Source organism: Apostichopus japonicus, chromosome 17 (assembly GCF_037975245.1).
Source record: "Apostichopus japonicus isolate 1M-3 chromosome 17, ASM3797524v1, whole genome shotgun sequence".
Taxonomy (NCBI): Eukaryota; Metazoa; Echinodermata; class Holothuroidea; order Aspidochirotida; family Stichopodidae; genus Apostichopus; species Apostichopus japonicus.
This window is the reverse complement of record NC_092577.1, coordinates 22,316,541-22,388,629: the sequence shown is the minus strand read 5'-3', so window position 1 is coordinate 22,388,629 and position 72,089 is coordinate 22,316,541. Positions and strand designations below refer to the sequence as shown.

General features: G+C 39.2%; 2 protein-coding genes, 1 long non-coding RNA gene and 3 pseudogenes across 3 annotated transcripts; 4 read left to right on the top strand and 2 right to left on the bottom strand.

Moving 5' to 3' along the window:
- The first annotated feature begins 20,025 nt into the window (after nt 1–20,025).
- On the top strand, nt 20,026–23,919 carry LOC139984622 (uncharacterized). The gene is made up of 3 exons (XR_011799124.1): nt 20,026–21,131; nt 21,814–22,050; nt 22,733–23,919. It is a non-coding gene; the product is annotated as an uncharacterized lncRNA (long non-coding RNA).
- Nucleotides 23,920–36,555: 12,636 nt separating this feature from the next.
- Nucleotides 36,556–40,387, bottom strand: LOC139954722 (uncharacterized; annotated as a pseudogene).
- Nucleotides 40,388–49,863: 9,476 nt separating this feature from the next.
- Nucleotides 49,864–52,108, bottom strand: LOC139984862 (uncharacterized). The gene is given in 2 exon segments (XM_071998964.1): nt 49,864–51,084; nt 51,785–52,108. Coding segments are annotated over 2 exon segments (1,167 nt in total). The 5' UTR covers nt 51,833–52,108; the 3' UTR covers nt 49,864–49,965.
- Nucleotides 52,109–53,018: 910 nt separating this feature from the next.
- On the top strand, nt 53,019–54,088 carry LOC139984861 (uncharacterized; annotated as a pseudogene).
- A 414-nt stretch (nt 54,089–54,502) lies between these two features.
- LOC139954721 (52 kDa repressor of the inhibitor of the protein kinase-like) lies at nt 54,503–55,522 on the top strand. Its single transcript, XM_071954639.1, has 2 exons — nt 54,503–54,862; nt 55,062–55,522. Exons 1-2 carry the CDS (start codon nt 54,621–54,623, stop codon nt 55,414–55,416), a joined length of 597 nt encoding a protein of 198 aa, XP_071810740.1. The 5' UTR covers nt 54,503–54,620; the 3' UTR covers nt 55,417–55,522.
- Nucleotides 55,393–55,480, top strand: LOC139957830 (U2 spliceosomal RNA; annotated as a pseudogene).
- Nucleotides 55,523–72,089: the final 16,567 nt, after the last annotated feature.

The following is a 72,089-nucleotide window of genomic DNA, read 5'->3' as shown; positions in this document are numbered from 1 at the left end:
GTGTTATGTTTTCGTAGGCTTTAATGTTTGTATGTCATATCCTGTTTCATACGAGCATGCAATTACCCTCGTGGTGTAAAAAAGTTGATCTAAGATAATTATTTATTGTAGACCTATATTAATTTAAAGAGAGCAGTAAGTATGACAGACACAAGTCAGTCAATGTCACATGCAAAACCGTGAAACCCTTGCGCAAAGTGGTCTGATCATTAAATACTGTCCAGTACCGTTAATACACTTAAGATTTCGCAACTGTGATTGGCTGTCAGTGTACGTAGTATAACCCGACACAGGGCGGGAAACTCTTTCAATGACATGAACGTAGTTCGTGTATTGTTTGCCGCAAAGCACATTTTCGGCAGATAAATTATTACAAATTGAGAAGGAATGAATACAAAACAATCGTGTGAGTTTTCCTCAGATTGCAAAATATTTGTGTTTGTCTTAATGACAGAACACCTTCCACTGTAAAAACGATGGGTTTACCAGTAGGCCATATTAGACTTCGACGTGGGAACATAGCGACGTGGGAACATAGCGACGTGGGAACATAGCGACGTGGGAACATAGCGACGTGGGAACATAGCGACGTGGGAACATAGCGACGTGGGAACATAGCGACGTGGGAACATAGCGACGTGGGAACATAGCGACGTGGGAACATAGCGACGTGGGAACATAGCGACGTGGGAACATAGCGACGTGGGAACATAGCGACGTGGGAACATAGCGACGTGGGAACATAGCGACGTGGGAACATTGCGACGTGGGAACATTGCGACGTGGGAACATTGCGACGTGGGAACATTGCGACGTGGGAACATTGCGACGTGGGAACATTGCGACGTGGGAACATTGCGACGTGGGAACATTGCGACGTCACCACATTGCGACGTCACCACATTGCGACGTCACCACATTGCGACGTCACCACATTGCGACGTCACCACATTGCGACGTCACCACATTGCGACGTCACCACATTGCGACGCCCTTCACAACGAATACCGCAGGCCATATAAACTCTGTTATTTGCAGTCTTGTCTTAGAGACATTTCCAACGCCCGGCGTTTTTTGTGTTGTCGTTACACTAAGAACATAAGAACACTAAAACATTTAAGTAAAAAAGTAAAAATTTATTATGTAACGCAAATACAATACTGTTATGTAAAATTTGCCCAGAGAAGTTTACATAGCACCCGTTCAGTAAATATTTTACAGAGGTTTTAGGGTTAATTATTACCGAGTATTTAGGTAAACAATATATGGATGCATGTTTGAATCGCTCACAGCAGAAAAGTACATTTAAGAGAGAGCAAAAAGCAATGGCAACACAACCAGTTTAGAATGTGCGATTTTCAGCAATGAAACACCCTACTACCTTCCTATTCCAGAGGTCCATATATTATATCCCATTAAATTCCAGAGGTCCATATATTATATCCCATTAAATGTAAAATAAACAATTTAGGCTATAAAAGTATCGTCTTGTGGAAATAAGTAAACTTAATTTGGCCAACATTTTCAATTGCTACAGTGCAGTTACTTGGACCTTGTTGTTTGCGCATGCCTTTTGGTATTCCAGATTAAAGTCATTTTCAAATAAGCAACAACTTTAGAAAAATTCTGATCCATGGGATGAGAAAACATGGAGTGCTGTCTATGATGACTGCTACAGTACAGTGACTTTGTTGTTGGCTCATGCCTTTGGTATTCCAAATTAAACACAAAGAAACAACTCTTCCCAAAGTCAATTTCAAGTAAGCAACAACTCTAGACACATTATGAGCCGTGAGATGAGAAAACATGGAGTGCTGTCTATGATGACTGCTACAGTACAGTGACTTTGTTGTTGGCTCATGCCTTTGGTATTCCAAATTAAACACAAAGAAACAACTCTTCCCAAAGTCAATTTCAAGTAAGCAACAACTCTAGACACATTATGAGCCGTGAGATGAGAAAATGTGGAGTGCTGTCTAAGGAACTGCTAAACTGCAGTAACTTTTTTTTTGGCACGGTAAGCACGAAAATCTCGAATCTGGTTGCACTTCACACCCACCAGGCCAATGGTAGACAACTTTTTGGAAAAATTCCCAGGCACCAAGACATGCAATTTGGTATAATTCAGATTAAACACGTAGAATGATTTGAAGCACACATCAATGGCCTTCATAAATGTCCTCTGGGGTAGGGCATGTCTCTCGATGATCACAAATGACTGCTGAGGATGTATTTTGCTTCCTCAAAGAAGTAACACATATGGCTGAGGTCTTTCTGAAATCTTCTGCAAATACAATTCCAAGTTGATGCTTCTTAAGTAACAACAAAGAAAATAAAAAAAGTCCCATCCTAATGAAGTTGTGTTAAAACCTCCTTGGAGCACAAGCAGTTATTTACATGTACCCCTCACAAAACATTGACATTCCTAAAGAAAATGGCCAAAATTTAATCAGCTGTGATTCGAACTTGTTCAAGTATGTACGTTTGAAACTAGAAAGCCAGATGGCCTATAGTAGTTCCTTGTCAAAACAGGAAGTTGCATTAAACATTCATCAGACAATGTAGGCAACTTTTACAACCAATGCATCATGTTAACAATGCTTAAAACAATGCTCACTCCCACTGTATGCGATTGTCTACATTGCTATGAATGATAACAGCTAGATCACTTCCATAATATAGGTAAATTATAGTTGGGCCTAGGTCTAAAAGTATCGCCGATCCACATCAGCTTCGGCCTGCTTGCTTCAACTTACAAGCTAAACTGGCAATTAGTGGTAATTATATATTGCATTACATGAACATGTGTTTATCCCTTATTAAACATAGTACCAGCGTAACTATAGGCCTTGAAATAGTCTAAGTATACCCTACTACTTCTAGTACTAGGCCTAGTACTACTTCAAAAAGTGACTCGCAGGGTATACGAAGTTACGGTTAACGTATAATAGAAATAGAATCACTAGGATTCACTACGTTACAATAAAGGCCTAGACCGAAGTCCTCCGTCCGTAGGCTGTTCCGTTTAATGTTTACTTGTATGTAGGCTACACGGATTCGTTGACAATTATGAGTTGACAATGACAAACAACAGCTAGCCATTAAGTTATTCTATGACTTTATAACGTTAGGTCTACGTAGCGCAAGCGATTCAAATGCATTCGTCTACCCAACTTAGTCGTGGGACTGTAAGCATTTCTCGTTCTTGTCACGTTCACTTACATAATATCAAAACATACCTTCGAATTGTTCAATCAATTCTTCCAGGCCCCAGTCTCCTAACGTCATTTTCCATGCCAATGTAGCTCGTAATCGCACACTCAGTACGTAACGGTATGTGGCTTTCACGTATATATGGCCGTGGTTACTATAGTACATTTAGCAACGATAAATGTCGACAAACTGGTACAAGTAGTGTTGTATTATGTAAACTCTAAAAGTTTGGGTAATCCTCAATCGCATGCATATGAATATTTGTACAGAATATTGTGTAATATTTACATAATTCCATGTACTTTTTTACAACCCGTCATTTACATAACATTATTTTACATATTGTTTTCTGTGTTTTTATGTTCTTAAAATATCACTTCCGACATGTTGTATAATACCTTATAATATTTTGGATCATTGCCACAATCTACAATGTTAGTCTTCTCGTTCGAATTTGTAGCATTTCTCTAACTCTGCCTTGTAGGTTGCTTAATTTGTGTTTGCTGGGATGTACAAGGGATTTCTTGAACATGTACAGTTTCACTAGCCCGAAAATGTAGACAAGCTTTTGGTGGACCCGCATCCTCTTTCCTTCCCCTCACAGAGCTATTTTGCAAGGCTTGGCAATCCCCCAAGACCTCACGTGCATCATTATTGTCCTTCCGACACATTTTCCATCAACTTCGATCTTCTTGGTTACGTCTGCTTTCCTGTTTCCTGTCCTGTTGAAAGCGTGTTGGGTGATACGACCTTGTACAAACTTGATACTTGCAGAAACGAATGTAAGAAATACAGCAAAGATATCTGTCATTTTTGTGTGCAGTCTCCTCTAAATTATGGAGCAAGGCTATAGAATATATAATATTTGTCTATAGTTCTTTCTCTGACTGGACCTACCTACTAAATATGTTAACTTACCATGTTTACTAGCTATTTTGAGTAAAAGTCGACTCAAGCCCTGCCTCCTAATAAATGTGCATAATATCACATTCAACATACATTATCATGTAGCCGCTTTTACCAATACCTTCACACAAAGTATTATTAAAGTCTAAAAATGTGAACATTTCACCCTGTGACCTCGTTATTATTCATGATATCAGCACCAAAATCAACAGGGTTGTTCTTCTCATTATGATGCATCTACGTGTGACGCCCGAAGAAGCACATTGAACATACATTATCATGTAGCCGCTTTTACCAATACCTTCACACAAAGTATTATTAAAGTCTAAAAATGTGAACATTTCACCCTGTGACCTCGTTATTATTCATGATATCAGCACGAAAATCAACAGGGTTGTTCTTCTCATTATGGTGCATCTATGTGTGACGCCCGAAGAAGCGTGACGTAAACGCCTCCGTACATAGCTGGCATCACTGCTAGAGTAGTTGCCCTGTTTGTGTGTGTTGTTTTATTGTTCTCTGGGGGTGTTTTATCTAATGTCTTTTATATGCAAAGTGAATTGTTGTACTTTAACTTGCTAATTTATACCTTTTGTGTCCGTCTCCCTTTCAGCTGTCCAGCTCTCGTGACAATAGTGTGGTTCCTTCGTAGCTATGTGAAATGTTCGAGCCACGCGAAAATCCAAGGTTTCGAATCAGTATTTGTGTTAAGTTAGGGCACTTGCCATTTTAGTTTCCAAGCGTGTGTTCTGTTTTTGGTGTTTGCTGCTGCCAAGTGACATGCCCGTACAAGGGGGGGGGGGTTCTCGAGAACCCCCATTTTATTTTTGGTTATTTGCTTTGTTCTTTGTTGTTGTCGGTTTATACATATTTAAATATCAGTTGGAGCCTTGGAAGATATTATATAATTACAATTTTTAATCATTCCAATTTTGAAGAAAAAAGATTACAGTCATCCGCTACTCAGTGAAGGGTTACCAAATACTTGCAGACATTATCATTAGGGCAACAGTCTCCCTTACAGCGAAGTTGCATTTCCAACCCGACCTCAAGCGGGGCAGCTCGGGTTGGGCTCATCTCGAGCTTCAGCTCTGCTTACACCACTTATCTTAACCCTATCACACGGACCAACGAACATGCGGTGTGCTCGCGGCATTAGCTAGTGTGTCAGCTATATGCAAGTGATCAACAGATAAACGTTGTTCACAGGCATGCACAGCTATAGCTACAGGCGTACATACAGTACTCGTGACATATGATCGTATGAAGTGTATTCCGTGTCTAAGTTCCCTTTAGCTGCCGGTTCGAATTTTTATCCACTGGTTGCTGATTTTTCCGCGTCTGGCTTGCCTTTAATACATAACACCAGACGACCGCTAATTTTCATAACCGACGCTTCGAAATTTCCCAAACGTTACTACATCCAAACCTGAGATTTTCATGTGCCTCGAATCCATAGCTGTCGCATTAGGCCAAACGCTATGTTGTAACATTGAGAGGCTATGAATATGGTCTATATTTTTGTTCAAATTAATGCTGCACAAGTAAATGCAATTTTTTATTATTAGAAACATCATTGGAGTTGTTTTTAGTTCTTTAAATCAATCTGGAAACGTTAAACAGTAATCCTACACTAGTTACGTTGTCACCATTTACTTAGTTTCATTGGCCTAAGCTTAAATTTTCTAATTGAGCTTGAATGGAGTTAATAATAGTGACGAACATTTGACATAATAGTGACGAATATGTTAAACACTAGGTTCGGCATATTTTTTATTTGTTCATAAACGGAATTATATTCAACATAAGTACAAAATAACGTCGGAGTGTAAGAATTAGGTATTAAAATTAACATTTTGGTCAAGATTGAAGATGGATGATTTGTTTGAGATACTTTTTCAGATGGAAAGTTTGGGTAACTATTCTTGGCGCTTTTCGGCCCATTAACACATCTAGTAGGTTAGGCCATTCGCTATTCATAAACACATGGTTACTTGGTACGGACAATCGTCATCTTTTTTTATCTTTTGGAAAAAACAATTTGGAAATCCTTTTTCTTTTTCTGCGAAACTCCTGAGGTGGTTTAGCATACATACACAAGGATACATACAAGCCTTTGTTACATGCATGAGAAGAGTTGCATTAAGTACAATATGTACCAATTTTGAGGGAAGATAGGCTATTTCATTACTAGAGTTGTGCGGGATCCCGGTAGTCAAGTGAATACCGGCATCCCGATCCCGGCTTTGACTAACCCCGATCACAGTGCAATGTGTAACTACTACTGGTATTGGGAAAACAACCGGTTATTACATTCCTTTCGGTATCATTCCCGGGAATCCCGGACATAATAAAACTATCTACGTGTTACTATTTGAATTAGAGAAAAGAAAACACGTTTATTTCTGGTTCCTGTGTTCTTAGTTTGAATAATATCTTATAAATTTACGCACTGACCTAGATATATTAACGAATCAACTTTTCACGTAGTAATTTGGACCTATAGTCTACACCAAATATCGAACGTTAGTTATGCTCAGCATGTTACGAGACCTCAAAGTTATTCAGAAATTTTCGTTATTTACTCTTCCTTCAAACGATGATTGTGAAGGTTCCCATGTACAAATTCTCACCCTTATGCATTTTACCACGTTTTGTTATAATAATTATAACGATTTAATAATTTTGGATTCAAAACCGAAGGGAGTATATCAAATGAAATCCATCTTCGCACGGGACTGTATATTATTATAGCCTAGGGTACGGTACTGTTACACACTGCTGTGCAGTACTTGAGAGTTGATGCTGTAATGAAATGGATTCGTTTATTAATGCGGGGGGTTCCACGATGTCATTTCTAGTTATCTTTCGCTACTTTTTTATTTTTAAGAACTTGTGTAGGAAGAGTGATATTGTACGTATTGAAAGTATATTTTCTCGAGTAAACAACAGCCGATTAACGATATAAATATGTACTATTCTTATATATGTAGTTTATAATCCCGTATTTATGTAGCCCCTAAGTTACATTATTGTTGTCTGAAGTTCCAAACAGGTGGGGACTTGTTGATAGTTAAAAACTTTTCATTGTGAACTTTTAAACTTAAAGTATTAGTAGTAAGTCGAGTCCTGTCTTTCCGACATGCTTAGTGATTCCCGGTAAATTAAATTGAATGTAGGTAAAGATTCATGCAAACTAGGTAGGCATCGGCCGATCCTAATTCTAAGCCTACATCGAAAGTTACGCCGTATACACCTCGCAAGAAAACCACGATAACCTTGAACGAAAACACAATATTTTGCACTTGATGATGAGATAAGTGCTTCCTCACAATCAACGAGCCGCCCCGAAATTCGCTCCCCTTACGTAAAACTTCTATATATATATATTACACGTGGAAAAACACGAGTTTTTACACACATAATTCCCATTGACATTGGTCGCGGAACATAAGTAGGTCATCGACATTCGAACTTGGCAACTTGCCCAAGTTCATCGCACCATGGGAACGACCCAACAGATTGAACATTATGTTACATTTTCCCGCCATCTGGACGCCGATTGTAAATTTTGGTGTAATATGCAAATTATGAATGGTACTGCCCTTGGTTAAAACTTAAACTATTGCGACGGTTTTCCTCAGGTGATAAGGAAAAGGGATGTTTCGGTGAACTCGATCTCTTTGTATAGTACTTGGATACTTAAAATGACCATGCTGTACATGCAGTTTTTATTTCTCTTTAAGTAAGCTCTACTTAGCATTGTTATCCGTTGTGGATCTTTATTGGAATAAATACGAAATGTATTTATTGACGCCAGTATTTAACGGTAGGCCTAAGCATTTCTTAAATTGTTGACTGAGCTTCAAAATCCATTTTCAAAAAGTCTGTTTTCATGGAAGGTTTTGTAAAATCGACATATAGCTGGGGTAGGAAAGTATTAACGAAAGTTGTTCTATTATACAAATAAAATACATGTTTCTCGTACTGAGATCTGAAGGGAAAAAACGGGCGGCTATCGTTCTTCTTTTCATGCGCTTATACTAGTTTGGAATATGTGGCAACCTTTACGTGATTTCAGAAATGGCTCCTGTTCTTGGAAAAATGACTCCCAGTCATTATTCAATTTCTTATATTAATGTTCTTATTATTATTGTATATTATTATATTTTTCATTTCACTATTGGTTATGATACTTCAGGTCCTCGGGAGAAGTTAGCTTTACGCTAACCGAGTTAAATAAATATACGGAGATTTGATAACGGGTGCCAATTTGTATCTACGGATGCCCTTAAAATAACATTCAATGCTAACAGCATCCTATTCTTATGAGGCGAATAGCACATAATATCAATAGGATGGTCGGTGGGAGGTACCTTAGATTATGAAATTGTGTTGCGGGCGCTGAGCGAGTGTATGGAGGGCCGACATTTTTTATTTATTCGCATTTTTATCCAGGGTTCCTTATTCAGCAAAAGCTGGTTTCTAATAAGGCCCTGCTTTTTACATTCAACGTTTTACATAAAAAGTGAAACATAGCAATACAAAAACAATTAAATGTACAGATACAAAACAATTAAAGCTGTAAAGTGGAGACAAGTACCAAAAAAAAAATGGAAATAAAAGAATTGTCAAATTGGGCTTGCAAATAATAACTGGAAAGTTTTGGAAACCAACACTATGCTAGTTATTTCAACATGCGCGTTGAAACTTTCGATACCCAAGAGCTGATATAATGTAATAGCTGAGCAAAGCCCAGGAAGCAATATAAAACAAAATATTGTAAAAAACAGCAAATAAGATTCATAATGCAAAAGTTATCATTGTAATCACTCTTTGGTGAAAGGATTGGTGTGCCTACGAAATGAAATTGAAAGACAGTAGAAGACTTTCAGTTTATCTGAAATAGTTTTCCATCCAGATCACGTGCATCAGAGGAAAAAATGTTTGCTGGTCATACTTTCATCCTAAGTGGATCTATTCCTAAACTGAATGGCAAGTCGTATAAGCATGCACAAATGGCTAAGCTTCTCGAGGAAAATGGGGGTTGTGTTGAAGCAAGTCTTCCATGAGGTTTTAAAAGATCTACGAAACAGTACACAGTGTTGGCAAACAAACGTTTAACATCTAAGAGCAAGGTCCCAGCATGTATTCCAGAGGCAATCAGATCATCTTTCCCTATTCTTGACTTCCAGTATGTAAATGACTGCATACAATTTGGTAAACTGCTTACACCTTCAGCCTATAAACTTATATTTTATTACCTTGCAGTCAAAAGTTACAAAAAATATCTCATTAAAGGATGTACACTTTGGGAAGAAGAAAATGATGTTACCTCAAGGAGAAGGCCAAGAGAAAGTTAATAATGAAAAAAGATAAAAAGAGAGGAAAAGGAAATCCAGGCCTCTACTATGTATGGAAATTAATGAGGGAAAAGTGCCAGCATAAACAGTTAACATTTGAAGAAAGTAAAACTAAAACACACTTTCTGAGCTTTTCAAGCAGTTCAGAGCCTTGTCTCCTCGTAAGAAGCTTCATAACGAACTTGAATGGCGACAATCCAGTTTACAAAGGTCTCCTTCTCCTCCAAAGAGAAGAGCGTTTTATTGTAACTATGTAAGATTTTTTTTCTTAAAAATCCCCTGTTTACGTACTATAGTCATGTTTGCATACTGTAGCAACGGTGTTCAAAATTTGTGTCTCTGTACAGTGATTACCATAATATATATAAGCAAAAATTTCAGCTCATTTCAAATGTTTTATTAATAATGTTTTACCTCAGTTTTTAAAATCTTTCTTTACAAACTGGTTGAGTTTTACATGTCCAAAAAAGGCACACATGTGAATTTGCATCGTTTTATGATTTATTGTTATTACTATTAGTTTTTGGGGTGGGGAGCAGGGGGTGCATAGTGCTCTCTTCTGAACTTGTGGGCTACAATTTGCGATATAGTGTGTTTGAGTCTAAACGTATTTTTGTTGTAAGTTATAAGGTTTTGAGATCCAATAAAAACTAACCACAATTTATAACATGATGACTCTTGTTTTCTGTTTTGTACTTCCTTGTTTGTATTAACACAAAGGGGTTCAATCCTAGCTTTTCATTCCCTGCAAAAATGCATCAATGTAGCAACTTTTCTCTCATCCTAAATCTGTGTTATTATTTATATATTACATAGAAACATAGTTACAAGATAGTTGAGGTCTTGACATGTACAGAGATGAGTTTTAAATGCAAGTCTTCCACTCAACACAGTACATGTTAAGAAGTCAATATCATTTCAGCTCTACACTCTATACTGTCTTGATTGCTCATTGAAGTGCATATAATCCCTTATGTCCTGTGAAACTGGTTTAATTAAATTAGTTCGCATAGGCGATCTTGTGGTCATTCTTATCTTGCTCATCTTACAAACCTGCTCAACCATGTGTGGTATAGCCAGATAAGCAGCCACTTTGCAACAATTCAAGTGGAAAATTTTGCACCTTCGGTGTAAGGGGACTGTTTCCCTAATGTGCGTTAAACTAACTAAGGCAAATATTTCTTATTGCTATTGGCTATTGGCCCGGACAGTATAGACTATAGTGTTTCGTTCTCGACATACGCTAGAAGAAAACTATAGTGTGTAGAGCAAGTTAGGTAACGTACGTCAGTGTCCGGGCGAATAGCGCCCACCCTTTGTATTTTATTGTTTCGTGGTTTAGCCTAGACTGCACAGTTGTTACAAATTGCAGAATTACAGCATATGCATAAAGCCGTATTATTAAAGGGCGATTGTGGGTTATGACATTCAGTGTAGTGCAAGTTTGAAAGACATTCCAACTGAAAGGATTAAAGCTCCATGGTGGACTTAAATTTGCATTAAATATTAGAATTTATGTAGTCATGGTATTGTTCTGTTCAAGTCATCTGTTCATGTGATATGAAGCATAATTTGCATGCTGATAATGAATGTAACCTACTAAGTTTGACCCTATTTCTAACATATAGTGTTCTTCAGTTTGAATGACATATGATATCAGTCTGTCTGTAAAGAAAATAGAGAAACGTCATACAATTTAAGGCAGCATACAAAAATGCCTGGGTTTTCTTATCTTTGCTGGTGCACGTTTTCCTACAAACATAACAATCACCATTTTTTCGAACTGTGTACGAGTAAAATGATGGATGTGACAATGAATCTCCTGCACGATCCAATGACAACCCGACCATAATTATACTAATTGGAACTTCTTCGAAGTCAGTTTCCAAATGACTCGATATGAAGACTGCTCGGGATCTGAGGTAGGCTATACGGTCAGTTTTAACAGTAGGTACGTACATAGGTACGTACACCTAATTAGCGCATTGCAACTTCTTTTTACATTTGTTGACCCCTGGCCTCCCCAGAGTATGCTCAATGTTATTAAAACAGCAATAGGTACGCCAAAGGTACTTGCTAGCATGTTGCAACGGGTAGAGCATCCGCCTACAAGGAATCAGAAAGGACCACATCCTTATAAGGAGAGCAAACAAAAAACACAAACTCCTCAGGCAACCCGTCCCACTCTTCCACCACCCTCTCAGAGAAGGTTCTATAATATTTTCCTCAAATAAACACGGACCTATCTATATTCAATCAAAATCATCCTTCAGATATTTCGTGTTTGTATTTGTTTTATTTTTCATTGTAGTTTACAGATGGGTATTCTACAAGTGTCCCATCTCACTGCTGCGAGAGAGATTGAATACAAACAAAATCCTCTCAGTTCTTTCCTAGATGTCAGCAGGAACAATGGGTTTGCACTTATAAAGAATATGCCATATGATGGGAATTGCTTTTTTTCACAGCGTAAAGGTTCTTACAGAGTCCGGTGCAGATGCGAAAACATATAGTTAAATATCTCAAGTGAAGTCAAGTGATATCTCAAGTCTTATTGTGAATAAGAATGACACATTATTTTATTAGGAATGCATCTCCAGTATGTCAACTTGCACACATAAACCGTCACGGACTGAGTGTTTTTTCTATTGTGTTGGGAAGCATCTATTATCGAGGAAATCGTCGTAATTTTTTGTGCTACGGATACACTTTTACTGGTTCAATTGCATATTTTAAATTATGTTCCAATTAAGTTACTTTGCAGAATGTATCACAGATGCTGAAGAAAACAACCACACACAGAAAATTCATCGCGTAAGATAACGCACACGCTTGTTAATTTTACTCACGATTACAGTACAACTAGACTAAATGAGTCGGTAAAGCTCAAAAGCGGAGTACCGTAACACATTATTGCGTTATTTCAAGGTATTGGGTTATTTTTAAACTTAATGTCTTATGCCAGCCATAGCGCGTTCCTAGTCAAATTTATGTACATGTTGTGTTCAAATATTCAACTCTGTGTATAGCCACCCAAACGTGTTTGGCTTAACTCCATGCGCTTTGGTGTACGTGTACACTGCATACGTACGCACATGTGGCCGCCGGCATGTGTGCATGCTAAGTACATGTACAGTACGTACGCATATGAGACGTTGATTGATCTGCAAGCTGCAGCTGCATACATTACAGGCAACCTCTTGGGCAACAAGGTAAATCTCTGATTTGTTATTTTGTAATCATGTTATATGTGTCAGGTTATTTTGATGTAATCATTTGTAATGTTGTTGACAAATTGTTGCTTCACAAATTCGATGAAAATCGAGTGGGGTAGGCTAGCCTAGGTTTAACTTGCTCGTGTCACGTTAAAATGCACTGCTAATGTTATTGAGTTAGATTACAGCCTACAGTATTGATAACTCAGTAAGGACGGAAATAGGTAACATTGCACTTAAAATGACACCTCCAAAAACGTTGGGCATTCAGCAATTGCGCCAGGGGCGCGTGCGTGGCCACGGCCCACAGGGTCCAGGGTTTGGGTGGCTAGGGAGCCTGCTATTTGTCAGTATGTACAGGCTGAAAATACATGTACAGTTGTATTTTTTCCCACATATTGACAGATCAAGGTGATATTTAAATGGTGATGTATTAAAATGATCGTTCTCACAGAAATTTGAAAAATGGAAAAGATTTTTTAAGACCCTCAATGTTCAGTATGTTAAACTTACCTAGGCCCCTACACCAAAATCATTTACCCTAACAAGATCACAAGGATTGAAGACTTTTTAAGATGAATTGCTAATTTTGGACCAGTTTTTTTAAGTCAATAAAAATCATATTTCTTTCTGCTCCTTTTCAACCAAATGCAAAAACAATAGTAGAATGTACAGTAAAATTGATAAATCTTGTAACTTTTGATCTTTTAGATGACCTGACTTTTTTACCCTAATCCATAAATATATCCCTCATCCTGCACTCGACAAAGCGGATTTTTTTTGTGCCTTAGACCAATTAGATCTGTGACATACTTCAACATCAGGAATATTTAAGTGTACAGTCTGACTGGATTTTTTTTTCGAGAAAAACCTCCCATTGACTTACTAGGTACTTCTCCAGATGCTTATTGGTATTGAAGTCTATCAGTGGGAGTTTTTTGTGATTGGATGAGCAACTGTAATAAAAGTCCTTCTTTTTCTTTTTTAGGTGACACCAAATCTGTAAGATGATTGCACAATATCCTTTTCAATATCAAATTCAATATTGCTTGCAGTAGACTCTAATCAATATAAATGTTATTTGTTAATGTATAGGCAATAAAGCCAGTGACATCAATGGAGGAAGCCCAGTTACTTTCATATCCTTGCACCACTTGTATTAACTTTTTTGGACTTTCGTTGTGGCATTTACTGAAACATATTAGAATCAACCATAGTCGTATGCCCAATTTTTCTGTTAAGTGTGGTATCCTGGGATGTCAAAAACATATCGGCTTATTCCATCATTTCTGGCACATATCCGAAGAAAACATAGGCTTCAACATGGAAACATCCAGAATGAACCTGTTTTTCCTGATGTGCAAGATAATATAATTCCTGACAGAAATATTGAGCATGAATTTCTTGAAAACCCTCAAAGGGAATTAAATCTCACCTATGCAATGTTTTTGCTTAAAATCAGAGAACAGTTGAGTTTTCCAATCAATGCAACCAACAACATTTTTTTCAGAAATGGAGCATCTTGTGAAAGAAAGTTGTTGTCATCAGTCGGAAAAAATTCAAACCATATTGCAAGCTCATGGTGTCCCAGAAGAGACATATTCAGACATACTAAATGATAAAGGTGAACTTGTTAATGCATTTAAAATGCTGTGTACAGAGTCCAGGCAGACGAAATATATCAGAGAAAATCTGCAGCTTATTGAGCCAGTAATGTAGAAAGTTAAAAACCGAGTAGGTAATATTGTTGGCAGTTATCATTATGTGCCTATCTTAGAAAGTATTAAGGCTCTCCTTTCTTGCCCTGATGTTTTTGCAGAGGTGATGAACACTCACAAGAGTTGTGAAAATTCTATGTTGACAAGTTACTGTGATGGCGCACTATTTAAGCAGAATAAATTATTCTCAGCTCATTCCAGCTCCATTCAGGTTCAGCTGTACAATGATTTTCAGGTCACAAATCCTCTCGGAACAAAAGTTAACAAACACAAAATTTAATGCAATGTACTTCATAAAGGTCTAATGCATGTCATACAACTTGTTTGGTTGTGCAAAACTTCTTTTCTGAAGCAAGCTGGTTTCCATGAACTTTGTAAACCTTTGATCAAAGATCTGAAAAAAAACTTGAGAACAGTGATGTGAGAGTTTCTGTTAGTGGAGAAGAAAAGGTCCTTAAGGGGGCTGTATCTTGTTTATCTGCAAACAATTTAGGAAGCAATGCTATCGGTGGCTTCATGGAAAGTGTTAGTGCAAACAGATGCTGCAGATTTTGCATGGTTCACAAACAAGATCTTCAAGTAAATAGTAATCCATTAGCTCTGCAAGAAAGAACAGCAGCAGGTTATGATAGACAAATTCAAAACATACAAGGTGATCTAGAAGTCTGCTCTGTATATGGAGTGAAACAAAAGTGTCCATTAAATGATTTGAAATATTTTCATTGCATAGGAGGTTTACCCTCAGACATAGCACACGATTTGCTAGAGGGCGTCTGTCCATTGGTTCATAATAAGGTATTGTCTGATTTATGTTTACAGAACATTGTTTCTGTTGATTCCATCAACAAACAACTTGAAACCTTTAAATTCAAAGGTTCTGATAAGAGTAGCAAACCCTGACCTCTCTCATGCAAATCTGGAAAGGTACAAGTAAAACAGTCTGCTTCTCAGATGTGGTGCTTGACCAGACTGATTGGTATCATTTTGGGTAATTATGTTGAAACGGGGAATAAGCTTTGGGCATTGATACAACAGGTCGCTGATGTTATAGATCTTGTGTCTTCCCCCAAAAAAACTGCTAACTCCATATCTGACATGGAAACCACTATTGTGGATTTCCTGCAAGCATTCAAAGAAGTACATCCAGAACATGTTTTTACTCCTGAAATGCACTTCCTGCTGCATTATCCATCTCAGACATTACAATTTGGGCCTTAACATAGTTGTTGGACATTACGCTTTGAAAGTAAGCATAGGTATTTTGAAGGTATAGCCAGGAGAACGAAGAATTTTAGAAACATTACACATACACTTGCTAAGCGCCACCAACTTCTAAATTGCTTGCATGTTTCAAATGAATCTGATTTCTTGAAAGACAAAGTTCAAGAAGTTGGGGGAATGCTCATAAACCTACATCATTTTGCTGATACAGTACAAAGGGAACTTCTACATCTGGCAAATAGTGAAAATGAAGTTTTTCAAGTAAAAGCAATTCATATTAATAGTTGGAGGTATGAACAAGGGTGCTGTCTTCTTTTCAAGGTCAATGATGGTGTTCCAGACTTTGTAGAAGTAAAAGGACTGTTTATGAGTAATGGATCAGTGTTTCTCCTTGTAAATTATCTTGAAACCATTGGGTTCAATGAGCATGTTCACGGCTATCAAGTCAAGGAAAAAGCAAACTCAGTGCAACTCATTGAAATCAATGATTGTCAAGACCCATACCCACTCCAGAAATATCAGTATAACAGGGATGTTTAAATCATACTGAAGTACAGAATTCCAGAAATGTCTTAAATGTGCTTCTGCAGCACTGCAATTGATCTACCAAAATAAAAGAGGCCTTTAATTCACACAATTGAATGAAACTGCACTAACATATTTCATGCTTCAGAAGGATGAGTTAACAACAAAATTAAAAGATGTTCTTGGAATAGCCCTGAAGAACACCATTTTATGTGAAATCTTTGAGGACGATTTCGATGACTGGGTTGCTACTGAAATACCCATATTGCTGTCAACTGATGAGGATGAAGGCCTGGCAGTGCTGTCAGGAGTTTTGGATATTGAAGCATCATCCTCGTCTCAGCAAGTAGATACAAAAATACCACAGTAAGTTATCAAGTTGACAAAAAATCAAGAATTGAAGTAATAATGTGAATATTTTGGGTACTTTAAAATGAATAGTGTTCTAAAGCGGGTCTGTATTGGACATGAACTTTTCATCTAATGGAGGAACCATTGTGTATCTTTATATATAATTAATATCCTTGAAAAATGCTTAATTGAATGGTCTTAATGCTATATATATTACATAATTATTACCAATTCATGTCATTTGCCCTTAACCCCAATTAGCCCAGAAGGGCTAATTCTCCAGCCCCTGTGACATTTTTTGTGATAACTTCGCAACGCATATAGCTTTTACCCTTGAAATTTCATGACTTCTTTCTTTTCTCCTGCATACTTTGGGACCCAAACTGTAACCATCGTGTTGATGGTTGCAGGGTTATAGCACATTTTCCTGTCAGATGTCAGGAAAAAAGGAACTTTCCATTGATTTGTGTGTGTAATATATGAGTATTAAAAGGCATATTTGCATTATTGATTATGAAAATATGTAGTTTGAATATATATTTTATTTAATAAGGCTATCTTGTGGGTAACATGATGGGCTGTAGGCATGCCAAATTTGGATGTAGTTGGTCAGTTAATGAAGAAGATAATGTGATAATACATATTTACCCAAAAAAATTGCATATTTCCATGATTAAAGGTGCATGGACAGGTACCAACAACATCAGGTAATATGGTTTGAAATAATGGCAAACCATGAGAACCCAAAAAAATTCCATAAAAATAGGTTCAAAATAAGGGCATTTTAAAGATTTGGTGCCTGATTTGCATTAATTGCACAATATCTTGTGACATCACAACAAGACATTTGAACCTGTTAACTTATTGTTTTATTTTCTCTGACAATTAATGTTTTACAGTAGTGTGCTTCACCAATATGACATAAAAGGAGAATGTTATTATAACCTTCAAACATTATGTGGCAGTAAATTTGATCTTTGGTGTCTCAAATTTAAAAAAGAAAAAGAAAGTAGTTTCTTAAAAGAATTTTGTCTGGTTCTTGTTCAAAGGGGATTTTGCATTATAAGCTTTAAGTAGTTTCAGCAAAATCTCCTCAGCCTATATATTAACTTTTCTTATTTGATTTTTGGATACATTTTTGGATACACTTTGGCTGAAATAAAATGTTTGAAACAGAAACTGATACATCATCATATCCTTGTGGGATGATTTTGTTTTCCAGAATTAAATGATTATAACTACAAAATCCTAAAGCAGCTATTTTGACCATTTAAAGACCAGTGTGCTAATTCCCTACCTGTCCATGATACTTGTAACTCTTAACAAGCATTAAACAGTAGCAACCTTTGACATTTCCTTGACAGATTTGGATGCCAAATTCCACAATGTGGTTAGAAAAAATTTATAATGCATACGGTCTATATTACTCTTTTTATAAATTTTGGTCACCAAGGTTGCCAGTGTGGTGGTCATGGCGAATTGTCAAACCCTGAACAGTAGGATATATTACATTAAATCGGTCATTGTTCTTTTGTTTTGACAGAAGGCACACCACAAAGTTTCAACCATGGCCCAGAAAATTTCATTTACCCCAGTTTCCTGCCTATCTCAAGGAGCAAATGGATACAACCCAGCCTACAAGCAAAATGAAAAGACAAATAACACAAATACTATACTACAAGATGCTGCAGTATGTGCTGTGAGTAAATTATTTCGTAAAATCAATTGTTACCTTGCTTTACTTCTCCCCTCTTCTCTTTCTGTTTATATCTGTTATAACTAGGTGTACCATTTGGGTACAAGGTCAGCAAAAATCCTTCCAAAAATGCTTTTATTTGAATTGCTGTGAGATAATTCAGCAAAATAAGAATAGTTCACCAACCTGCCGAAGACGATCTTTGATATGTGATAAAGAGTAGGCCCGAGGGCAGCAAGGACCAGGGATGAAGGAATTCTAAGATGCAAGTCCTGCTCAGTGGATTACAAGCTAAGCTTGTAGCATTTTGTATTGCTGACAGACATGTTTAATAATGGTCTCAGATTATGTTTTGTAGTAACCAGTTAAGGAGATGACGTCATATTTGTTCAGAAGAGTCCCTACAGATATTCTTCACTCAGTTTTAAAAATTTGTGCTCCTGTGTTACATACACAGTACATGTATGGTCCCCAACAGATAAGTTTCATAGAAATAGAATGGCGACTTTTTAAAATGTGAAAATGTATTTGATTTTATGGCTAGGTAATCCACACTATGGACATGATTCGTTTAAAATATCTAAATTGCTGATATTGAAATTCTATACCCATTACATAAAAGACTGAAGTATTCCATGTAAATGAGTCTTAGCTTTGTATTTCCTATATATCTTAGAACCTCTGAACTGAACCTTATCACTAATCAAGGCATTTGTACTCTCGCCATATGAAACTATCTGGCCCGGAAGTCTCTAATTCCCATCTAATCAGTTTGTATGTGCCTTTCATGAGAGTTCTCATAAACACTTTTTATATTAATTTCCATTGTCATTTCACCAAATAGTCCTAAAGCTCTTCACCAATTGTTTCATTATTGGTAAATCATCTAAAATTGCCCTAAGTGAATTTTTTTTTTTTTTTTTGGGGGGGGGGGGCATATGTGGATATTCTTGACTTTAGTAACTGAAGAAGTTTCTAAACTACTTGTCAGCAAGTATCCGATGTTAGCAGACACCTCCGTTATTGGTGACAACTGGGTAGGTTATTTCTCACTTGTTTTAAACCAAACTATTAAGGTATAATATAAAAAACCACATATAAAGTGCTGCATTTAATTATTTGAGGTATATGGACAGATAGGGATGAAATTACAAGTGAATAGAGTAACAACTTCTGAGTTTGACAGTCTTTGAATTTTTAAAATAGCATGTGTAGTTTTCAAGATATGAGCGATCAAAGTTTCACATTTTTTTTAATTTGTATTCAAAAAATGTGACACGCAAACAAGAACATGTTAGATAAACCTTTGTAATCCCTTATATTTCATGATTTTCTTCAGATTTGTTATCTTTGTAGCATAGGTTGCTCCTATTTGTCTTTATACCTTTAATGACTGGGGGGGGGCAATTTGTTCACATTAGCATAGCAATTAGCTACAAATAATGAGTCAAAATAAGTATCTTGCCAATCATTTTTTCAGAGATGGTATTGTAAACTTGCATTAATGAAATGCAAATCAATTTGAGATATTTTCAAGAATTGCTTATCAATATTCAGAAAACAAATTGTTCGATGCTAATTACAGAAGTGTGTAACATGTAAAGTGTGTTCTTCTATGTCAACTCATTTGTTGAAACATGATAAACAATGTTTCCATTTGATGATCATCAATAATGAGGTTCACATGATAATAATAACTACATGATACTAATCAAGTGAAGGATCCTGCTTAAAGGGGACACAACACCTCAAAAAGTGGTGTAAATGAGTTTTCCAAATTAGTATTTCAGTAAGACAGTATGCTGCTCATGAATATCCTTAAAGGTCAAGTGACACGTAACAGATTTCCTTCAGACTTACACAAATTGAAAAGCTACATATCAAAACCCTATATTCCAAATTTGGAGTTCCACAATTGTTTCTTTGCTGTTTTAATTAAGTTAATAACCAAGCTAATTCCGAAAGATAATGACGTCACGGGGGGAACCGCCAATGTTACCAAAACTAAGTATGCCTAATATGGTAACCGAGATCAAAGCCGTAAACAAAACGTCACGAACAGTAAACAAAATATCACATGAGAATGGGTGCACAGCAGTACAAGAAAGTTTCGTGTTCGTCAACACTGTATACAGCGATAGCTTAGTACCAGTGCACTCAGCCAGCCTAGCTGCCTATAAGTAAAGATTGGCTTGGACCTTCGAGCGAATCTTATGTGTGCAGTGCGCCCTTCACCAGTTAAAGTTTCGATTCCTATCGCCTATCCGCGCAACTTGGACTTGGAACACTAACAGCTCGCCGTCTACAAGACAATGCCGTTCCTTCTCTATCTTCAAATCTCGAGGAGATATAGAAACAAGTAGACCAGTAGTTGCGAAGCTGGATCGGAAAAGAGTAAGTGTATTTTCTGGCCTAGTCCTACTACAACAATGACTAACTTGGTATTATTACTATCTTACAGTAGCCTAATTCTTATAATTTCGTTCAGTTAGTTAGGCCCTAAATTAGGTACGGCGACGATAAAGTTAGGCGTAGGCTAGGGCTATATTAACTTTCATTTGTGGTACATCATGAAAAATCCAGAATAACAAGCATAAGATGTTTACATGTCATTTTGCCCAATATTATAATGTGCTCCCACCTATCTATATACTCAAGAGTCATAGCTCATATGTTTCACAGTAAATGACATCCTTATATTTTGCCATTTTTGTTGGTAGGGCTGCAATTTTTGTTGCAAGAGAAAACGCTTGTGACAGGTACTTTCAAACATATCAAACTGCTTTCTTAAATGAACTTTCATAACTTCCTTGTTATTTTCTTTCCCAATTTTCAATACTTAGATTAATCTAGAAGCTGTTCCCCAACCAACTGCAGTGAAAATAAAGGCAGGATTCTGCAGAATGTACATCTCCATCTAAAGGTAGCATGATCTTATAGACATGTGCTTGATATTACCGAAAAACAGTTGGGAAATGGGGGAGGGGAGGGGAGTTTTGAACGGGATACAAGGAATCTCCACCAGTAAAACATTGAGGCATGTATATGGGGGGGAGGGGGGGGCAAGCTACCAGACAAAAAGGAGGCAGGGGGGTTGGGGGAGAAAATGTGGTAGAGAAGTGTAAGCTAGGGTAATACAAGGAAGAATGGAAAACTTTCATACATCTATAGAGTATTCTATAGCAGAAGTGAGTACAGGGCCCAACATTTTTAGAAACAGTACTCGTTGAAAGCAAAATAGCAATTAAAACTGCACATCGGGCAGGCTGACTAGGGGATAATATACATTGTATTTTCTCCATCATATCCGCCTGCCTGACGAGAGTGGTTGAGGAGGCTATACCTGATGGCTTCACAGGAAAATATAAAGGCTACAGCTATAGTTACTGAGAGAAGGGAGATTACATTGTAGTTATACTATATGAAACCAAGCTGAAGTCATTTGCAATGCTCATGGTGTGAGTGGCCCATATTTTTGCAGCCACATAAAGCAGGAGGATATGCTCTCCTTCAGAAAAGATAAGTGAACCATCTAGGCAGCTGACCCGTCCATGAGCAGCCTACTGTATGTGTGTGGTATAATAAGCGTTTATTCTAATTTTCAGTGAATGTAACACATGTAGAAGTCCAGTTCACTGGTCCCCCTACCACCATTGAAGTTGCTGACTGGACCAACAGAGACAAGAACACCATCAAAGAAACCAGGGCCATCTCACAGTGGCGATGATGGTCCGTCTGCTGCTGTGGCATCCACATCAGGATACACCGAAAAACCGCCAGGTAGTCCCGCACTACACTCCATCAGTTAACTCATCTGAACATGACAAAGATGACCCTTCAAGGTCATTTTCAAGATTTATAGTAGATTAGTCTGGAATAAGTTTCTGGACAGAGGATCATTATTAATTTTGACACCAACACTGTGGGGCAGTCTGGAATGTGTGGTGAGGCCATCAGTCTTTACTTCAATTAGCATATACATACTGTATCTGGTAGAGTTGTCACAGCTGTATGTGAACAAGAAATAAAGGCACAAGGAAGTAGTTGGATTTTACAGAGTATAGTATATCTTCACTTGGCTGGATATCTGCTATGGAATACAAATGGTGAAAGTTGCATCTTATACTCTTTTACCATGGATTACAAGGGGATGGGACAGGATGTTACTCTGTCCACATGTTTACTTTACTACATAAACAGTGGTTAAGCTACTGAGACAATGACCACACATCCTGCTGAAGATTACATAATCCATAATATTAGGTGCACAAACAGGTGTAGGGTTTTGTTGTAATCAGTAAAAAATATATTGGAATTGTTCAGGCACAAGTTGTCAGGTAAAACCTGACCCATGTATCCACACCAATTGAGGTGTACTCAGCTGTCGCCTTAGTTGGGCATCCAAAGACTTGACCGACAACTGTGCCATGCCTATTGACCGAAATGGAGTGATTGGAATGCCTCTATCTAAATGGTATGTTTTTATGAACTATTATTATTCTTCATATCTTTACTATTCTACAGATTATGTATGGGAACTTCTTGACTGCTTGCAACAACTTCTGCAGAAGTGGAACTCTGGGAGAGGAGTGTCCTGTTCCTGTCAGAACAGAGCCCCCACCCCTTGCAAGCTCCTATATTCATCCGAACAATGAGGATGCCATAAAACAACACCGAAGCAGATTTCAAAAGCTTTGCTGAAGTACTGTAGTTGATGGCCTCCCAAGTTCTAATTTTGTTTCATTGTAGTGGGGAGCAATCGACTCTGTGAATCGTCTGTTCACATGGTGTATGGCACAGCTGCAGAGCAGTGTTAATTAACAGGTTGCTACCAGACTTTAGGGAAGTTGCTAAAGTTTTACATTCAAGTTTTACTTACATCTGGTTTCCATTGTAACTAACTACTAGTAATGATAACATATTTAAAAAAAAGTTCCAATGACAAGTATTCCTTTCTAGAGAGCTTAGACTTCATAAATGTAAATTTCATGCTGACTTACTATTTGTATGCAACTTTGGTGTTTCAAACATGCAAATTTTTTGTTTTTCTCGAAAAGAATTGACAGAAATTTGCTGTTTGTTCCCCGCATGGGATAAAATGGGATTTTTTTTATCTCATTTATGATCAAGTAACCTTGATATTCCATGGATTAATGAACAATTTCAGATTGATTCTCATTACAATTTTATTAAAATGAAAGCCTAAGCTCTCCAGAGCCCATTGACATAGTGGTTTAGGGTACTTAATTCAAACTATTCTTCTATTTTAACCTAGTATATTTGAGATTTCAATCATCCAGATTTTGTTGGCAGGCTACTAGAAGTGACAACTTTGCTTACAAGAGAGAATACATACAAAAAATTAACTTGATTTTTTATTATTTATTACTGTTATGTACTTCCCAAACTTGAAAATGTAAAATTTCATCCAAGATTGTAGTTAATACCATGAACCAGAAAAATGTAAGCTGGAATTCCAAAATGTTCACCATTCAGCCACAAAACAGACAGGACTGAACCCTGTTTCTATAAAACTTTGCAGAAATGATACTATCACTTGGCATAAACAGTCCACATTCTCAGTCTTGATAATTTAAATCCTTCATACTGTTCAGATGGTAAAGCTTCTCTAATCCTCCTTACTGCATAGATGGGAGAACAACACAAATCTCCTTCCCTAAAAACTGCTAGCTCATCCGTGCAAGTTGTCTGTATGTATTTCCTGTAAAATAATCATATGAAAAGATGAAGACACACAAAAGCTTGGTAGCCATCTGGGGACGTCAATTTTAAAATAAATTTCTATATGATTTGCAGAATTTGCTTGGCCCCTAAATCTGCCTTCCCTAAAGTAAGCCTAGCTATGCCATTTATACAAACTGATCATTGTATCTCGGGGAGTAAAATTTGTAAATGGATCGTGCACAAGCATGGTGGACATTTTTTTGTGGCATTTGGTTCCATGGCTCAGTGTTAATGACTACTATGTCAGTCAGCATGATAAGGGTTAACCTCAAGGGCATTACACCAGTTTTTGGTCAAAATGACCTAATCAGAAGCAGGTTTTGAACATGGTGCACAAATTTTCTTGATCAAATCTAAATTTTAATGTTATTCCTTTCACAACGAAACAAAACTAAACTATGAATACACCCTCTGTATTGTTACATCTTTCAACAGCAGGTCAGAGCAATGAATAAAGGTATACAACAAAAATAATGTACATTCTATACTTACTCTTGGATCCTGTTTTCCTGTGCACGTCCACCATACTGTTGACGGTACATGTAGTAGGCTGTCTGAAGAAACAATGGGTTCAGGCACATAGCTTCAAAACCTGGGTGTAAGGTGATGCATGCAGCACCTTCATCCATCACAGTCCTTATCTATTTCGCTGCAGCATCTACACTCCCTTGCTGTAGGCATCACAGCACATTGGCCACAATGACACCTGTAAACAATACAAACCAGTTCAAATAATAAAGAGCCAATCCAATGACTTCATACCAACCTCAATTATTGGGGCATACTGTACTAACATGTCAAAATAGAAAAGGGGCACCTCTGAAGGGCAATCTACCGTTGAAGCTCCTTACAAGTAACATCACTAGTAAGGAAGGGGTAGCCTCTTCTTAGAAGTCTTGCCTCTGCTGCAAAGGAAAATAAAACAGGCCGATATTGCCTCGTTTCCAACTCTTTCCCACTTCTGAATCCATTCCCTAGATTGAGAAAATCTGGTTATGAAATTAGCTCAAGCGGAAATGACAAAAAGCTGGTGTGAGGTGCCACCCTCTCCCTCCCCCCACCCTTTCCCTGATTTGTGGTAACTTCACTAATTTGCCACTGGGCCTACAACTGCTAGGAAATTAATAATAGGTCACCTCTGAATTTCTTGTACACTCTTCCAATTGGCTCCTTCAATCTACTAACCAAATGAAACATGTCTGTGTGACATGTTCCTGGGGCATGTGCTGCCACAACTTTTAAGGAAAATAGTAACTTCCTTAACTTTACTCGACCGCACATTCATGTTAATTTTGCTGCCCCATCAACAAATTGGCTAGCTAAGTGTATGACCAAAGTTAGGAAACATTTATCGGTTCTAGGCCTAACTAGTGACACAACTATCCTATATAAAGTATAGTACGCTTGGCGTAACGTTACCGTTATATTCCGTCAAGACGATCAATTTCGACATCACTGTCCGATCCCGCTTCCTCTTCGCTGGTCTCCGGTTCGAACATATAGGGGAAAACTTCCCCAGGATCGTCCACCATGTCCTCCATTTCCCTTACTTCTTCGCCGTTGCTATCTAAATACTGTGTGTCAATGCCACCGGCAGCCATTTCGCGATATGTATAAGCTATGCTTTGCTGTGTATATATGCGTACTACAGAGCGTCTTATGTATCAATTTGTCATTTTTCATCTTAATCGAAATCTTAACTTTCTTGTAACAGACTGCTGAAAAAGGTAATATTTTCGAGAAGTTTGAGATTTCTCCATACCCAATGCACTGCGCAGAACATATACAGTTTGCACTCTTCTGCGCTCCCCCCCCCGTGACGTCACGGAATCTATTACGTAATAGTACTTTTTACCGATTTCTACCCCTTTGGAGACGGAAAAAAATCGCGGTGTTGGGTTTTTGTTAATGTATGAATTGTTAAGTTTAATATTATGCAAAGTCATGTCTACGTGTCGCTTGACCTTTAAATTATCTTTATTGCTTACATAAGATGGCGTGGCGGCATCGTTTATCAGATAAATTTAGAAATGAACGGAAGCATTTGGAGGCCAGACGAAGCCAAAGGTGGAGATTACTCAAGGAAAAGGCAGATAACAACAAAAGATGCTCTCAGTATACCTGCTGGTGAAACCAAGTAAACCTTAGCGGAACACCAAAGGTAAACACATGAAAAGTAATGATGTGATTATTTTGATGAATTTGAATTTCTTGTATTCACTGCATGACTTTGAAAAGTTGGCAAAAATCCCCCTGCCTGAAAGTGCAGGCTTAATATAGGCAAGGTTGGTAAATTCAGAACAACTCGTTTTAACCCCTTCAAGTGCCCCCCTTGTGTATGTTCATATCAGAGGTTGTTTACCCCCCCCCCCCCCCCAGTGCCATTAAGCACTGGTTGGAAATAATGTTTGGCACACAACTGGAATTTGCCCTGAGACATTATTCTTGCCAAAGTTTGTTTTACTTTTTATTAAGTTGAATTGAGCTTAACATTTGTGGGTAAGTCAGATACTGGGCTGGGATGGGTAGTCAACAATTTTTTTTAAATAATGTTTATCTAATACATGAAGAAATAAACTTTTGTACACGGTGGCATAGGAATATGGGGCCATATGGTCTCCCCCAAGGGAAAAGATCATATTTTATGCTCCATAGACTTGGTCACATGAACTATATATCTTCCAGCCGAACATTTGGAAAATCTTGTCAGGAAATGTTTCATTTTGAATGTTTTTTCCCGTACCACAAAGAAGTGGTAGTGATGTTTCATTGCATAATTTGGCCTGGGCTGATACTACAGAAAATCTCACATAAGTAGTACAAGTATTTGTATAGTGATCTTAGGAGTGTGATATTCTGTTTGTTCACTTGTAACAATCTCTCACAGATGGATGAAAGATGAGAAGATGAAAAAAAAAAGCCCGATATGGAAAAAGTTCAAAAACTGATGGAGCTAACATTTTCAATCCGGAGGAAGTTCATAAAAGATGGACCATCTGTTCACATGATGAGAGATGAATATCCATTTTTTTTTAACTTTCGAGAGGTGAGTTTCCTGCAGATATGCCATATTGGCTTATGATCATTTTAAATTTGATAAAATTTGGCCGAATTTTTTGGGCTTATTTTCGCAGAAGTTTGGCTGATTTTCATCACAAGGTACAAAGACTGCAAAATACAATGACACACCACCATTTCCTGCATTTCATTAAAATGTTGTAAATAGGTCAACTTACTGTATGTAAGGTACTGCCTGTAAGGTATGCTAATAATAGACAATAGCAATGAGGAGGTCCTCTCAATCACAAATTTTCCCACACTATTTCCGCTCAATCCATGTGACAAATGTAATTGGAATCAAGTCCTTCCTCAGCCTTTAACCATTAATTCAAACTGTAAATCATCCCTATTCAACTGTTGTCATGTGCTAAAGTTGTCCATTAGGTATTTGTATTTCTAATTGTTCTATTTTGATCTCGAATGATTTCCTTTTTTGTCATCATTATAGAACTTTCTACTGTGAAGCAACTATTCTAGCCACCAAACCTTCATATTCTTTTACACAACTATATAAACAGATAATTGTTTCATGGCTGGAAAAATGTGACAATTTTGGGTTTTTTTCTTCACCAGGTTTGTCATGAGCTGGGAAGAGTGACAGGCAGAGGGGGGGGGGGGGGGACTTAGGATAGCCATGAAAGAAGGGCTCATGCGATACTACCCAGCACTTGTACATTACAAGTTAAATGAAGAAGATCAGGACTTTTTAAATGAAGGTGTTACAATAATGGAAGCTGCGGATCAAGATGAAACAAAAGATGGTGAATATCTTAATGATAATATCTTCTTTTCAACGTTTGAGCATGGTTCTAAAGTTTAAAGGAGAGAATAAAATGAAAATCATAATTAAATATCTTAAATTCATGAAAGAGCCTTGGGCCATACTAAAGGCCTGAGAAGTCTCACTAGAGAGTTTTCTTTTTACATGTAGGAAGTCAAAAGACGAAACTGGAGTTCTACTTATGAAGTAGTAGGGAGAGGTGGATAGTGCTGGTATGAATGGTAGCAATCTTCTTTTCCTATTTGTGCATTCCTCTCAATGACTTGGAAATTAAAATGCCATCATTGATTTTTCTTAAGTGTAGTGTCTTTATAACGTTTTTAGTTTCTGTGAGTGAGAATGTGTGTGTCTAGATTTTGGGCTGAGGGTTTGCCTAAAGTTCCCATGTGCTGTGTTCACAATAATGAGAGGGATGGAGGGATTCCCGCTTTATAAATCAAGTTCCCTCTCAAACTAAATTACATTGGGGGGTTATCAAAAACTGCCAAAAATGATTAAATCCTATTGTGAACACTGCCCATGCGCGATTGCCACCAAACTTAATTGAGGGTTGGGTCGAAATGTAAAGTTGTACCTGATGTTTATCGTCATAAAAGGTCACGTACTTTCTACTATATTTCTACATTTTTTTGTGTTGACATAAATTGGTAGCTTCTACATTGAAACATTCAAGTAAAGCGGCATATCAACATATATAACAAGCATAAAATGGAGAGTTCAAACGAAGCTTAAGTAGTCTAAGGGATGAAATATGCAGATAAAAATGAGTAACTGTAATGTTATTTGTTTTTTGATTTAGACATCAAGATAGCTACAGCAGCGTGGCTATTGCCATCAGTGTTTTCATCAAACAGAAAGTTGCTGATGGAAGATGAGGCAACCTTGGTAAGTCACCTTCTGAGAAATGATAAAATCATATATCTTTTAGATGCATGATACTATATATATATATATTTATATATATATATTTACTTTAAATGACAGAATGGACATCGCAAGAGGATGTAGATTGTAAGCGGGAAATGAAACCTGGGGATTTTCAAACTTTACTTTGACAATCGCATGTCCTCCTTGATGAATGAGCACTGTCAACCTGTACATCTGCTGGTTCTCCTGTTAAGCCTTTTAATTTTAAGTCCACTATCATGTCAATCCTATTAAATAGAACATAATTTTTCTTCTAATTTTTGTTTGCAATATAGGTATCATTTATGCAATTTTCTCAGACAATCCTGGACATAACTATTGGCACATTTCCCCCTCTACCTGCTTCAATGTTGGACCTGAAAATTGTGTCAATAATTTTCAGACGACTTCCAACATTTAACAAGGGTGGAAGGGAAAAGTGTGCCAACTACTTTTGTCCAGGATTGCTTGGCACAATCGTTTTAGCCTATAAAAGATCAGAGCAAATGTTTTTCATAAGCTGCTTAGGGGTTAGCACTAATTTCTTTTTGAGTGGCAGTTTTTGCATGTCTTGGCAACATGAGGTGACAATTTGATGGTGGTGCAGTTCCTTGGCTGGTTGATCAGCATACCAAAATGATCCTACTTCTATTTTGTAATCTGTGCACTTCACATACATCAGAGGCCTAAGCCCAGTGTTAATTCGGTTTGGGTGTGATTGATTTTACAAACGTCAGTGGTATGAACTCTTTGGCCTTTAGGGTAAATTTTGATTTTCTATTTCAACAACAGGTTGTCGTTTTGTTTCACGTGTGGGTGTACTGAAGTTACTAGCTTATGCAAACATTGTACATAAGTGCCTAATTTTATTTATATACATTAAGATGAAGGTATGGCTTTTCTTGTATATGCTACAAAAAAAAGCTTCTACACACCTAATCTCTGACTCTAACTATGTCTCATGCTGTTTAATTTACAGGACCACAGTAAAGTTATTAAACCATTGGTGACTTACAGTGGCAACTTTGTGACCTGTACAAGCTTGAAGATAATCTGTGAAGGATGTAACATTTGCAGTTCTGACAATCACGCAGACGCTCTGCTGGCTCTTGTTGCATCATACTTTGCATTTGACATTAGGTACACTACCTCTGGATCTTTGTTAGACTTTCTGCAAATAGTCATCTTGGACATTAAACAGGGAATAAAAATCCCACGAAAATTGTCATCAGCCCTCAAAAACTTGAGTGCCTTAATCTGGAATCTGAAACTGCACACCTTACTTACTCTTTTGTTCATGTTGATGTTAGTTTCAAGAAAAGTTATAGTTCCTTTATTGTTGAATGAAGTTATACAACTACTGATGACTTTGAGTGGCAACTTTGTGTCATGTATAAACTAAAGATATTTTGCGAAACAGGGACACAAAATCCTAAGAAAATTGTCAACAGCCCTCCACAAGTTTAAAGTGCTGTAATATGGTAGTTGAAAGTTCACACTTACCTTTTTGTTCATAAGTAATTAGTTTTAGGAAAAGTTCTAAAACCTCTCATGACTTACAGGGGCTCCTGTTGCAACATACTTTGATTTAACTTCACATATTATATCTGACATTCTGTAGAATGTCATCATGGACATTAAACGGACAAAAAATTCTGAGAAATTTGTGTTGTTAAGTACTGTAGGGCAGTTCACATCTTACTTCCTTTTAATTATGAGGTACATTTTTGGAAATCATTTTTTTTCACTGTGTCAGCTCTCTTCATTTTCATATTATCAGACATGTCTTCAAAATAGAGGGAATTTTCATAAAGAGTTATAGAACCTTGATGAAAAGTGCATAATCTGATATGCTTTACTGCAAAAATTACATTATCTCAGAAAATGTACATTTACAAATGTTTCATCAATTTTAATGAAGGGGGTTTAAAAAGTAACAAATTTATGGAAATAATATAAATTTCTTTAAAATTGAATGAAGAATTTTTCCATATGCTTTTAAAGAAATACAAAACATTAGCATGATTTGTCTCTGTTATGTCATATGCTTCTGGACATATAATAATTTTAAGTTATTTTTGGATAAATTTTCATCTTCTGAACAGGACAAGATACTTAACCTAGCTTCTAAACTACAGTATATTCTTTCCAGATAACATGAACACAAGTCCAGAATGTTTCTTGAAAATAGATTCATAATCTCAGTTTTTTCTATCCTCTAAAATGCTAACAATTATATCTTTAATGGATTCTGGTATTCTAATCATTTTCCAAATGGGTAAAACATCTCAGATATCTAGTCACACAACCTTTCCAGGTTCTCCTATGTGCAGGTATGTGCCTTACAGGTATCTAAGACGTTTATGAGAAAGCTTGGTGATGAAAAGACAGTAAAAATTAATACTATCCAACAAAGGCGTTTGTATGACGATATTGTTATAGATGTATTTTCAATCATTGTTTCTGTCGTATACTTTAATCTTTTGTACTGGTTCGTTTTAAGTTCATTATCACAGATCCTTGTGTAAATTGTACCATTTCAACTAAGGTTTGACTCAACATTTTCAATAAGCTAGATTTATATTTTGAGGGATCTTTGTTTTTCAATTTGTTATTGTTCTTTTCAGTTGCAGGATTTTAACTACATGTTGTAAAGACTTTTCCTGTTAATAGAGGACTGAAACATGTTATGATCCATGCATGCACAACTTTTCAGAGTTATGCATTCAAACGCATGATGCTTCATTCCATTTGAAATAATTCATATCTACTTTGATTTCATAAGACAATGCCAGGTAGTTAAAAGGAAAAACTCCATGAGAGGTATTGGATTAGATAAAAAAATTAAACATCAGCAAAGTGTCATATTACAGCTGAGTCGTTGCTTGTTAACAGTATGGCATATTTCATAATTCTATCAAAGCAGGAGCTGATCCAGAATGGGCTGGGTTTATGGTGTTTATCATGGAGCTAGAAAACATGGTTTGAGGTATAGTTCAAATGGGGGCTATTATTAGAATCATTGGTTCCATGACCCATTCAGATTTTTGTACCACTAGTATTTTCCTGGTCTATACACTATAACCATGTTAAGTTGTTAGGTTATTGTTTGAGTGTGAGAAAATAAACAAATGGAAACAGAAATTCTACTTTTACTGTGTGGTTATTGCACTGATAAGGATAGAGTAGGAATAAACTTCTTATCTAAAAAGAGTACTTTTGATTCCTAAATATAAACATGTCGTTTCGTTTGGGAGACAGAAAATCGGTGGAACTGTGGACGAGTAATTCTAAACACTTGTTTAAATGTAAACAATACACAGTTAAAGGTACTCATCAACACCTTAAAATACCCATGTTACCTGTGTTTAAATGTAAACACTGCATAAAGTAAAAGTACTCATGAACACTAATCTTACCCAATTTATTTGTGTAGTTTGGAAGACAAGATTTACTCACTTATTTGGGTTTATTTACCCACAATTTTTTCTGTGTGCAGCCCCGATGTAATTGAACACCTTCAAGCAGAGAACTATACTCGAGATGTGCAAGATGCTCTTCTTTATTCAAGCTACTGCGGAAGTACTAAAGATAATGGTGATTGTATTATCAGTGACGAGAATGGATGCCTTTCCATGTCATCCTACTTCCCTAGTTTGGGAAAATACCACAGAGGTATCCATGTTGGGAATATGAAGGACCATCACTATGTCCCATTGAAAAAGAGTGAGTAGCTCTTTGTAGTCTAATCTATAAGCAGTACTGTATATAAACTGAACAAGAGCTTTCTTCCGAAGATTTCTGATCAGTGGTTAAATGTTATTTCAACATATGAGGATAATGGAGGTCAAATTCCGAAACCATCATACTCAAATGATAATGTTGCAAATGATTTACGACCGCCCGTTTGGATTATACTGTATTTGACAATGCTGGGCTATGTATAGTATACAACTGTGGTATAATTAACTATCCTGCTGTGGTTAAAAATGTATATTGCTAGCGGCTAAATACTTTTTATTTGTGCCCATAATATGTCCTCATGATAATATATTACAATATCCTGTTCGAAATATGGTTGGCACTGAAAACAAGGTACACAACGGCCATAACATGTGTGCAATCTGGTTCATTTGCTATTCAATTGTAATGAATGTTTGCTTTCAGTTTACAAATTATCTTTCAGTACTTAAACGAACTCACCAGTCAACCATTGGCAGTTTCTTTTCAAAAGATAAGTACACCATGATAGTATATAAAAGTAGCCCGTTCTACAACATTATTACTAGGCCTGCATGCATTTCAATGAAAATGAAGGAAGTTCTGTTTTTAGTTAATTGCTGACCATTAGAGAGCAATGTCAACGTACATATTGTGTTATCTTCCAATTCCAGTAAGCCCAATCAGAGAAGAGACTTCTGAATGCACATCCCAAGAATACAACCTTCGTGTCACCGCAACTAGTTCCGACAGCAGCGACAGATACATGTGCAGTGGACAGTTCTACTACTCCAGTACCACCAGCCGCTACTCCAGTACCACCAACCGTGCCACATAGTACAGACAGTTGTGACCAAGAAACATCTGACACCGGAACCCAACAAGAGGTACCTATAATATTATCAAGGCAGGAATGACCGACAAGGAAGTTATAAGTGAAATGAATGCACTAACCATAGGACAAAAATACAATCTCTTGCAGAATCACTTCAATCCACCTCCTGACTATGAGTTTCCAAAACAACAGATGACCGGATGAAACAGGGATTTATGTAGTACATGGTTTGTGGAATACAGGTGGTTAAAATATAGTCCATCATGTAGTGGGGTGTTTTGTCTTCCATGTGCAATATTCGCCAAGGAGAGATGAGGAATGGGTCTTGTCAATGCTCTGAGAAAAGATAAAAGGTACAAGAAAAATTGTGAATATAAAAAAAATTTGGAAAATAGGTCATATACACCAAGACTCTCATAAGACATGTTCAGCAAGCAAAACTATTCCCGGAAAATATCAACAATCCTGGTAATAGCATGGAGAGCTTTCTTCATATTGAAGACAAGAAAGCAATTGATGAAAATAGATATATACTCTCGCACATTGTTCATGGGGTACTCTATTGTGGGCGACAAGGAATCGCATTGAGAGGGGACAAGGAAAGCATGAGTGGAACTTCCAACCCTGCTAATTTCATCGCGTATCTGAAAATGGCTACCACCAGAGATCCCCTCGTACATAAGCACCTCAACATGTGTTCCAGTCGCTACACTAATGCCAAATATATCTCGCCAAGGAGCCAGAATGAAATTATTATTATCGGGACTCAACTAAATAGAAATGAATTAGTCAACGAGGTGAAATCAGCCAAATTCTTCTCTGTTATCGTAGATGAAGTCACAAGCCACAAGAAAGAGTTGTATATGTGTTCGTTTCGTTGATAACAACAATACCATCAAGGAGGCGTTTCTGGACTTCCAACATGTTGACCCCATCACCGGTGTTGATATTGCTGCTGCAATAAAGACAAAACTGATTGAATGCACCATTGACATCAGAGACATGCGCGGACAGGGCTATGATGGGGCAGCAAACATGAGTAGTGGGAATATTGGCGTACAGGCCGAGATTAAGAAGGATGCCCCGCTTGCTAGATACACGCATTGCAACAGCCATTGCCTACATTTAGTACTTAGTACTGCTTCAAAATATGATGGATAAGCTGAAAGAAGCATGTGTTTTTTTTTAACCATAGCCCTAAGAAGGAGACATTATTGAAATGTATTATTATAAAACAAATTCCTGATGAAAAGATGCACAAGCCGCTCATCAACTTATGTGTAACTCGTTGAGCGGAGAGAAGCAAAGCCTACAGTCATTTCTTTAGGACATTTCAATGTCAGGTATGTCCTCCTTTCAATTATAACATTTTCGATAAAATAGTTGCAACTGTACTATTATGACATCAAGTCGTTCATGTGTTCATATGCGTTGCAAGTGCCGTATCTATACATCTCTAACAACTAACATATCATTGGTACTATGCAATAATGTATGCCATGAATAATTAGTGAATGAAAATTTAAATCAGAATGTGATATTGATTATTGTAATTTGCAGGTTATTGCGATGGAGGTCATGGATTACATTGTGATGACGGGTATGACAAAGACATCGTGAATTGTAGGTGGGATCGTGACGCCAAGAACAGGGCAGCATCTCTATTGAACGCTGTTACTGACTTTTCGTTCATTTGCACATTTACCAGTTTATAAGTACCTCGCTCCAATGCTTGGTGTCACCGTGAAACTACAAGGAAGGACAGGGGAAGTGGTATCGGCATACAAGCAGGTTAGCATCCTTTTCTCCCGAATTGTGTTGTATCAATAATTGTATCAATAAATTCATAATTTGCCAGGTCCAATATAGCATTCCCCCTGCGTACCACCAGCGGCCCGCTTGTGGCAACTCTAGCGGACCGCGAGCAGTTGAAACTGGTAGACCGCTGAATATTTGGCCTGTGGTCCGCCGCTATAAGTATAATAATATTTTTTGGCATGGAAGGCCTAAATCCACGACGCTAAGCTACCAAGTGGGAGCTAAAAGCCTAAATGGCAAGTTGTAAATGTCAACATCACGTCGGGTGGTCATGCAGTTATGCCGCTGCTTTGCCACCGGTGGACCACTGGTGAAATGTTTGCGTTTCGCAAGCGCCGCTATGCCACTGCTTTGCGACAGGCTACGATGGCCTATTAGGGCCATAGTGAAGAAAAAAAATTTCAAGTGGAAAAAAAAATAAAAAATCAAGTCAAAAATGTACAAGTGACAAAAAAATTTAGAAGTGAAAGAAAAAAATTTGCAACCAAAGAATTAATCTGTGATAACAGATTATTTAATCGTCGTGGAATGACCTTGTGCGGAGACTTTGACGTGCCATATTACTTCTTCTATGAGCGAAATGTCAGTTAGTTCAGATTGCAAGCAAATGAATTTTTGGGTCGATTTATCCTGTAATATAAATTGAGTAATATGACATAAGAATACTCAGTATTGTATCATCATTATGATCATTCTTTTATATCATTCACTGGAAGACCTGTTAGACAAACTAGCAAAATACATTTTACCATATGACATGGAATCTCTGTTACTACAGCAATCGCTCAACAAATATTGTACATCACTGCTACTCTGAACCGCTACTCCATGAGCGTGATTCATACATTTTGCAAACTATTTATCTCAACTTTCGGCTGCAGATTGGTGTGCAAAATATTACAATTACCATATAACACTAAAGCGATCTCTTACGCAACTAAAGATTGAAATAGCATCTACCTTCCATTCACACCTGGTTGAAGAAATTATGGCAAAATATACTACAAGCATTAACAGCAGACTTGTCTCAAAACTCCTTAAGATGTTTTATATTAATTTGGACATCATGTCCCCTAGAAATGTCGTATACTCTACTGTGTATCCGCATAACCAAACCATAATGATATCGACGTGAATAACTTTAAAAAAAAGGGTAAAATTGGATTCTTGACCCTATATTTCCTATTTCTCAAGGTTACGTTAAAGAAATGAAAATATTGATTTCAACTTAAGGAAAGACATATTTTTACTATGTCAACTCATGGTAGACAACAAAGACAGCAATGAATGGCCCATATGTAAATACAAGATCTCATAGAGACAAGAAGGTAATATACATAAGCAACCGTGTCAGTTCTCCGATTCAAGTGAATCTTCTGTGTTTTCATCACAATGAAAGTGAATCTCTGGAGCCACACTAGATATAGCTAAATCAAACAGGGATTTTAGCTGATCCACTAACACTCCTTTATCTGGCTTGGGCACTGCTTTGTGGTCTGACAGGGTTGTGTACTTCCTCATAGGCAATCTTCCCTTCAAACCCACGTATGGAGTTGGCCATCATCTCCTGCACATAATTATAAGACTTTCCTTCATAGACCTTCACGACCCATTTACGTTGAGATTTTGAGTATGACATGGAAAATCTTTTGTCACCAATTGCACCTGCTGATTTTGCATCCCTTTTCACAGTGGCCTGCTCCCTGTTTAGATTTTGGTGTGGTCTAATACAGCAAGATGCATACGAGCCTGCATATGTGGGTAGGAATACTCTATCCTCTTCGGACAGAACTTCAGCAAATTGTTGTGGAATAACTCCAATGCACCAGTGTGGCAAGAATGTACTAGATGCTCCAAGTCTTTCAGAATGGTTTTGTTGAGGATGACTTCTTGGAGAGCAATGTGGCTTGGGGATCCAGGCTTCAGCCAGCACCTCAATCGACTTTCATCTTCTGAAAGTGGGGTGTGCCCACACTGGTGAAACTTTTCACCATCAACCCATGTATGAACATTAACAATATGTTTAAGAATTGATGTCCACATCTCACGTAGCATTTGTGGATCTTGGTTGCAGTTTTTGGCAGCACCACCACAAGTGCAAGCAGATAGAATGGATCCAAGGTGATAATGCATCATGGTCCTTCTTCTTGGCTTTGGAGGTAAGCTTCTTCCGCACAGATTTGTCAAAGTGCCAAACATCAAAATTGTGGGCGATGTGCGGATATTCAGTTCTTACAAGATTCCTGATTCCAGCATGCCGATCTGTTGCAACAAGCGCTACTTCGACTCCGTTTGACATAAGGTCCAAACATTTTTGGTTCCTTGCTTTAGCAAAAGGAACCTATGTAGTCAGGTTGGCGTGTGTGTGTGTATGTCTGTGTGTGTGTGCATCTGTGACACTTTCTTGGGTCCGCTCTATCTCAATAAGGGAAAGTTGGATTGAGGCCAAACTTGGACTATAGATCCGCCATATGGAGAAGGTGTGCCCTATTGTTTTTGGTGCTCACAAAGGTCACCAAAGGTCAGTTATGGTCCAAAAACCGAACATATTAAAACTGCAATAACTCCCAGTGCCAATGTGCGACAAGATTGATATTTTGGGACAAGTTGTGAACTGGTTAGGGGAGCATTTTCAAACATAACGGTCATTTGATCCGAGGTCATCAAAGGTCAATTAATGATAAAAAACTAGTATTTTCCGATAACTTGAGAACGAAATGTCCGTTAGGGTTGGGAGTTGCTTCAATGTAATCCAATTGTCGACCCGGATCTGGGTGACCCTTGACCTCAATTTGACCTCTGGTGACCTTTTCGTGTTTTGTGGATTTTACAGTTTCGATGCTATTTCCAGATGTTAAAGGTACCTTTTGATCATAAATGTGAATGGGTTGACCCCCATGTGACCTTCGTGTGCGAAGTTATAATAGGTCAAAGTTAATTTTCAGACATTTAATGCAATAACTCCCAGTGCCAAGTTGTGACAAGGTGAATTTTTTTGGACAAGTTGCAAATGGTATAGGGGAATATTTTCAAACTTAACGGTCATGTGGTCCAACGTCACCAAAGGTCAGCTAATGTTAAAAAAGTAGCATTTTGGGGGGAGAAAATGGGCAAAGAAAATATGTTTGAATTTTTACAGTCATGCTCTATTTAGGTCTCACCGATGAAAAATGTCAATTGCTTGACCTCCGAGTGACCTTTGTGTGTGAAGTTATGTATACAAGTTCAAAGTTAATTTTTGGAAATTTAATGCAATTAAATCTCAATGCCAAGGTGTTACATGGTTGATATTTTGGGACAAGTTGTGAAAGGAGTGGTGGAACATTTTGAAACTTAAAGGTCATGTCATCTGAGGTCACCAATGTTATCATATCTGTTGACACGCTTGTAGGTCTCTTATATTTCTTACATTTTCGACGCCATATTTAGATCTCAAAAGTGCCTTTTGATCCAAAATCCGTTCACATTTTGTGATCACAAAAGTGTTGGCTGTAGTGTTGGTTACTTTATGGGAACATGTAGGACCACAATTACTTGGACTATTTCAGCCCAATCTTGCTTGATAATATTATGTGTATTGTCATATACCCCAAGCAAGGAACCACAGTGCCCTCGGGCTCTTGTTAAATCCCATCTTCTCCATGGCAACACAGCTTGTTGTATCAGAGACTTGCACTAGCTCTGTATGAACAATATGTTCTGTTTTAGAATTCATCAGGGTGTACGAACAGTACTTCGCATTATAACCCGGAGGAGTCACATCTTCCATCACCTGACAGCCAAATGCCTTGCCCATGGAGTTGCTGGAAGATTTCCTTCTGGTGCTCGATGTACGTGTGATTCACCACAGGTATTAAGGTGTTCATCAACGTATTGTAGAACATTGACTTTCCAATGCACTGCACCCCCCATAAAGTTCATGCATTGTAAGATGGCAGCTGCCAGTAAAAAATTTCCACAAGGTGTATCCCTAACAAGTGGTTGTGAAGACCATGTTGTTATTTCATGACCATTCAGGCATGTCATTTTTACAGACACCATTGTGCCTTTCACATACTTTGTGGTCTCAAGAGCGGTTGCCATACATTTGTTGCAACAAACTTTCCCAATAAGATTGTCCAAACACTGTTCAAACACAATGAAGTTCCTGTTTTATCAGTCTATCCTCCCTGCTGCTAAACCCTTCTTCAGACGTGTCGCTCGAACTTGCATGTTCTTCTCCCTCTGAGGGTGCATAAATGGGACTAGATGCAGGTACTGATGAAGAACTGCTACTTTAAGGGCTTGCTTGCGTCACTTCTCCCAGAATCCTGCAATGAATTAATAGCACATATCACATATTTTGTTTTGACTGTAAAATTTCTGACAACATGTCATTCTTGTTATAGTAAACAAAGATTTCTGATTCATATTAATGTGACTGCTTCCAGCAAAAGAGCACACATTGCGATGTTACATTAACATTTAGTTGCAGGTTCAGGAAACATAGCTCCTGTCATTCTTCGCCACTAGAAACCTAACCAGAGTGCACTAATGCGTGGTGATTTTCAAGATACAACATTTCAAAGTATAGTAAGGCATTGTATAATGTTCTGATCTACTATATGGTGAGGTTGCACAACCTCACCAGCAATAACACTGGGAAAACATGTGTATGCGACTACTGTATCAACAATGAAGGCTGCTGCCCTGACATGACAACTGATTGGCTTCTTGTGCTCAGGTTGGTATACTACATTACAAACATGAGATCTGTCCAAAGATTCCCATCTTGAGATATGTTTTCAATGTTTGTAAAATTGATGCCTGCTGACCCCTCATGTCCTTTGACCTCCACTTACTGTACTACGAAAAGCTTCTCGCACCTTAATATGATACACCTGTTATCTGTCCAACCTTCCCTTCTTGAGATATGGTATTCATCATTTGACCCCTACTGATTACAAATGAGCTTTGAACTCCGCCAAAGTCAAAAGGCTCCTTTTGCTAAATGTGGTACACCTCATTACCTCATCATGATGATGTAGTAAAAATATAGCTGATGCATGGACTGGTTCATTGCTGAAATTGCTAATTGGCATAATTGCTGGAATGTCTTCAAAATGTCTACATTTGGACATGTGCCACAATATTGCAATCTGAATATGCTGAAATGACTATATCATTACAGAATACCTCAGAAACACTTGCAATTTGTCGAGACAACACATGAAAGGAAGAAAAGAAAAGAAAGCTCTTCTCCTTACACTTGGTGTGGTGGTAATACTAGCGGGCCTTGCTGTTGAATGTAGTGGAGATATGGGGGATGAAAATTTTCTGGCATCAACTGGACAAGGTACTTTGAAGTACCCAATATCTGTCTCTGAATCTACAAAATATGGGCAATTGATACCAAACAAAAATGAACACTTGTGACAGGAATATAATGATATAAATTTTCTAACATAAATAACCAAATATGTGAAGGAAAGGAATTTTTGTGTATCCTGATCAAATCAAAAGCCCAAAAAATTGATGTTTCAGTGATACAATGTTGCATATTTTGGTGTAGAATTGGTCACATTTGTAGTCAGGCTTTGCAACAATGTTATCAAAGCACTTAAGTTACATATTGAATAATTTTCTTCAAAAAATGAGAAGAAAAAATTCACAATAGATTAATCTGAGCACAAATGGTTTTCACATTAACAATGTCAATGTTCTAGATTGAATAGATGAATGAATATGTCAATACACCCCTATAGAAAGACAGTAGGACACAAATACTGAAGAGATACATTTACATTAAGTTGTTAACCATTGGAGAAATGTTTCCACAACACGTAACAATTGACAATTTTACTATATACTAAGTCCAAGAATAGAAATTTGCTGTAATGTGGGCTGGTGGCAGAACAATTGATTTAAAACTGAGTTGGTTTTGATTGTTGATTGATTTATTTAATACCCACCACAAGAGGTGACACAGGAGGAGATGTAATGCCACTGCCTTCTGTTTCTGTGACTGGAAGTTCATCATGTACATCACCCATGGGAATCTGAAATCATCAAAGAGCAGCATGTAATTGTCTTCCATGAAAGTGATGTCATATTCATATGTTGTTGTATGCATTGATGACTGTGTGTGCTTTTTACGTGCAAAGAAACGGACACGGACCAAAGGTCAACAAAACCAAAAACAATCCCAGTCTGTTTAACAACCACCAAAAACCCAACTGAAAACCCACAAACAGAAACCTCTCACCAACCCACAAACGCATAAAATACAGCGTTCAACGCGACGCGAAAAAGACACGGACCAGAAAGCCAACAGAACCAAAACAATAAAGCTCCACAAACCAGCCCCAAAAAGCCAACACCAAACCACAAACAGAAAACCCCCAACACATATTATGTAAGGACCACACAAACCCCCCACCCCACACATAACAACTAACTCCAAAATTCACCCGGGGTACGCCGTCCCGATAGCAGACGACAGGCTTGCGCATTACCTGCGAAATTTTCCCAATACGGGTCTTTTCAAGCCCCTAACAGTATTCCCCCTTTTCTTACGAGGGAGCAGAGTTCTTAACTCCTCGTCAACCTTGATCGAGTGGACCTTCCTGTCAGGAACAGGAGGTCCACTAGCGACCATCGTGTCCGGTATAGCGGAAGCGGCTGCGGGTAGGGTGGAAGGGCCACTCGAGTCAATGAGATCAGTGGCCTGTTTTGTCTCATCAAACCAATCGGAGGACTCCTTAGCCACAACTAATAAGGCTGTAGTGCAGTGTGCTTTTTACGTGCAAAGAAACGGACACGGACCAAAGGTCAACAAAACCAAAAACAATCCCAGTCTGTTTAACAACCACCAAAAACCCAACTGAAAACCCACAAACAGAAATCTCTCACTAACCCACAAATGTATAAAATATAGCGTTCAACGTGACGCGAAAAGGACACGGACCAGAAGGGCAACAGAACCAAAACAATAAAGCTCCACAAACCAGCCCCCAAAAGCCAACACCAAACCACAAACAGAAAACCCCCAACACATATTATGTAAGGACCACACAAACCCCCCACCCCACACATAACAACTAACTAACTCCAAAATTCATCCGGGGTACGCCGTCCCGATAGCAGACAACAGGCTTGCGCATTACCTGCGAAATTTTCCCAATACGGGTCTTTTCAAGCCCCTAACAGTATTCCCCCTTTTCTTACGAGGGAGCAGAGTTCTTAACTCCTCGTCAACCTTGATCGAGTGGACCTTTCTGTCAGGAACAGGAGGTCCACTAGCGACCATCGTGTCCGGTATAGCGGAAGCGGCTGCGGGTAGGTTGGAAGGGCCACTCGAGTCAATGAGATCAGTGGCCTGTTTTGTCTCATCAAACCAATCGGAGGACTCCTTAGCCACAACTAATAAGGCTGTAGTGCAGTCCTCCATTGGCGAGTCAGAATCTGGGCCACTTAATGTCTCTTGGGCCGGTTGACTCGGGGCCCGACTAGTATCACCGATAGCGGGCGCAGCTACCGGTGAACCAGTACAAGCGGCATCCTGCGCCGCGTGCCACTCCGCTAGTACCATCTCCGCCGTTTTGTCCTGCTCTGCCTCAGTGGGCAGGCTGGCAGTCTCGGCAAGTTCGATCAGGGGAGAGGTCGGACACGAAAGGGGGAACAAAGCCTCCATCGGGGCGCTAGTGTCGGACACTGGGGCGATGACAGGATCATCATGTGGTACGGTGTCAGAGGCCGGGACAGGGACCGCTGCAACCACGCCCGTAGCCACTCTCGCGGCGTATGAGCGGTCTGGGCATAAACGGGCGAGATGGCCCGTTTTCCCACACGAGTTGCAAACGATATCCCCTTTACACTCGGCCAGGGTATGCCCAACCTGTAAACAGCGGCTACACCGCTTGTTCGGGCACAACCTGGCCTCATGCCCTTCCAGCCCACACCTCCAACAAGTGCGAGGCTGGCCCGGGTATGCAATGTGGGCCCTGTGCCCATTAGCCCACAAGGTAGAGGGGATATCGGACTTGAGTTCGATTCTAACTCGTCTAGTCCCGGTCTTGACACCTTTACATTCAAGGAATTCCGGCTCCTCGTAGCCGGTCACTTTCCCAAAACGCCCCAGTGTCCGCACAACAACCTGTTCAGACATGTCCAGAGGGAGATGGAGGACTGTCACCCACACCGAACTGCCATACGGTGTGACCTTCAATCCCTCAACTCCCTCCAACACATGGACGCCTCGGACGCGGGCAGCCTCCGAGGTAAACCGTACATCAAAACAATTCATACCCCGGAGAGGTTTACGCTGAAGCGCGTCAACCTCTCCAGGGACCTTTAAACCAACAGAACGCAAAACTGAAAAAACTTGTACGGGGACGACCTTAGCCTCCCCCGAAAAACTCAACAATACGATTTTGCTGTCACGGCGAACCGCCATGACAGCTAGGGGTGTGGCAAAGCCACGCACCTATACACAAACCAAAACGAAACAAACCCAAAATACAGAAACTACACTAAAACAAACTGTAAACTAATGAAGGGCCAACGTAAAAACACGATAAAGGTGTGGTCAACGAAAGGTGGAGAGCAGCCGAAAACACGTCCGCACTCCACGAGAACTGAACTGAACTAAGTTGGGTGGGGCAGGGCTATATGGGGTAGACCCTCCAGTTTGTTCGGTAGCTGTGTTGCACCGCATCATTTTTGTTTGCTCTGTTGTAAAAAAACATGTTTGGCGGAATAGATGTAATTTGGTTTTTAGGGGGAAATTTGCCAGTTGGCAGGCAGTCCTGGAGGCGGTTAAGTCTGACATTCGCCTTCAAATTGAAGGCGATTTTCGCCGTTTATCTGGGGCTGCCTTTTTTGGACGCTGGTGTGCTGGGGAGGGTTTTTCGTTTCGCTGCGTGCGGGTTGTCCATTTGTAGGTTTTTGAACGTTTGAGTGGGGTGGGCGTTTTGTCTCTGCAGGTCGGTGGGCGTATGTTTATTTGGCTCGCTAGACCTGAGTTGCGTTTGGTTCGGTAATGCCGTTTGGCCGTGACGTTTTGTAGCCCGCATGGCGGGTCACGTAAAAAGCACAAAATAAAATGGCAGTTACCCATTGTGTAGCACCAACAACAATTTCTGCTTCTGGAATCTCAGCTGAATCAAGTGGAGCTGATTTGACCTTTGTACCTTTCTTTGGTTTTTTGGCTGGGCTGAGGGACTTCAAGAACTGGAAAGGATGAAGAAGAAAATGTTGCGCGATCATTAATGATGCCTTTGAAATAGTGAAAACATTGTCATTTATTCTGTACAGTATGGGGATATTCCTGTAGCTTAGAGATGTATGGTAATATGAGAAAAATACTGTAAGGACTATATGCATACAAAAGCATTGGTTTCGCAATGACATTGAGAATTTGTATTTAAATTTTCCTGTAACCAGGATGCCTAATTGGCCATTGAATTTAAACACTGTTACTTATTTATACAGAGTGGTAATTTTCTGTGAACAGGAAATATTGAGCATTCATTCCTTACACATGTTAACGGTGTTATGACTGTAACAACTGAAGAATTGTTTTTGGATTATCGACCTGAACAAGTCCACAGCACCAAGAAAAATCGCAGTTGTTGACAAACCTAAAATGTATAATTTTTCCCACAATGTACAGCCCACAGGTCTGCCAGTGGAACATCATTTCAGACTCAGAAGTCTGTGAAATTTGCAGCAGCATTGAGCTCCTCATCCTATCAGCCTCATATCTATCTATCAACACTTCCTCAACAAGAACCATAGGCTACAATTGTAACAAACAGATAAATTAAATTTGAAGCCAAAATAAGGACTACTTATGCTAGGCCTATCCAATGTTATTGTTATGTTAGTTGAATGTCCAGAGTGTTGCAGTTGTGAATGTCCTAGGTACTGCTGCAGCCCTTGGTGAATTTTGTCAAGAAAGCAATGCAGTCTGACAGTGTGGTCTACCGTAGACCTCAAATGGCAAAATGAAGTTTAGACGTTGCAAAATTTCATTTGTTATTGATAATGAATCAATGAAAACAGCCTAAAATGCTACCCAATTTTATTACAATAAAAACACAAAAAAGAGACATGATGTAGGCCTACATAATTTAACCTAAATAAGCCAAGCTACAGTAAGGTTACGTACTTAAAGTAGGAATTGCAAATTTACAAAGCCAAGTGTAGGCCATGTATGGACACGGCTACGATTTGGGTTTGATCGCCATAGCCAACCATATACCTACCTCTTGTATTTCTTTTGACTGGATCCGTAGTTCTGATTGAGATGGTAATTCTCACCCGAAGTTTGGTAAAAAAGTAAATAATGTTGGAACCGATCCTGGCTTATTTTTTTTTGGGGGGGGGGGGGTTGGTCCCCATTAACCGGGCCTGCATGTCATCCATATAACATTCCGATGTAAAATGCTTTTCGCAAACTACGCGATCACGATGGTACTCATATTTCTTGTGATCGAATTTGTCTGTTCCGATCGCATGAATCCACCTCCTACACAGTTCAGTTTTCATTACTCTTGTTGGGGTTAGGAATACTAAAAAACGAAAGTCTCCCTTTTCGTTCACGCATCCATGCACATTACTACATCCAAAAGCCTGGCACTGAGGCATCGTTCCACAAAAGGACTTCGCTAACCTGCCTAGCTGAACGTAGTATCGGGGAGCTTAAGCTTCGTAGAAAGTACCACACAGTACTGTAGTCAACACGCTAACATCCATCTTGGTATTGGAGCTGAACATCGTAATGTAAACAACGAGTCTGCTATTCAAACTTATCTTGAGTGACACAAAGACCACGAAATCACCGATCTTCACAACAAATGGCGGTTTTATGAGTTTTTAAAAACATATCTAATTTAGAAGAAATTTCAGCGGGAATTAAGGAAGATATTAATCTGTATACAAACGCGGTTTTGTGCTGATTACTGTTCGAAGCGTGGGTTACGACGCAATCTGCTATGGCAGAGCTGACGTAACGTATTTTACTGTTCAAATCATATTCGAAATGTGTATCCATAACGATTAAAAAATCGTTTCTCTGTCAAACGCAACATTAGCGTTCTCATACTTTGACAACATGTTTAGAAAATTATTTATCATTTTTTAAGGTCACTTTTTTTGGCCACCAGGATTGACTTTTAACATGCATGTCTTCTTTAGATAGTCTTCACTATGCAGCAATTAGATTTATATCACATTAATCAATTCCCTCGTTGCTCACCACCACTACACGGACCAAGTTCATATTAGCCCCCTTTTGCAATCCTTTTCCAAGGTTGTCATAGGCCTATGTACAAATTAAAATGATAATTATAGGGTACAATTTTTTGGTATATTCATACATATGACATATCAAGTGGTGATATAGGGCACATAACCTGCAGACCTATTACATCAAAATAAATTGTTACAGCAAATACACAGGATCATACACAACAGTGGCTTAATAAAAATCAGAATTTGTGGTCAAATTTTTAAAGTACAGTTAACATCCCTCTAAAAAAGAAGCAAGGCACACCTGATGGTTGTATGAAAAAAAAAATCAAGGACGTACTAGGAAGGACATGAGACAAGGTGAGTAATGAAAGGAATGGAATGCTAAGAGTGAATGGTTGTCAAACGTGTTGGCAATAGCTGACAGTACTAACCGTACTTGTTCTGACGAAGGGATTTTTAAATACCAAGACAGAATAATGTAAAGAGGACACTATGACTGACAGCAGTGTCCTCCAACTACAGAAAGAAATATTGATATGGACACAATATGTAAGGACACTATGGCTGACAGTAGTGTCCCCATGTTCTGCAGAAGCAGGCTGCATCCAGTCCAAGCAAGTACGACAACACATGTTACAAATATGTTACAGTATAACTACAAAGATTTGAAGTATTATCAAATCTGCAGTGTAAAACTGATCATTTGACACAAGAAAATAGGATCTATAACTGAACTGATAGCCAGATATCTGAGTGTCCATCTATATATTTTGATGCTCCTTCAATATACCATGATGTGACACCTTACAGTATGAATCCATTACCAAGTCATTGTGTCCTTATAGATGCAATACATTAAGTAATTGAATGGCATGTGAAAGAGGAAGAGAGGGGGGGGGGGGGGGTAGCATTAACCATAGTCTAATACATATAAACATATCCAAAGACAAAGACCTTACATAAGATATGCATAATGTAGTGTCTGTGTTTGATAGAGTGCTCAATCTGCATAAGAAGCTACTTGTATGTCTGATTTATTCCCTTGGATGTACAAGCATTAATGTACAGTAAGAACACATTGCCACAACTATGCTAAAGCAAAGTCAAGACATGGTCATCGATACTCAGTTTTGCTTTTTGAAACCTCAGTATGTATATACCTGACCACTTTGATGAATATAGCAAGGTCACTTTTGAAAGTAATATACGTAATGATATTTAGCTTAAGATATTAAGGGGACAACTACCATGATCAATGTGAGTCATGGGAAAATGAATACTTTCCATACTCATAATAGGTATAAGGGGTAAACAGAATATTGCATATGTGTTACAATGTATTGCCATGTACTATTAAAATGTAGCTTGGACTTAGGCTCGGACCAGCTGGACTCGGACTTGGATCTACTAATCTCAACTACAGCACTGGCCTGTCACTCTAAGTATTTAATGTGTTTTTCTCTCTCTAAGTCATGAATTCTTATAAAGTACCCCACATTTAAGTAAATGACCCAAGTCATATAGCAGCACTGTACTCTTTATGGTTACTCTGAATATCGGCAATAATGGCAATAACTGATTTTGTTTTGCCCCTTGCCATAATTATTCCATGAATCATTAATAAATTTCACTTTTCTTTGCTCTCTTAAAGCAGCATTTTGCGTCCTTTTGTATTATTTTTCTCAACCTGACTGACTTGGGTTAATTACTTGTATTTAATTTTCAATTCACTACATAAGTTTTGTTCTGAAACTTTCGTTCATCATAACAATCTCTACTGCAGGAATGTGACAAAGTTTACAACAAAACTGTGGAATGACCAGCTCTCCTGCTCTGTTTATTCATGAACAATAATATCTCAAAATAAAAACCAAGAAACAAGTTTAACATAAAACAATTACAGTACTTTCCAAATTATTGAAAATGTTTATGATAAACAATTACATATCTTCAAAAGGGCCCCTAGTTACCCGAGGATGCACCAATGCAGGACTCTAATCAGCAGTGAGGTTAGAGTAGCTGTACATCACACCTCATAATTCCTGCTTTATTCCGCATAGGACTCAACTACTGATCTCTCTTTATATTCATGCTGACACTGTCCTGTTTCTTTCTAAACGATTTATACCGCTTTTTGCGTTACATACAGGATCTCTTTTTTTGTTGAATATATGGATTAAATATTCTTCAAAATTAAAAAACAAAGGCTGCATAAAACTTTACTTATAACTCAAAAGTAATGTACAGTAAGCCAACAATTTACTATTTGTAGAAACCATGCCAGTTATGCGAAAAAGTATGATAGAAATTTTGTGGAATATTCCTTACACATACTGCACAAAAAGGTATTTTTAATGTGACTTGCTTAATGTACTGACAGTTTCTAGGATGAAAAAGATGACAAAAAGTGATAAATCTGTCCAATTGATGTATAACATTGCCTTCAATGTGTTGTAATGGCCCTCTTTTATACTTTGCCAAATTGTCTAAAACTATCAACATATGGAAATAACTACTTCTACAACTTTAACAAAATGCACTTTTACTACAAAAAACATTACACTCTCATGCAATATTTAGTCAACACTTCAAACTAACTACAGAAAATATTTGTAATGTCAAGACCTATCTGTTTACTTGTTACTTCATTCACCGCGAAGGCTAAATGATATTGCATGATTTCTTAAATAAGATAGACCAAAAGACAGAAACTTTCAAAGTTCCAGCAGATTTTGCCTAATCAATGTTATACAGGCTGATTGTATTGATTTAAAATTTAAATAAAGTGACTCTAGTAGACTAAAACGTACACATAACAAATTTGAAAACAGTTTTCCTGGTCCACAGAGCATTCTGAATGAACGAACAAAACCACTGTACATTTTATCCCTTATCTTAAGATGATGGTGATGTAATAATTGGCTAAACAACACCAATTTCTGAGGTTTCAGAAGAAAATATCCTTTACTTCAAAACACCACCATAAACATGAAATATGGGTAGTAGAACTTATTTTATTGACAAAGGCCAGCTATATTAAACTATGTCCATTACCCAGATACCTGAGTCAAGAACCTGGTTTAGTTAAATTTTCATATCAATGTAGCTTTCATAAGTTGTTGGAAGCTCCAAACACTGGCTGCAAGTGTGTGCGACTGGCCTGCGTGAAAATCCATCCAAGAGATTCAATGAAACGTTTAACTGCGGGAATGACAAAACATCAGCCCCAGTCCAAAAGCGCAAAAACTTCTGAAGCTTGTCTTTCTAAAGGGATCGGATGTACTTCTTTAAGTAAGAAAATACCACATGTTGGCCTTCTGAAATATCTTGTGGGACTTTTATCCTGGTAATAACTTTCTGGGACGTTGGCATCATGTGTTTGTAGAGTTCACGCAGTTTTAATGGAGTTAGTTCTTTTCGCAAGGGCACAAGAGACTCTCGCATGCTGTCAGCTGTGAACATTGGTTTCTGAATTATCTGTTTGTGCCCTATTTCATACAGGATTTGAGGCAAGTTGCGCTTCGTAACTAGAACACGGCATCCGTAACCATCAAGAATATCAATCAGCTCATCATAACTAGCACCCTCTGGAAAGTGTGTAAGTGCTTCGACAATGACCATTTTCTCTAACACATATGTTTTGAAAAAATGCATCCTTCATGTCCCCTTCATGTCTTCTTCCATGAATGGGGGACTAACAGACAATGGAAAGTAACTCATATCTTTCCATCCTTTGGAAATTATGCGACCAACCGATTCCAAAGAATTTGCATCAAAGTCATGTCGTAATGAAGGAACTTTGAACTGGTCACCTGTTGAATACTTTGCAAACTCCTCCCGAAAAGCTGTGAAGGCATCGGCATACACTCCGGACCCATCTCCCAATTCAATTTCACCATTTGGCAGTACCATTCTTATCTCAATTGCAGAATTTGGTACTTGTGGGTCTTTAAAGAACTCTATGAATTCTTCAAAAACATGTGTTCTCCTGATTACAAATGTTGTTTTGGTGTGTGTATCATCAATATGAAAATCACTACCAGCTAACGCCGATGGTCGAAACACAATTGTGGGTGTTCCTGAAGGTAATTTATTGCTGGGATGGCCACTTAAATTAATTTCGGACTCTTCATAAGTGGTCAGATCACTACGTTCAGTCATTACTTGTTGAGATGTACCAACCGTCACCTCACTGCCAACATCAGTCATCACATGAAGATCAATGGCTGGAATTTCATCTCCGGAATCATCGGACACATGGACAGTTTCATCTACATCTTGTACCTGGTCAGTTTCCTCACAGGATGCTTCACCACTTGTTGAATCGTCTCTTTCAATTTCTTTTGTTAATATGTCACATGTCAATATGTCAATATGTTGGATTGTTGGATTGTTCACAAAGGGGAGCTTGCGAACATCCATCATCTAAAATTTGAAATCTGCTAGTGTTCCCTTAGGGGAAAGCCCGTCTGGGAAAAACAACTTCTTTGCCTCCTCTAACACATGTGAAACATTCATGGCTTTTGGCATAATTAAACGTCGTATGCCACCACCGTTTTGTATGCGTACTTGCTTGTATGTGTCCCCTTTAGATAAATGCAGTCATCCAACATCAACCCTTCTTTCAGCTTTCGCAGCATTTTTGTTTCCTTGCATTCTGCTCGAACGGTGTGTAGAAACTTCAGTTGTTCTGTTTTCCCTTTGTCTTAGCCTCAACTTTTCTCGCAGCCTCTCCATTATTTTGTCCTTTCTGGTTGACATTTTCATCACCAAACCCTTTAAAGAAATAATGCAACAAAAATATAAACGAATGCTTACTATTTACACACTCGTACATGCTGACGAATCAGTTTTTCATAATTGCGAAGCTATTACCAATAATGCCGGGTCAAACAATAATGCTGCCATGCACCTCCATTAATCAAATGTCTTTCATACAACACAATTTACATGAATACTTTGTAATTATCATGCTTTATGCACAGGAAAAAATCCTATCTATATCACTGTTGGCAGATTGGTGGGGGGGGGGTCGTGCAGGCCAGTCCACTATTAATGGCTTTTGAACTGTTTATTTCAGTAGGCTATTTTCTGAAAAAGTAGTAGGCCTAGCCTAGCAATTGTTTAATAATGTCTTCAACTCGATCAGTCAAATACTAGGCCACGAAGCAGTGGTATGAATTCCCTCCCAATCTTGCTTGAACATAGTAATGTATAGTGAAGTGTAGGCCATGGGTTTACTTTATTTCAACTAAATCTAACTTTTGCTTGTATCATTCATGGTTAGGGCAGGCCCGGTAACAGCTGTTTGTAACGTTAGGCAACTTAGGGTTGTTCGTAGACCTAGTATGACTAACTCTGAACATCCATGAAGCCGATGATCTAGGCTTAAAGTTAGTCTTTCTAACCTGAAAAGTATAACTTAACATGTATTACTAACTTAACATGTTTCAAACGAATACAACATTAAACTTACATGGCAAAACACACGCCGAAATACAAAGGCATCACTGATGGCGTTCATAATCCTACTGGCTATGCACACGTACGTACTTACTTCAATGACTGTTCGGTAGGTGGAATATATCATGCGCTATGCGCTACTGTATATGTTGCACGTGCAGCGTGCACTGTGTTGTGGCAGTTAACGCCTCTCCGTGGTATTGTTCAGCGTTATTGTGTTGGAGTTCTCTCTTCATACCCTGCTAGTGCCCAGGCTTGGGTTTGGATAAATATATTCTTTACACTTCAATACTCGTGTGTGTTTTTGGTACTAATTTAGAATCCTCACCAGTTGGCTCGGATGAGACCTACCTATCTGTGAAGAGAAGAGAAGAAGCATGATTAATAACATGAGTAACACATAGCAGTAATCGAACCCGGGATGTCAGGATGCGAATTAATAATAGCGCATACTCCTAACCAATCAGGCTGTGAGCCGGATGAGGATTTGGAGTTTGAAAGAAAAATTGAAACCTTAACTTTTCCTTTATTACCATATTTTAATATTCATTACCATAGAACAAAAGCGAAATAATGAATATGAAATATGTTCATGAATATATAATAAATATGTAATAAATAATATGAATATTTAACACAATTAAGAGCAAAGAATGAATACGTAATAAACTTTTTTATTGACAACGAATTCCATTGAAACGTCTTCTTTTGTGATGGTCTACTGCAGTAAGACTTAAGCATGTGTTTATACTCCACTAATCATATCTTGCAGCAGCTCTGTTCCAAGACACATCTTAACGACAAAGTTGTAACCACGTTCCTAACAAATATAATGGCAGAATTAGTTCCATCCACCTCTTGGAATCCCAGTTATAGTCGTTCACAAGCAATTACAAACAAGCCAATGACATACGACAGGCTCCATGAAGATGTCTTGAAAGACAAGCTGACGACTCTAACTTGGTTGATGTCCAAGGGAGTAATCATGAAAGACCCTGAATGCTCCACCTGTGGTGGAAAAATGAAGTTGGAAGCCATCTCTGTGCAAAAAGCAACGAGTGACGGCTACAGGTAATAACAATTTCTCTTCATACGTTCTCTTCTTACTATCTCTCTCCCACATCGATGTAACCACTCCCTAAATCCACCTCCCGTTCTTCAAACTCCTAACCCTATTCCCTACCCCTAACCCCAACCCTAACTAATCCCGAACCCTAACCCCTAACCCTATATCCTTCCCCCCCCCCTCCAGAAATTCTTCGTAACCTCTATTTAATTATTTTAATATCTCTCTTCACGTACATAGATGGAGATGTCGTTCGAGCAAGCCCCTGGTTCACCAATGCACCATGTCCGTGCGGAAAAAATCCTGGTTTGAGAAGTCTAACCTGACCATCAAAGAGCTCCTCCAATTCACCGACTGGTGGAGTCGGAAAGTACCACAGGATTTCCTGGAGCACGAGCTGGGGCTTTCTTCTGCCACATGTGTGGACTGGGCTTATTTTGCCAGAGAAGTTTGCGAACAAGTCATTCTTAACACCAGTTCACAGATAGGTGGCAGCGGCATCCACGTCGAAATCGACGAAAGCAAGTTTGGCAAGCGAAAATATAATCGCGGGCGAATCCAAGACGGACAGTGGGTTTTTGGAGGCAGAGAGGTGGAAGACAGGGGCAAAATGTTTATGGTGCCAGTGGAGAAAGAGATGAGAATACCCTTCTTACACTCATCAAAAAGTGGATTAGGCCCGGTTCTATCATCCACAGCGACTGCTGGAAGGCCTATGATTGCCTGAGTAAAGAGGGGTATACTCATCTCAAGGTCAATCATTCTGTGGAATTCGTAAACGCGGAAACAGGAGCATGTACGAACCACATAGAGAATGAGTGGCTGCACGCCAAAAAAAGCTTACCTGCGTATGAATCAAAACATGCCCATATGAATGGCTACTTGGCCGAGCATCTGTGGCGTTCGCAGGTAAAGCATAAAGGTCTGGACCATTTCATTGATTTGTATTCCGTTTCTTCTGTTTACAACAGCACGTGGCACAGTCCATCCGGAACCCATTAATTCCGTTGTATTTTATCGCATGTCAATACTTGTTTCTATTTGTATTCCCGTCTTAATTTGTTATATGTTATATGTTAAATCATAAAGTAAAGTCAGAATGTTATTCTCTGACTCATTGTATTCCTTTTAACTCTACTCCTTTTTAATAATAAAATAACTAAAGACTGGCATTTGAAACTCTACCCCCTCTACCCCTTTAATAATAACGTTACCCCTTTAATAATAACGCTACCCCTTTAATAATAACGCTACCCCTTTCATAATAATAACGCTACCCCTTTCATAATAACGCTACCCCTTTCATAATAACGTTACACCTTTAATAATAGCTCTACCCCTTTAATAATAGCTACCCATTCAAGCGAATCATTCACTCGACGCGAGCACCGGATTATACAGTTGTTTATTATTCTGCCGGTCGAAGCGAAGCGATTCGAAATAAGCTATCACATTCATATGGTACGGATTCTAAAGTCAGGCCGTGTTTTTTCGTCGTTCATCGCCTGGCGTAGACTAATCTGTTACGACAGATTAAATTAAGCTGTTACGACAGATTAAATAGTCTGTTACGACAGATTAAATAATCAGTTACGACAGATTACTTCTTTGGTTGGAATATATTTTTTTATTTCACTATGGCCCTAATGGGCCATCGTAACAGGCGGACCGCTGGTGGAATTTTTACTAGGGGGTGTGTAATGTTACGAATGTCATGTGTATATTTTTCACATACATGCTTTAATAACTTTGTGTATTTCATTACATTATTTCTTTATTTCAAATGAAAAATGGTATTATTGCCATGTATAAAGAGATGAGAAACAACATGGAGGCTGAATACAACACGATCTTCAACAAAGCAGTCACCATGGCTGAATCAGTGGATACCTTACCATCAATGCCAAGAATTACGACACGTCAAGTACACCGTAGTAATGCAGCAGCTAGTGATCCAATGCCCTACTATCGTGTAAATTTGGCCATACCATTTGTAGAGCACATCATTGAAAACTCGCTTTTCAGGTACAGTAGGCTACAATAATTCATAGTGAATAATCAAGTGATTATAAATTATGTTTCACTTTTAGCCTAGTTCGCAGTTCATCAGATAGTATGTTACACTAACAAAAAATAAGAGATCCGATAATATTAAGAAATAAGAATTCATCAATAGGAATTCAGTGTCATCACAAAATAATAATAACAAATGTTTTCAATCTAGTTTAGATCTTGCAGTGAAAAGTACAGAAGCGATGGGACTGGTACCAACGGTTCTACTAGATTATTCTTCACCACCATCAAGCACCCGCATAATTGAGGAGGCAAACTCAAATGACCTACATTCGTCAGAGCTCCTAGATATGGAAGTTAGTATGTGGAAGGCCAAGTTTCCTGGTCTAGAGCCAGCAGATGTACCATCCACATCGAAACAGTCCATCAGTTGTATGCCACCAGTAACTTCGTGTGAATGTGAACGTAGATTACGTAGGCTGAACATTTATACAAGAGCTTCAATGACCGATGAACGGCTGTCAAGTCTTGCTCATATTCACATCGCTTCTCGGCCTTTTGGCTAAGATCATGTGTAGTATCTGTTCCCTTTCGAGGGAAATGGTGATGCACACCTGACGATGATCACTCAAGTCACAGTCCCGATGCAAGGAGACTGGGGTTAGAAGCGGATCAGTCGTTCAGTAGTTTGGTTTTCGTGCCCAGGTTCTTTCCTGGGCGACATTTTCTTATAAAGTATATTCACATCCAGCATGACTTCCCAATAAAGAATGAGGTTATTATTGACATGTTTGCCAAACTATACAAGAGACAGCTTAGACTGCCCAACATGATATATCAGTGAAGTGGTATGAATGGTTGGGGCTTGCTGGTTGGTGCAATCAATTTTTCCTGTTCTCTTTCTTTTGATCGAAATCGTGTTCAACCAGGATTTTTATCCCTATATTTCATGTTCTTAAAACCAAGATATTGAACTATTTCTACACATGAAATCTTAAATGCTGCCCAGCTTGTCAGGGCATGCTCTACTACTGTACATAATGATAGTAGGCCCTAATTTAGTATCAAGACAAATAATATTTGGTCATGACTAGATATGACCCCACACATGTGAGAATCCGCCCTTTAGTAGCACGGACGTTCACTGATGGACACTGGCCGTCTCTGCACCATTCAAGGTTATTACTTTGGAAAGTTAGCTTGTATATTACGTAACTATTTCCCTCTCAAGTAGCGTGATTCACCTTAGCCATGCACGCAAATGAAACATAATTTTTACGTTTGATGATTGTTTTAATATTTTAAAAGTCTTAGGTGGATCATTTATACCCTATTTAGTGGTTGAATTAACCAATTTGATGCAGTATTCATCAAAACAGGTCAGTTTTAGAAGTTTAATTCTGATCTGAACGTTCAAATTGTGCCGATCTCTCAGCGTGCACCCTCCCTAGAAGAAAAACCCGCGTATTTCACTTCCGGCGCGACGAGCGAAACCCGGCGATCGTGAATCTGATGCACTACAGCGTTGTAAACACTTTGTCTTGCTCTAACGATTTGGTCGCTATCAAGTTCAAATTGGAAGAAAATCCCCTTATTTATGTCTCGGCCCTTTCATCAAGTAGAATGATACAGAAGAGACTTTCATTGAAGAGGTGAGTACTACGCTATGTAGCCTAAAAGTAGTTTGAACTAGGCTACGCTATCTAGCCCACAGGCACTTGTAACGTTATGTAAGTGTATAGTATATAAACACGGAGTTTATATACTATACACCTACATAACGTTACGAGTGCCGTGATCTAGCCTAGGCTTGCCCTGTATCACATTCACATCACTCCAATCCTTGTTTTGTGTCAGGTTTGACAAACATACTAATACTAGGCGAAGCATAGTCGAAACGTTAGTTAAGATTAACTAAAATGTTAGGCCTAAACGATTTAAATGCTAAGGAAGCGTAGATATAGGCTAGGGTCTATGCCTTTGTTTATTTTTTTGCATCCGCGAAATTTTTAGCCATGCGCATCACAGTATTTTGTGTGTAGTATAGCATAGGCCTAGCCTAATAGTAATACTACTGAGTACACTAGCCGAGGCCTACTTGTAGTTGTATTGCAAGAACTACAGTACGAGCTTAGTCTAGAACTACAAGTAGTGTGAATGAGTTAAAGAATGTTTGGACAAGTACTTTAAGCATTATAATCGGTTCTGATCTGGTGTGCCTTCAGGTTTTTTCTCTGCCATAGGGTCATTGGTGTGTATTTGACTGTCCCTCCTGATGCTTTCTTTTCTACTATTATATTATTGGTTTATTACAAGTTAAACCAAAAAATAACTTATCTAAACTTACGAGGCTAGGCCGGGTCTTACTAGCCGTGACCTAGCCAAGGTGGAGCCTAATTAAAATCAATATTCACTTAAAATTTGGTACTTTCCAATTGTTCTCAGTCATTATCAATGAACAATCAATGTGACTGATATCTAGAGCAGAGGTAAATTGACCAAAGGTGACCATATTTGAATATCTGGCATATATAGGGCCAATGCCATTTTGATGCATGCCCAAAATTAGTGCATCCATCCTAGTAAACTGTAGGCTCTGACTAGGCTAAGCCTAGTTCCATGTGCCAGATCAGTTTTTAGTCTTTATGGCTTGTAAGACCGTTTGTATAGACCTACAGGAAAAGCACTTTGCTTATCATAAGAGTTTAAGTTGGGCTGACATATTTTTTACCTAACGATAATTAGTAGTTGTTCTGAAGTCCCTACTGTATATTCTGGTGGTACTGCCTGCCACATTGCAGATAAATTAATTGTTCTGTTTAATAATAAAATACCAAGATCTGTTGCTTTATGGCAAGGGGCACAATTCTCAAGAGTAAACAGCCACCAACAAGTTTTTAACAAATGAGCTAAATGATCAATTTACAGGAGGAGGAGGCTTGTGACTACCACTGTAAATTTTGGGCTCAAATCCCTTTGAATTAATGCATGACGTCACACACCCTGCCTCTCCATTCTCGACTTTTGAAAAAGGATTGTATCTTGTGACCATAGCTGCAGCAGGACAGGTGGATTGCAAAGGGGCGGGGGGATATTTCAATGAAAACATGGGCAATGTATTGTTATCTCTGGTAGGGTCAAATAGAACCCATTCATTAATGAGACACCATATTGACTTTTATTTTTCACATGGCACAGTTCAGAACTACACAGTTGGAACAGTTGAGTACCACAAAAATCTTCAGGCAAATCATTACAACCCCGCCCCTACCAACCTAATTGAATTGGGCCCATACAAAAGAAAACTTTGAAACTAAAAGTTAAGTCACAGATTATGATCTTTACCCACTGTTCATTTATTGCTTGTTTTTCTTGTAGAACTAACTGTTGGCCTTGAGAGGAATACAGAAGGAGAAAGTAAAAAAGGAGGAAAGCTAAGCAAATCAAGAAACAAAGTACACGCTCCGCTTCTGAAGAAGTAAGTTGTGACAGAAAAGTTCTGCCATGGATGGCAGAAAACTACTTGGAAGAATGTCCCGTCGTTCTCCATTTTCCGGTAGTAGCCAGAGCTTGAAAAGCCAACAAAGTGGTAATTGTAGCTCCACACACAGTGACAAAGCCGGTAAAGGACGACCACACATTTTCATTCAAGGTTAGTGAATCACGCGACACGGATGTAGGTCATGAAAGAACTGATATGTTGTTGGTTGATTGTGGTGCGGCTTCGCATATCATTTCTGTTGAATCCCCAGTTTGTCTTGTTTGATGAGTCCTTTCGACCAGAAAACCACTTTGATGAGTTGGCTGATGGAACAAGGTCTAATAAAGCAGCCTTAGAGCGAGGAGACGCCAATGTGTCAATCGTCGATGTTAATGGAAGGCGTGTTACCGCTTAATTGAAGGATGCCTTGTACATACCAACGTATCAACAGAACCTTTTCTCGGTACAAGCTGCGACCAAAAGGGGTGCTACTGTTGCATTCCAGCCAGACCATGCTGGATGTCATACGGGATACAAAACGTCACGGCCAAACGGCACTACCAAACCATCCCATTCTTACAAACGAACCTCAGGTCAAGCGAGCCAAAAAAAAGTACATACGCTCACCGACCTGCAGAGACAAAACGCCCAACCCCCCACTGAAATATTAAAAAACTACAAAAGGACGACCAGCACGCAGCGAAACAAAACACCCTTCCCCAGCACACCACCGTCCAAAAAAGGCAGCCCTAGATAAACGGCGAAAATCGCCTTCAACCTGAAGGCGAATGTCAGACTTCACCGCCTCCAGGACTGCCTGCCAACTGGCAAATTTCCCCCTAAAAACAACATCACATCTATTCCTCCAAATAAGTTTTTTTACAACAGAACAAACATAAATAATACGCTGCAACACAGCAACGGAACAAACTGGAGGATCTAATCCATACAAGACAAAACCCTGTCCTACCGACCAGGAACGGTCTCCCGTTAAACGGTCGGTCCAGGACTGAAACCACTCCCACAAGTTCAAAACAAAGGGGCAATGCCAAAAAACATGGGCAGTACTCTCTAAGCTGTCACAGCCGGTCCTCGGGCACAGTCCATCACCCAATCGCCAGTGATACCTTTTCAGATTGGTCACCAAGGCACCGTGTGCAATTCTCCATGCAAGGTCACGGAGCCTGCAACCATTCAGCCTTGAATGCACCGAACGCCATACTTCGACAGGATGACGTCCCTGTACAAAAATTGCATTCAAGGCCCTATCCCGCAACGAACTGTGAACGAGGGCCGGCTGTGACAGGTCAACAGGGGGCAACTCAATCAGAGCGGAGCAAAAGACACGCACCACCCTGTTTGGAGTACTACTATGCGGTTCTCTGTTGCTAAACAGCGCCGGGACCCATCGACGCAGGTGCAAACCGCCCCAAAAACGTACAAAATATGAACAAGGCAACCCTGGGTCAGTTACCGCTACAAACAACTGCTTAAATAACAAACAAGTTAACTTACTTCCCAGATGAACAACCCCTAACCCACCCTTCTCCAGTTTTTGGTACATTACCGCCCTTTTCACAAGCTCTGTACCACCCGACCAAATAAATGAAAATATCGCTCTCTCCAACCGCACTAGGACGCGACGCGGAATTGGATACACCGCGCCCGGGTACCACAAGATGGGCGAAACAAAACGATTAACTACGGTGACTTTCCCTAGGATCGAAAGCCAGCGGGTGCCAAAGGTTTCGAGCCTGCTCTCAAATACCTCAGCCCTCTCGCTCCAGGTGACATCACCAGGTGCATCGTAGCCGAACCATATACCATTAATTTTGATATTCTGATCCGACCACGACGCACCGAATGGTAAGTCTCTGTATCTCCAGCTACCAAGACGAAGGCCCTTTGTCTTTTCTGGATTCAACTTCGCCCCGGTAGCTCTCTCGAAAATAGATAAATCCTGCGAGAGTGCGCGAAAGGAGCCCAGACTCGAAACAACACATGTCACGTCATCTGCATATTGAGCGCATTTCACTTTGGCACCCCCTGGCACAACGAATGGAACAAGTCTGGAGTCCCTTTCCAAAAGACGAGAGAGGGACTCGGTAAACAAAACATAAAGTAATGGAGACAGAGGGCACCCCTGGCGCACCCCCCTCTCTACGTTAAAAACCTCCGAACAAAACCCATTTACGATAACAGAACTGAAACTTTCCTGATACAAAACAGAAATCCATTTACGAAAATTTGGGTGCAACTGAAACGTCTCCAATACATTCATTAAAAAACCGCGATCCACCATGTCAAAGGCCTTCTGCTGGTCCAGAGACACCAATGCACATGGCAAATCACGCTCAATAACAAAGTCGGTCAAGTCGCGCATCAACCACAAGTTCTGCTGGATGCAATCACCCTTGACTGCACAAGTCTGGAGATCACCCACAAGATGCGGCATAGCCAGTGCAAGGCGGTTGCACAAAGCCTTAGCCAGCAACTTGTAGTCCACATTTAACAAGGTGATCGGACGCTTGTTACGGGGATCCAAGGGGTCCCCAGACTTGGGCAGCAAAGTAATCATGCCCAGACGTTGACTTTGGTTTAACAGTCCGTTTTGGAAGGCGTCCTCGAAGACGGCTCTGATGTCGGGTCCTATTATTGCCCAGAAGGTTCGGTAGAACTCCCTCGGAAGCCCGTCCGAACCCGGGGACTTGCCATTCTTCATCTTCGAAAGCGCCTTCCAAAGCTCAACAGTGGTTATTTCGCCCCCCAAAATATCATTGACATCGTGGGGAACGGTTTTTGAGATTCCCCTCAATAAATCAGCCTGTGCCGACAAGTCGACATTGCCACGCGTAAACAAACTCGAATAGTACTCTTTATATACGCGGACAATGCCGTGAGGGTCACTAACCACGGTCCCATCAGTAGCGCGTACAGACGGGACGCGTCTGTCACCTGCCGATGAGCTAACGGACTGGTAAAACCTCAGTCAAGGGCGCTCCTCGGCTTCCACCGCTTCGACACGGGCCCTGACGCGGGCACCGTGGTACTTTTCATCGAGATAAGTCTGCAAAGCGATGACTGCCGAAGGGTCGCCAAACTTCACCTCCGCGCACAGCTTGGAGAATTTTTCTCTTCGACGCCGTGCGCGGGTCACGCAATACTGAATTGCGTAGCGTTTGATGCGCAACTTGACCTCATCCCACCATTGGGATGTAGAAACAAAGGCCGGCTTCAATGTTTGCCATCCTTTGTACCTGGTCTCGAAACCCTGGCGGAACTCTGCCTCGCCAAGAATCCGACAGTTAAGGCTTCCATAGGCCCCGCCCGATGGGGAAAATGGAAGGCAAAACAAAACGTGCTACTAAAGTGTCATGGTCAGAGAGCGGACAGCTGAGCGTCTCGCAACCCGAAAATGTAAAACTTACGGGCGCATACACTCGATCTATCCTGGAGGCATCTTCTCCGTTAGGCCTCACCCACGTATACACCGTACTGCACGGGTGCATATGCCTCCAGACATCGGCTAAAAGGTGTGCCGAAGTGAATCTGTCCAATTCTGTGATCCCAGCGTCGGGACTTGCAGACACAGAAGTTCCGAGTCTGTCAAGACCCGAGTCTGGGACACAGTTAAAGTCTCCGACCATGACACACGGCGCACTACCAGGAACAAAGGAAGGCAGCGTGTTAAAAAAATCTCGTCTAGCAGAAGGCCGATTGGGAGCATACACATTGCAAATGGCGATGTTACCCTGTGGATACTTGAATAGAATGCAAACCAATCGGCCCTCGTGATCCGTCTCCACCCTAGTGGCACAACCCGCCTGACGAGCTGACAGAAGGATGACAGTGCCACAGGATGAAGACGAACCAAACGAAGCATGCAGCTCACCACCCCACTCATAAGCCCATAGAGGGACATCTTCTTCCAAAATATGTGTTTCTTGCAGGCAAACGCAGTCGACCCCCATTGATTTACAATATTGGAAAATGCGACTGCGCTTGCGATGATCCCTCATGCCATTCACGTTCAAAGTGGCAACTGAAAGTGTATGGGCCATGAGAGGGCAGTGGGGCAAAACTACGAAGACGACGATTCCGTAAGCTTCAAGCGCGCCCTTGACGACATATCGTCGTCCGAGTCGTCACTTGAAGCCGACCTTTTAAGAGAGGGTTCCCCCATTTCGTCGTACCAGCTCGTCCCAGTGGCACGTTTCGGCTCGCTGATCACCGATTCACCGGAGTCGCTGTCAGACAGAACCTCCGGAGAATAGATGACCACCGATTCTCCGTCAGACAAAGCCTCCGGATCTGGCGATACCGGCGGCGGACTGGGGACGGAACTGGACGAGTTGATGGGGGAAGCTGGTGGAGACTTTCTCGGTGCGGACACGGGGTTGGGGTCTGCAACGACGGGGGAGGGTGAACCAGGTGCAGGGGAGGGTAAAATCCCACCAGATTCCCCCTCCTCTCGTGAAGTAGTAGGTGCGTCGGAACTTGACTTACCCCCACTCTTAGTCCTAGAGACATAAGAGGAGGGACAAGCTCGAAAGACATGTCCCTCCTTCCCACATAGTGAGCGCACAACCTCGTTTGGGCAAGCGGTGCTATCATGCCCAAGACGAAGGCAGCGCCCACATTTCTTGTTTGGGCAGCCCTTGGCTTCGTGCCCGGTCTCCCCACACCTGAAGAAGGTACGGGGCTGACCGGGATACCGCACGTGGGCTTTATGCCCTGCTATAAACAGGAAGGAGGGAATGTCCTGTTTCAGGTCGATCCGAACCTGTCGGTGCCCGTTCAACACCCCAGGGGCTTGTGCATAGGAGCACATTTTGGCAGCCTTGACAGCCCCGAACCGACCCAAAACCGTTACGACAAGTTCCTGCCGCACCTCTAGTCCTACGTGGATGATAGTTACCCATACGGATCGCTCGTATGGAGTAACTGTCATCCCCTCGACGTTACTCAGCAACGTGACACCTTTCTGACGGGCCACGTCACTGGTAAAACGTAAATCGTACGTATTACGACCCTGGAGAGCTTGCAAAGCATCAACCTCTCCAGGCACAACAACACCCTTGCTCTTCAAAATACTAAAAACTTGCACCGGTGGAACAGCTTGTTCACCGGTGAACGACAACTTAACTATCCGAGAATCACGGCGCGATGCCATGATACCGAAGGTGGCTAGGCCACAGGGGAGTAACACAAAACAAACAAAAGACAGGATAGTGAAACAACAAACGATATACGAACTGAGGAAAACACACGAACACAAGCTATCACACCCGCCTGGCGGGAAGTATAGCACAGCACAGTACAATAACAGCTGTAACAGATGGAGAGCGAAAACACGTCCGCACTCCACGAAAGCCAACTGCCAACTGCCAAAGTGGTTGGAAGTCTTCAACTACCAGTGCATAAATTGCCTCACAAAAGTACAGGTGATGGCACTCCTTCAAATACAAGGTGCAGATGTTATATTAAAAAACAAAACAACATTGAGGATAAACTTTTGGATGGGTTTATGGAGTCGAGGAAACTAATATTTTCATTTGCATGTGACCCATTTTATTGAGACAATGAAGATAGTACTTACCAGCTCGTGCAGTGTGAGGATCATGGCTTTCATTTTATTTGCCAGCAGTCAACCACCAACACCTTTAAATACCTTAAGAATAGGCTGCTTTAGTGTTATTGGATTATACAACTATTGGCAGGACTATCCAAGAAATAGTGTAATATAAATTCAAATGTCGTTTGCATAAGGAGACTGTTATGTGTGAGAGCTTTGAGGCAGCACAAACCACATGGTCACATGCTTTTCCTTTTTGCAGTCAATCGCTGAATTCTGTATCATTGTGAAGTAGGTCTGGTTGCCCTTTTTCACACTGAAGGTATGGCAATTCTCCAAGTCAAGTCAAGTCAAACCCACAAACCCATAGCTACAGTACAAGTATGTTATCAAGTCTACAGTGAATCTCATTGAATGACACTAATGTCTGTAGGTTTATCCCAAGATAGGTCTATGTATGTATAGTAGTTAAGTTAATATGGTTTGCCTAAGGTATTGTCATGCAACTGGAATAAGTGAGAGTGTGAAGGCAGCACACACCATATTGCGTGGTGTGAAGCTTTGCCACATACTCTTTACTGTTTCTGTTAGTGGCTGAATAGTACTTTGTAATACTTAAGGTCTACACTGGGGGCATATATCTAATAGATCAGTAGACTATACTGTATACGATATGTATATGATACAATATAGGTTTCTCTTAGTTATGAGAGTGTTATTATATTTCAAGATATCACTAGTGTGTAGAGTAAGCAATCAACCACCCATCCCACCCACCCCCCAACGGGCTATTGTACAGTAGGTTCATCAAATGGTACTAATGTCGGCAGGCCTACACAAAGAATAGCATAGGACATTTAATGTGGTGTGCAATATCAGGTGACTTATTCGTGAGAGTGTCAATGTAGCACATACGATCTAGGTAGGCTTCAAGCTTAGCCACATGCTTTTCATTTTGCAGTCAATGGCTGAAATTTTGTATCATTGTGTAGATTTTGCACCACGGTATGTTGCCCTTTTTCACATTCAAGGTATGTCAATATATTACATTTTCATGTTGTGCAGTTTCCTTCCAAATCATCTATCCTTTTCTCCCCCTAAAAATTTAATTTCAAGCTGCCTCAGTTGTTGAAATGTTCCCCAGATATTTTCTGTATTGATAGAAATATCAGTATTTGTTTCCAATGATAATTTGTAGTCATGCAGGTGGATGAGTGATGTGTTTGTGATGCCTTGCTTTTAAACTTGATATCTCAAGAAAGGAAGCTTGGACCAATTTCATATTAAAAACGATCTTGTGACACGTTGAGTTCAAGAATCAAGAGACTTATTGTTTTTGATGGTGAAAGGTAATGTGTAGTCAGAATGTGAAAACCTTGCAAACCATATCTGTATATGCTGAGCACAAGAAGACAATAATTTTGGTCATCAGCTGCCGATGTGAGTATTAGTTGTCACGTCTCAATACTCTTTGCTAATTGGTCTAATGCAAGCGGCAGCAACATTTGGGATCGATTTAAAGCAAAAGAAGGTACACATTTTCATGCACTTAATCAACAGTCTTTCTCCAACATGGAGCAGATTGTAATAAACTTGGTTCCTTGCTGTCTAAATTTTCTCTTCAGGTAAGTGTGTGACTTGTCTTTCTCTTTTTCTTTAATAAGCTGTACAGGTTTTTCCTGACAGAAATTACTCATTCTCTGCAGTTGTGTTAACAAGGCAATGGTCATTTGATGTCAGTAGAATGTGATTTAAAATCCATGTGAACAACATGATATTATTAACTGGACTGGATTTTTTTTTCATTCCAATATTCTTGTCAGAATCTATACATGAAATCATAACAACGGGTTAAAGTATATTTCTGAACAAGAAATGCTGCTACTGAATATTGTTTACTCTGTGAGCCTATAATATGCAGTTTTTAGTAGTTGTCATTGTTAAATATAGATTTTTCAAAAATCGTGTAAAATCGATTTCAGAACAATTTGCTTTGCAAACTTGGTATTTACTGTACATTAGTGCAGTGAATGTGTTTACATCTAGAGGCTCTCACACAGAGCAACAATTTGAGTTCCAGTGACCTATGAAATGGAAACTGATCAACTCTTCAGCAGTTTTAAAAAGCGCTACCAAAGAGGTCAATGATGCCATCTGTGATCTTTCAAAGCAACGCTAGACTCAATCAGACCCCCCCCCATAATAAAAGTTGTGCCCCTCCCATGAACAAATCCTACCCAAAGGAAGCTTGATGTTTATGCTGAAAACCGTTATACCTTGCCTTCTGCTGTTCACTGTGACAGGACACAATAAAAAAAACATACCAATGATAAAATCTTGTTTGTTATCCTTTTTCTTTGTGCTTTTCATTATTTTGTCTGCACCAAACAGTGTCCCTCTCCACCCCACCCTGACTGCATGTAAGAGGGAAATAATGACACACTACTAGTCAGAGCCTGACATTGTTCTGCTCTCCCCCCCCCCCAACCCCCATGTTTTGATGTGGGACTTATTAATTGTGTATATATAAATAATTTGTGACCTTTCACATGACATTTCCAGTCACAGGCCCTTTGAATTTTGTCCATTGTCTCCCTTCTCCTACTCAAACAAAGACCATATGTGCTTTTGTAATCGACTTCTACAAGCTTCCTAGGAGACAATAGTAAATAATTTGAAGAAAAAAAAACACTCCTTCTAGAAGCAACAATACCCCTCCCCAAGCTGGTATTTAAAAATCCAGTGAACCCACTTACTAACAAAGAATAATTGTTTGGTAAAATCAATTGCTGATTTCTACATATTTCTTTGACATTATTACAGTACAGTCATGGTGAGATTGAATATCTGGGATGATGGCCTAAAGAAAAAAAGCATTATGGGCGATGTATGGATAAAATGATTGTTGCTGTATATAATAATAGGATCATTTAAGCAAGCAAACCCTCTTATTGTAGCATGATATAGATCATTTTATTAAATCTATGGCTGATGCTATAATATTACTAGTGACTTAGTTCAAGCAAGGTTTCTGTACAACTAGCCTATTATGATAATTTAGGAGAAAATGCAACATCAAGCATCAAGTTATGCTATATATTAAATGAGAGAAGTTTTCGCCTTTGAGCCACACTTCGCAAATCACGATAGGGGTATATCGTTGCACAGTATGGTTCATGGATAGGTATGGGTTCCACTATTTCTGCTAACGCAAGTTAGCTCTATAGATTTTCCCAGCTGACGTACGAAAGTTCTGTACAATATGATGTAACATTTACTTTTGGCATGTTCGATGTTGATAAACGATGGGGGAGAGTGGTTTTTAGATAATCCTTTTATTAACTGTAATGCGTTTAAATCATTACATAAATTAATGTAAATCACTTATAAATCATTATTAATAATTAAAAAAGGGGAGCTTAGAATCATATCAGTCTCTTCAATGGCTTTGTCATATTTCAATTAATAACAATGTATATTCTCAACACCAAAAGATAATGGTACAGTCCCAAGTTGAAACGGACGAGATTGAAGCGAAAATAAAGATGGGGAGGAAGTTTGCCGTGAAGATTATCTGTTTTGAATTGTAAACCGGATTACAAGTTTTCGTGAAAAATGGTTTATAGACGACTATTTTTGCGTTTTAAGAGTGCAATTTCGTACTAAATCGTTCGAGCATTTCAAATTTTGGCATCGAGTATGAGGCGCCATGTGTCTCAAAATTATATACCAAATATATTGATTATAACCCCTCATATATATTAGTTATGCCGCAATATATATAACTTACTCGTACACCTCATATATTTAGGTTATGCATAACCTATTTACATTATGAATAACATATATATCACAGTAAGTCATATATATTTGCAACTATAATCAATTTGTATAATATAGGTCCGTACGGCTTTCCGTATAATTTTTTCACACTCGGCGAGCTCATATATATATATAGGTTATAGACACGTGAGCAGCACGCGAATGAGCGGTGCCATGTTAGACACTTGTGATACGTGGGCGGGGCGTATGCAAATTCGGCAAAGTAGCTGGACGAATATGCCATTTACACACTGTACTATATAATACTATTACTAGCCTAAGTAGTATAACTAAAGTTACACCTATAGGTCATCGCCATGTCTAATTTGAGTGAACACGAGTTTTCGTCTCTGGTAGAAAGGTTGGTAATTTTCATGACATCAGCACCAAAATCAATAGGGATCATATACCGCGAGGAGCTTAATGAGATATTGTGACTATGGCCCTGTGTCACACACATCATTTCACAAATCATTTCACACATGTCTGGACATATTAAATACTTCATGAGGTTAATAACATTGTTGAAAAATGTATCACATATGCACCAAAAGGACATGGATCATAGTTGAACTCTGCATAGGCCTATGTTGCAGTCTGTATGTCCTAATTTCTTAATCATTCATAATGTTCATAACCATAATTTAAACATGTAAAATAGCTGTATGCAACTTACCATAGATTTGCTTCCAAAATCTAGAGTGATCCAAATTGTAATGTGATTATGTTATGATTATAGTATTTACAGTGCACAAGTCCAAATACAGAAAATATGAGTTTTGAAATAATTCCTTTTAGTGATGTACTAGAAATTCAAGAAGCATTACATTGCCATGTCATACCCATTGAACAAACACGGTACGATAGCTACAACTTATCTTTACATCTTGTCCTGTATTCAGGATAGTCATACTTTGGAACGGTTTTTATTTCCAGCAAAACAAATAAATTGTTCATATCTGGAGGAAATGACTTGAGCAAACATATGTGATGTATCAGATACGCCGAGTCTATGTTCTTTAATAATTTTAAATGACCTAACAGGCGATCTAAACAAAATTTGGATTCCAATAATTCATATTTCAGGATAAAATAATACCCTTTTTAATGCATAAAAAGACTTCTTGTGTCTGTAAACATGACAACAGATCTGTTTGCTCAATTATTTTGATCTGGGCATGTGTAAGTTGTTTTAAGGTGAACTGGACTGAAATGAAATCCATTAATTACCAATTCTGAATGTCTACATCATTTTCTGCAACCAGTTCTCTTACAAGTAAGCGAGTTGTGGTATACAAATGATACCCATGGCTTCCAGCGTCCTCAAGTGGATTGCCTGTTTCCCTCAGTATTGCAAGTTGATCTCTTCTAAGTGAATACTGAGTTTCGGGCACTTGTATTTCATGGTCTACCTCATACGCAGGTGGATCTCCTTCTGGGTAAATCCCATATCATTCCCAATTCTCATTTCTCTCAAACACACTCTCAATCCCAGTGTAAGATATTCGTCCAGCTAATTTGCCGCGCTTTGCCGAATTTGCATACGCCCCGCCCACGTATCACAAGTGTCTAACATAGCACCGCCCATTCGCGTGCTGCTCGTGTGTCTATAACCTATATATATATGAGCTCGCCGAGTGTGACAAAATTATACGGAAAGCCGTACGGACCTATATTATATATATATATGTAAATATCGATTATAATAGCAAAATATATGACTTACTTTGATATATATGTTATGCATAATGAAAATAGGTTATGCATAACCTATATATATGAGGTGTACGAGTAAGTTATATATATATTGTGGCATAACTAATATATATGAGGAGTTATAATCAATATATTTGGTATATAATTTTGTCACACATGGCGCCTCATAATCGAGTTTCGTCTGTCGGATAGAAAAGGAATGGAGAATAGGCAATAGCTACGGAAGATCAAATTTCCCGCGAATACCGCAAGAATGCCCGAGGCAGCCAAAATCCTTATGTCCGTACCACTTTTCAAATGAGCCACAAGTTTCATGGAGTTCTCTCTTTGACAAAATAATGAATAGTTATAGGTCCTAATGAAACAGGATGAGAATAATATTGATGACCTGGGAAATAATGTAATTGAAAGTAATTGAAAATCTCAAACAGTAATTTAAATATTTTTTTCCTCCAACAAATAAGACAATTCTTCAACAAAATATAGCACTATTTTGCATCAAAGCACCGTTCTTCATACCAAAAAATCGCAGGGGACACCCCCACCCCAGGACATGGATAAAAACCTATCACTTGAGGAGATCCATAGGCGTAGATCGGGGGGTGGGGATTATCTCCGCAATATTTGACTAGGGGAGGATAACCCATGTAATCACCCCCCTCCCAATATTATGGATACACATCCAGTACCCTTTTAAAATGTGGTTATTACTTCGGAAACAAACACACGTTCATAAGTCTCCCAAACACGAATAAGAACCCCCCCTTAAAAAAAAAAGCTTTACGGGCCTGAGTGAGGTCCATCGGCTAGTTCGTTAAGTAAGTTCAATGTTTTTTATAGTTTAAGCAAGTTACAGTCCTTTTTCTCATAATACTGTGGGCTTATTTCCCCGTTAGTCTGAATCTAAACTTATTAAAAAGGTTGCGAACACGGTATATATTATTGCCGCACCCGCGGGTTATCCTTATATCTTTGGCGCGTTATTAATGTAAATTATCAGCTGGGATATATGTGTATTTGTAATGTTCTTAATTTAGGATTGGTCTTAACTTATCACCTTGCTACACTATTATTGGAGGTCACTGCGATGACCAAGTATTATTAAATTTGGTTTGTAGAAACCTGCCCGAGTTGGGCATCGGTTTCGTATTAAATGTGTCGCACAAAATGAAATTTATTTTTTCGTGTTTTATTGGTTCAAGTTGTGTTAACTAGTGGTTGCCCCACATTCATTCTGACGTAGGGTGGCCGACAGCGGCCCTATCGAACACACAGCCGCTCGGCTAGTTACAACCCCGTTGGGGACGCTACACCAAGTATGACTTCAATCCAACTCGCCATCGTTGAGTTGTCGTGTTTTCGAGCCAAGGGCGTCACATGACTTATCAATGGAACTTTGTAAATGTGGGGTGCATTTGTTGGATGAAGTCCAAAGCTCGGACAATGCATCCCTGTAGACACCATCTCCTTTCATGTAGCCTCTTAGTGACTACACGGGTCAACCACTTCTGGAGAAGCTTTGCCAGCACTGCCTCTTTAAGTGTGGGTAGGCTAGCACTATAGTTTGAAATAGAGGGAATAGTTATATGGACGGGACCGGGAAAAACAGAATGGCCGCGGCCACACAACAACGAGCTGTAGTACCGCGGTAGGATACAGCAACCTCCAATCAAACGATCTATATAAACGCCGTACCACACACTGAGTGAAGTAACCCAAGGGCACACAACAACCATGAAATAACTTTCCACAGTTACGGAATACATATGACCCGCTGAGAGAAAGGATTTACATAATACAGTGACCGGAGAAAACCTTCGATATAACTTACCAAAGAACGGTGGATTGGCCCACGTGTAAACACACTATGTACCATACGGAATAATGAAATGCTTGCATGCCCTACCCAATAACCAAGTGTCTGAATGTAAGCTTTAGAATGAATGACAGAATAATTATGCCTATATTGTAGATGGAAGGTAGCAACCCTGAATAACTCACCAACTGTTCGGCAACCCTGCAAAGAAGCTAAATGGATGTATAATTTATGGAGTAACTCAGTCTCGCTTATGACTTTATTGAAGTAAACTGATTCACTGCAAACGAGAACAAATTAAAACAAAATAATCAAATATACAAGAAAAGGATACATTAAGACATACGTAAATACTGTCAAAAACGGCCTTCCTAAGATCGATGGACGATAGCATAACGGACCAGAAACACTCACGCTATTGTCACTAAAATACAAGTAAAGCGATGTATACTAGAGTAAGGACAAGAGCTTATGAACGCTCCGGGAGGGGTTATGATCTTATACACATATACAAGCTAGGTAACGCACAAAGCCTAGGCCTACAACAAGAATAGTGCAATGTCACTCATCCTAAATGGTTAACAGTGCAACCTTAAACACTTAAAAAACCTTAAATAACTTATTTATCTTAACTACATAAATGTCAAATCATATCCACTGCACCGTAATTCTTACCGAAGTTTTGTGGCCTTTTAAATGTAAATGTATATGAACCAAAAAAAGAATAACTTTAAACAGTCAGCTTGAACATCATGCCTTTGGCGTTAGTGTCGCCATGTTTTCTTCAAAAATAACGTACGAAACCCGTCGAGCGCCCTCCCCTATACCT

What these genes read in the sequence shown, in the direction of transcription:
- LOC139954721 (XM_071954639.1), top strand. Translation starts at nt 54,621, where the DNA reads ATGAAAAATGGTATTATTGCCATGTATAAAGAGATGAGAAACAACATG. An exon ending in ATTGAAAACTCGCTTTTCAG is followed by an intron (nt 54,863 to 55,061) that starts GTACAGTAGGCT and finishes TTTTCAATCTAG; the next exon opens with TTTAGATCTTGCAGTGAAAA.